This window comes from Geotrypetes seraphini, chromosome 1 (genome assembly GCF_902459505.1).
Source record: "Geotrypetes seraphini chromosome 1, aGeoSer1.1, whole genome shotgun sequence".
Taxonomy (NCBI): domain Eukaryota; kingdom Metazoa; phylum Chordata; class Amphibia; order Gymnophiona; family Dermophiidae; genus Geotrypetes; species Geotrypetes seraphini.
The window spans coordinates 112,036,215-112,097,162 of NC_047084.1; the positions used below are offsets into that span (position 1 = coordinate 112,036,215).

The 60,948-nt window shown below is 44.6% G+C and overlaps 1 protein-coding gene across 1 annotated transcript; it reads right to left on the reverse strand.

Moving 5' to 3' along the window:
- Nucleotides 1–32,025: 32,025 nt before the first annotated feature.
- Nucleotides 32,026–52,596, reverse strand: LOC117352662 (accessory gland protein Acp36DE-like). Its single transcript, XM_033929242.1, has 3 exons — nucleotides 52,118–52,596; nucleotides 40,258–40,398; nucleotides 32,026–33,664 (listed from the first exon to the last, which is right to left on the reverse strand). Exons 1-3 carry the CDS (start codon nucleotides 52,431–52,433, stop codon nucleotides 33,120–33,122), a joined length of 1,002 nt encoding a protein of 333 aa, XP_033785133.1. The 5' UTR covers nucleotides 52,434–52,596; the 3' UTR covers nucleotides 32,026–33,119.
- Nucleotides 52,597–60,948: the final 8,352 nt, after the last annotated feature.

Consider the following 60,948-nt stretch of genomic DNA (forward strand, 5'->3'; position numbering starts at 1 on the left):
GAAGTGACAAAGAAAAAATCGAAGAGAAAAATAAAAGGCTCAGACTACAAAGGTAGAAAAAAATATTTTCTTTTATTTATCAATTGGACCGTGTCAGCTTTGGGAAATTTGCATCTCTGATATCTTGCATTTCCATTTCTGTTTCTCTGGTATGCTGAGGGTGGGGGCTAATGGAGGGAGCTGGGGACATATGTGCAGGTGGAGAAGATAAAAAGCTGGAGAGAATTCCTTTTGAGGAGGGAGTCCTCACTGGGGGACAGCTACTGGTGGTGGGGTTGGGTAGGGTAGACTCGAAGCCCTGAATATGTATACCTTAGAGCAGGGGTGTCAAAGTCCCTCCTCGAAGGCTGCAATCCAGTTGGGTTTTCAGGATTTCCCCAAAGAATATGTATGAGATCTATTAGCATACAATGAAAGCAGTGCATGCAAATAGATCTCATGCATATTCATTGGGGAAATCCTGAAAACCCGACTGATTGCGGCCCTCAAGGAGGGACTTTGACACCCCTGCCTTAGAGGAAAGGAGGGACAGGGGAGATATGATTCAGACGTTCAAATACATGAAAGGTATTAACGTAGAACAAAATCTTTTCCAGAGAGAGGAAAATGGTAAAACCAGAGGGCATAATTTGAGGCTGAGGGGGTGGTAGATTCAAGAGCAATGTAAGGAGATTCTTCTTTAAGGAGAGGGTGGTGGATGCCTGGAATGCGCTCCCGAGAGAGGTGGTGGAGAGGAAAACAGTGATGGAGTTCAAAAAAGCGTGGGATGAACACAGAGGATCTAGAATCAGAAAATAATAGTAAATATTGAAGAACGGCCAGTACTGGGCAGACTTGCACGGTCTTTGTCTGTATATGGCCGTTTGGTAGAGGATGGGCTGGGGAGGGCTTCAATGGCTGGAGTGAGCTTTGATGGAGACTTCAGCAGTTGAAACCCAAGCACAGTACTGGGCAGAGCTTTAGATTCTTGCCCAGAAATAGCTAAGAAGAAAAAGAAAAATAAACCCCCAACAAATGTTTAGATTGAATCAGGTTGGGCAAACTAGATGGACCATTCGGGTCTTTATCTGCCGCCATCTACTATGTTACTATGTTTCGTGCTCAATATTCCTGGTTAGATGGTTCAAGTGCCATTTAACTGACAAGCAACTCTTCCTATCTGGTGGCACAGGTTTTAATATTGGGCAGTTAATGTTTTACTTATTTACTGGTGACAGAGTTTGAACTGGAAACAGCTTAAAATTGTACCTATCTAGGAGGTAGGACAGCAAAAATATTTATTTTAAACTAGGCTTTAAGTCTGTTACATTAACGGGTGCTAGAATAGATGTGCTTCTCCTGTCACTACTGTCAGGACTCTCCCTGACTCAGTCGATCACTGAGCGATTGAGTCAGAAGTTTGCAGGCAAAAAAGATAGTGAATCAATCGCTGTTTTAAAATTGGCCAGGAATCGGCCAATAGCGATTGAATCACTATCTTTTAGTGAATCTGGGCCTCAGTAACTTCAAAGGGGGGGGGGGGGGGGGCAGGGTTATGACCTGCAGAGTCTATAGCGACTTGGCAAGAGAAAAGACCCCTCACAGCTTCTGGCTTCATTATTGCCAGCCGGTTTAGCTAGACTAGGGCCGGGACTGAAGACAGGGCTAATTGCAGTTTCGATGTCCCGCCGACTCTTCATTCCTCTCCTCCTCCCGGTGGCTGGCAAACAGCATGGATGACCACCGCAGCCACTAGGGGAGGAATCAGCTGCCTGCCTCGCATGTCAGGTTTGCCTCTGACCTGCGACTCCATTCCCCACAGCCAGAGCCCCAGGTAGTGTTGTAAAAGGCAAAGGGTAAAAGGTGATGGGGAGAGTACTTGGATGGAGGTGGAGGGAGAGAGAGATGAGGTGCTGGAGGAAAAGGGGAGAGGATATGCTGGAAGGAGGGGGCAAGAGAGTAGATACTGGTTAGAAGAGTGAAAATAAAGGGGGGAAGAGAAGGTGCTGGAAGGGGGGAGAGAGAGGAAAGAGCCAAAAAATTGACAAATAGTAGGATGAGGGAGATGGAAAGCCGTAAATAGAAGCAGAAAAATACATGGAGGAAAACTGAAAGGAAAAAGTTAACATCAGATGGATATTGGAGAGGAATTGGAGAAGACAGGAAGGAGAGAAGAGGCAGATAGACATAGAAACATAGAAACATAGAAATAGACGGCAGATAAGGGCCACGGCCCATCTAGTCTGCCCACCCTAATGACCCTCCCCTACCTTTGCCTAGTGAATAGAGCCCACGTGTCGATCCCATTTGGACTTAAAATCAGGCACGCTGCTGGCCTCAATCACCTGCAGTGGAAGACTATTCCAGCGATCAACCACCCTTTCAGTGAAAAAGAATTTCCTGGTGTCACTTCGTAGTTTCCCGCCTCTGATTTTCCACGGATGCCCTCTTGTTGCCGTGGGTCCCTTGAAAAAGAAGATATCTTCTTCCGCTACGATGCGGCCCGTGAGATACTTGAACGTCTCGATCATGTCCCCCCTCTCTCTGCGCTCCTCAAGCGAGTATAGCCGCAGTTTGTCTAACCTCTCTTCGTACGGGAGATCTTTGAGTCCCGAGACCATCCGGGTGGCCAGTCTCTGAACCGACTCCAATCTCAGCACATCTTTGCGATAATGTGGTCTCCAGAATTGCACACAGTATTCCAGGTGGGGCCTCACCATGGATCTATACAATGGCATAATGACTTCCGGCTTACGGCTGACGAAACCCCTGCGAATGCAACCTAGGATCTGTCTTGCCTTGGATGAGGCCTGCTCTACCTGGCTGGCAGCCTTCATGTCCTCACTGACGATCACCCCCAAGTCCCGTTCTGCAACCGTTCTTGTTAGGATCTCACCATTAAGAGTATAAGTCTTGTATGGATTGTGGTTGCCTAGGTGCATGACTTTGCATTTTTTGGCATTGAAGCTGAGTTGCCAGGTCCTAGACCAGCGCTCCAGTAGGAGTAGGTCGTGCATCATGTTGTCGAGCATTGAATCTTCGTCCGTTGTGCATTTTCCCACTACATTACTTAGTTTGGCGTCATCGGCGAATAATGCTATTTTACCTCGAAGCCCTTCTGCCAAGTCTCTTATAAAGATGTTGAATAGGGTCGGTCCCAAGACCGAACCCTGTGGCACTCCACTGATCACCTCCGTCATTTCTGAGGGGGTGCCGTTCACCACTACCCTTTGAAGCCTACCACCAAACCAGTTCCTAACCCATTTCGTCAATGTGTCACCTAATCCTATAGAACTCATCTTGTTCAGCAACCTGCGGTGTGGTACGCTATCGAATGCTTTGCTAAAGTCCAGGTACACGATGTCCAGGGACTCCCCAACATCCAGCTTCCCCGTCACCCAGTCAAAGAAGCTGATCAGGTTGGATTGACATGATCTTCCCTTAGTAAATCCATGTTGACAGGGGTCCCGTAGATTTTCCTTATCCAGGATCTTATCCAATTGTCGTTTGATCAGAGTTTCCATAAGTTTGCTCACTATAGATGTTAGACTCACTGGTCTGTAGTTTGCTGTCTCCATCTTTGAGCCTTTCTTGTGGAGTGGAATGACGTTAGCCGTCCTCCAGTCCAACGGGACGCTTCCCGTACTAAGGGAGAGGTTGAAGAGTGCCGACAGTGGCTCTGCCAAGACATCACTCAACTCCCTAAGCACCCTGGGGTGTAGGTTGTCAGGCCCCATTGCCTTGTTAACCTTGAGTTTTGACAGCTCATCGTAGACACTGCTGGGCGTGAATTCGAAGTTACTAAATGGGTCAACTGAGTCTGCCCTTGTCTGTAGTTGAGGGCCAAGCCCCGGCGCTTCACGGGTGAAGACTGACTGAAGACCCTGGAAAGAAAATTAAGAAAAGACAGAAAAAAGCAGAAACTGGAACCTGGGATAAACATGAATGAAATGGCCAGACAACAAATGTAGAAAAAAAAAAAATTGTATTTTTAATTTCATAAACAGAAAATGCAGTTTTACTGCAAATTTACACTGCTTTCTTTTTAGTTTCCAAAGTGTTGTTTCTCTTTCTCTGGCGTTGAACTGCATTTGGCTTCTTGAGGTTTAAGTCTGATTTTTGTCTACATTTATTTAAGTTTCGGGTTGCTTGTAGGGGTCTTGTGAATATGTCAGCTTTGAGATATTTGTATTATGTTTAGTGACAGGAGATAGCTGATGGGGAGGGAGGGGGAGCAGTCTTTATAGATCGGCTCCCCATGATAACCTAATTTTCTGTTTATATTCGAGACAACCTTTCCCCCCCCCCTGTTTGGGGGGAAAAAGGATACCTCAGTTTATATTCAGATCGGTTTATAATCGTGTATATACGATACGTCTGCTGTCTTTATATTTTGCACAATACAGGAGAACGTGCATCAGTTTTTCTCTTTCTCCAGTGTTGCACTGTGACTTCTTGGAAGAACATCGGGGAGGGAGTTGTAGACCATGAGGGGGGGGGGGGGGCTGTCCCAAATGTGTTGATAGCCCATTATCAGTAGTAAAAACTGATTTTAGTAGCTTGACAATCTTCATTTTTCAGGTGCCACATGCGTCTTTTTGAGCTAATTAGATATGGAATGGTACGGCTAGATTAAACAGTGTTATACTAGTAGATGGAATTCCTATTAAAGCAGCTGTCATTAGGGGCTGAGAAAAGAGAGGCTTTTTTATGTGACGATCTGGGTGTTTGATTTTTATTACATGTTAAATAGAGATAGAATGGGGTTGATAAGCCTTGTTGTATTTGCTGATTTAAGAGAGAGAGAGGAAAAAGCTCATTTCAGAACACGGCATTAAGGAATGCAGATGTTTCCGTGTGGCTTTGTGTAGTTTAATTTTGAGCTTACCATTATATATTGTTAATAAGGTGATATTTATTTTATAAGAAGAATGAATGTAAGAAATGGCATTACAATTCGTGCTATTATTATGGGGGTGGGGTCTGTGGCGGAGCTTGGGCACCCCCAAACAAAGAGGAGTTCCACTGCCCCCGTGTGTGGGTTATGTTTCAGGTCCTGATGTTATAAAGTTTCAGGTCCTTGAGTTTGGCGTAGTTCATCGAATATGACGCTTCTCCTTTCTGGCTCCTATGCAGGCATTTTACGTCGAAACACAGCCCATGTCGGGTCCATCAATAAACACCCTGATTGTATCACCCTCTGAAGGCCCCTAGTGCTTTTTGTATCTGGTTGGGTTTTTTTTCTCCTTTCTGGCCAGCCATGTGCCATACGTCACGTGGTTTCTTCTGGCTCTGTGGTTCTTTCTGAGGCTTCCTTCTCTGTATTTCACGCTTGTAATCTCACTGCTTTTAGATTACTTACCTCTGCTTTTCTATTTTAACATTTCTAAGAATATTTGCCCTGAATTTCCTGCTTGATTATCGACATCATCTTTAGCTTATTCTGATGCTTTGTGTTCTTTCCTAGAATCACATAGAAAATGCAAATTATACCCTAAATGATGGAAGCCAAAACAGTAATAAAAAGGGCACAGGAGGGCCTTAGATGTGAGGATGTGAAGGAGTCGGATGGAGTAGACAAGATGGGCTTTGTGATCTGTAGCCGGACTAGGGTTAAATGTTTTGAATCTAAATAGATTGGTCATTTGCAATGCAAAGTTTTTGCATCAAGAAACAGTAGAAGGCTCAGAAAATAACTATAATACCCAAAGACATATTGTTCTGTAGCAAATGCATCTAAAGGCTAAATTAAGGACAAAGGCGAAACCCCACAGTGTTTTTTCATAATAGTGTAACAGTGCCTTACTGAGCCAGTCCAAAAGTCCATCTAGCCCAGGGGTCTCAAAGTCCCTCCTCGAGGGCCGCAATCCATCTGGGTTTTCAGGATTTCCCCAATGAATATGCATGAGATCTATGTGCATGCACTGCTTTCAATGTATATTCATTGGGGAAATCCTGAAAACCCGACTGGATTGCGGCCCTCAAGGAGGGACTTTGAGATCCCTGATCTAGCCCAATATCCTGTTTCTAACAGTGGCTATTCCAGGTCACAAGTACAGGTACAAGATCCTTTACCTGAAATTCCGTAAACCAAAACGCTCCAAAAACTGAAATTCGCCACATGAACCGAAAATAGTGAATTTCCCCAATGTGACACATGCTGAAACCAACGAAAGGGCATTTGTTTCTCCTGATCTCTGCGCAATTCCAGTCAGAGGGCTAAAAAGTGGCAAAGAAGAGATGCAGATTCTATTCAGGGTGCAGTGAGAAGCAGAAAAGGTTGGAGGACTGGAAAATGGCACAGAGAGATGCAGATTCCACTCAGAAAGATAAATTGTTGAAGTTTCACAATGAGAATGATGATCAGTAATTAATGAAAAAAAAAACAGTGCATAGGACAAATAATGAACATTTAGATGGTGTGCAGATTGAGTGGGTTCGGTAAAGAAGGTGTGAACGCATGCCATTGACTGGTGTGATGGTAATGAAGCAAGCCAAAAAAATGCCATCAAGAACTGATTGACAATGACTGTGAATATTCAGAAGGTTGGCTTCAGAAATTTAAGAAGCACCATGGTGTTAAATATCACAAAATCTGTGGAGAAAAAGCTGCTGATTATGAGGCAGCTGAAAGGTACATTGATAAAATTGCTGATGAACAAGCACCATCTGGTTTTAAAGACACATAGGAAAGGGTAACTGTTCTTGCATATACCAATGCTGCAGGCAAACACAAATGAAATTTGGCAGTGATTGGAAAAAGCCAACATCCCTGATATTTCAAGGGTGTACATCTGCTAACAAGAAAGCATGAGTAACCAGAGAAACATATAGAGATTGGTTCCATAACCACTTTGTGCCAGCAGCAAGAGCTTATTGTAGAGAACTGGACTGGAAGAGAATGTAAAGTTTACTGGTTATAGACATCTTCTTTGCACATCCACCTCAAGAACGTCTTGTGAAAGATAATGTTTCTGTCATGTACCTTCCACCCAATGTCACATCCTTGCATGACTTGTGACCTAGGAATTTTATGTTCCATGAAGACCAAGTATAAAGACAGTTTTCTAAATTGCATGCTTGATTCATTTAACAGAGACATAAGAATTTCAGACTTTTTCAAGGAGTTCAGTCTTAAGGATGCCATTTATGCACTTACCAATGTCAGGAAAGATATAACTAAATCAACATTAAAAAATGCTTGGCATAAACTTTGACCATCAACAATGTTCGTTGAAAATGAACCTGAGTGAAGAAGAAGACTTTGAAGGTTTCCAAGTCAGTGATGAAACGCTGATATCAAACCTCATTGCTTATGCCAGAAGTCTATCATCTGAAAATGTTAATGTTAGAGGCAGCTGATATTAATGAAGTGCTGAATATTGACAAACATGCACCTGTTGTGCCTCCCTTCAGTGATGGCAAGATTACTAAAATGGTGTTAAAGAAAAGCTTGAGGATAGTAGTGATGGTGAAGACCTTGTGAACTTCAGAGGAAAAAAATCCTTAGAGATGATATGGTGAAAATGTGTAACAGTTAATTGTTGGCATGGAATAACTTGTGTTTATCAGTGAGCATGAGTAGAGAATGACACAGGGACAATTATGTCTCCATCCCCACAGGAACTCAATTTCTCCATCCCATCCCCATGAGTTTTAGAAACATAGAAACATAGAAAGATGACGGCAGAAAAGGGCTACAGCCCATCAAGTCTGCCCACTCTTCTGACCCACCCCATCAAGTCTGAGTGCTAATGACCCAGATCCTTAGCTCGACCCCCATAGGGATCCCACGTGGATGTCCCATTTATTCTTAAAGTCTAGCACGCTGGTGGCCTTGACCACCTGCACCGGAAGTTTGTTCCAGTGATCTACAACCCTTTCTGTGAAGAAATACTTCCTGGTGTCACCATTAAATTTCCCTCCTCTGAGTTTGAGCGGGTGCCCCCTTGTGACCGAGGGTCCCCTGGGGAAGAATATATCGCTTTCCGCCTCGACACGACCTGTGATGTACTTAAATGTCTCAATCATGTCTCCCCTTTCTCTACGCTCCTCAAGAGTGTATAGCTGTAGTTTGCCCAGTCTTTCTTCGTATGTGAGACTCTTGAGTCCGGAGACCATTCTAGTGGCCATTCGCTGGACAGATTCAGCTCGAAGCACATCTTTTTGGTAGTGTGGTCTCCAAAATTGCACACAGTATTCCAGGTGAGGTCTCACCATGGCTCTGTAAAGCGGCATTATGACTTCAGGTTTGCGGCTGATGAAGCCTCTATTGATACATCCCAACATCTGCCTTGCCTTGGATGAGGCCTGCTCCATCTGTTTGGCAGCCTTCATATCAGCACTGACGATTACTCCCAAGTCCCGTTCTTCTGAAGTCCTAGCTAGTGTTTCCCCATTTAAGGTGTAAGTTTTGCATGGATTTCCGCAGCCGAGATGCATGACCTTACATTTCTTAGCGTTGAAGCCCAGCTGCCATGTCGAGGACCAGTTTTCCAACGTGATCAAATCCTGCGTCATATTATCCTTGAGATTGCTTTCACTTACTATATTACACAGTTTGGCGTCGTCGGCGAACAATGTTACTTTACCCTGAAGCCCTTGGGTCAAGTCCCTTATGAATATGTTGAAAAGGGATGGTCCCAGGACCGAGCCCTGCGGCACTCCGCTAGTCACTTCCGATGTCTCAGAGAGGGTGCCGTTGACCACCACCCTCTGAAGTCTTCCACTCAGCCAATCGTTGACCCATGCAGTTAGTTTCTCACCTAACCCCATCGACTTCATCTTGTGCAATAGTCTGCGGTGTGGGACACTGTCAAAAGCTTTACTGAAATCCAAGTACACTATGTCCAGAGACTCTCCCGAGTCTAACTTTCCCGTCACCCAATCAAAGAAGCTGATTAGATTGGATTGGCATGACCTACCCCTAGTGAATCCATGTTGACAGGGATCCCTTAGGTTCCCCTCGTCCAAAATCGTGTCTAGTTTACCTTTAAGTAAAGTTTCCATGAGTTTACATACTACTGATGTGAGACTTACTGGTCTGTAATTTGCAGCCTCTGCTCTGCAACCTTTTTTGTGCAGAGGAATGACGTTGGCTGTTTTCCAGTCCAGGGGGACTCTCCCCGTACTTAGGGAGAGATTGAAGAGTACTGCTAACGGTTTTGCCAAAACATCGCTTAGCTCTCTGAGCACTCTTGGGTGCAAATTGTCCGGTCCCATGGCTTTGTTCACCTTAAGTTTTGACAGTTCACTGTAGACATCAGCAGGTGTGAACTCAAAATTCTGAAATGGATCTTCCATGCTTTGCTTCATTTCCAGCCTTGGCCCGTGCCCTGGTGCCTCGCAGGTAAAGACCGAGCAGAAGTAATCATTCAGCAGTTTGGCTTTATCGGAATCTGTTTCCACATAATTCCCGTCTGTCGTTCTAAGGCGTACTATCCCATTTGTGTTCTTCTTCCTGTCACTAATGTACCTGAAGAAGGACTTGTCCCCTTTCTTAATGTTCTTCGCTAGAGTTTCTTCCATTCGAAGTTTGGCCTCCCTGACTGCTGTTTTGACCGCTGCAGACTTTGTCTTGTATTCAATGTTTGCTTCCTTCTCCCCGGTGCGTTTTGTCACTGTCGCTGTCCCTGCCCCATTCCTATAAGTTCTGCCTTAACTGCACAAGCCTCGAATACTTATGATTTTGAAGTGTTTGAGGTTTGTGAAGATGAGGACGGAGCTTGCAGGAATGGGGCAGGGATAGGAAAAGAACTTGCATGTTACATGAGAAAATGGAGTAGATTCTGCGCCGTTCACGGAGGAGGGTGTTTATGAGCAACTTGAAAAACTGAAGGTGGACAAAGCGATGGGACCAGACGGGATCCATCCCAGGATACTAAGGGAACTCAGAGAGGTTCTGGCGAGTCCTATTAAAGACTTGTTCAACAAATCTCTGGAGACGGGAGTGATTCCTGGGGATTGGAGGAGAGCGGATGTGGTCCCTATTCATAAAAGTGGTCACAGGGATGAAGCGGGAAACTACAGGCCAGTGAGCCTCACTTCAGTTGTTGGAAAAATAATGGAAGTGTTGCTGAAAGAAAGGATAGTGTATTTCCTTGAATCTAATGGGTTACAGGATCCGAGGCAACATGGCTTTACAAAAGGTAAATCGTGCCAAACGAACCTGATTGAATTTTTTGATTGGGTGACCAGAGAGCTGGATCGAGGACATATGCTAGATGTAATTTACTTGGATTTCAGCAAAGCCTTTGATACAGTTCCTCATAAGAGGCTGTTGAACAAACTTGAAGGGCTGAAGTTAGGACCCAAAGTGGTGAACTGTGTCAGAAACTGGCTGTCGGACAGACGCCAGAGGGTGGTAGTTAATGGAAGTCGCTCGAAGGAAGGAAAGGTGACTAGTGGAGTCCCTCAGGGTTCGGTGCTGGGGCCAATCCTGTTCAATATGTATGTAAGTGAAATTGCTGAAGGGTTAGAAGGAAAAGTGTGCCTTTTTGCAGATGATACCAAGATTTGTAACAGAGTAGACACCGAAGAGGGAGTGGAAAATATGAAAAAGGATCTGCAAAAGTTAGAGGAATGGTCTAATGCCTGGCAACTAAAATTCAATGCAAAGAAATGCAGAGTAATGCATTTGGGGATTAAGAATAGGAAGGAACCGTATATGCTGGGAGGAGAGAAGCTGATATGCACGGACGGGGAGAGGGACCTTGGGGTGATAGTGTCCGAAGATCTAAAGGCGAAAAAACAGTGTGACAAGGCAGTGGCTGGTGCCAGAAGGATTCTGGGCTGTATAAAGAGAGGCTTAGTCAGTAGAAGGAAGAAGGTGTTGATGCCCCTGTACAGGTCATTGGTGAGGCCCCACTTGGAGTATTGTGTTCAGTTTTGGAGACCGTATCTGGTGAAAGACGTAAGAAGACTTGAGGCGGTCCAGAGGAGGGCGACGAAAATGATAGGAGGCTTGCGCCAGAAGACATATGAGGAGAGACTGGAAGCCCTGAATATGTATACCCTAGAGGAAAGGAGAGACAGGGGAGATATGATTCAGACGTTCAAATACTTAAAGGGTATTAACGTAGAACAAAATCTTTTCCAGAGAAAGGAAAATGGTAAAACCAGAGGACATAATTTGAGGTTGAGGGGTGGTAGATTCAGGGGCAATGTTAGGAAATTCTACTTTACGGAGAGGGTGGTGGATGCCTGGAATGCGCTCCCGAGAGAGGTGGTGGAGAGTAAAACTGTGACTGAGTTCAAATAAGCGTGGGATGAACACAGAAGATTTAGAATCAGAAAATAATATTAAAGATTGAACTAGGCCAGTTACTGAGCAGATTTGTACGGTCTGTGTCTGTGTATGGCCGTTTGGTGGAGGATGGGCAGGGGAGGGCTTCAATGGCTGGGAGGGTGTAGATGGGCTGGAGTAAGTCTTAACAGAGATTTCGGCAGTTGGAACCCAAGCACAGTACCGGGTAAAGCTTTGGATTCTCGCCCAGAGATAGCTAAGACGAAAAAAAAAAAATTAAAATTGAATCAGGTTGGGCAGACTGGATGGACCATTCGGGTCTTTATCTGCCGTCATCTACTATGTTACTATGTTACTATGCATGGATGGGACGGGAAAATGAGTTTCCTGCGGGGGAAAAATTTGTCCTCGCATTGTTCTCTAAGCTTGAGATTATGGTAGACTGCTGAAACAGAGACCTTTGTTAATTAGACAGATGACCCTGGAAGTTGTCTTTAAAAAGACTGCCACTGTTTCTGCTCCATTGTCAGAGAACCGAATACAGACAGAAGATGACGTGATTGTGGGTGACTAAGGACTATGTCTGGAACAAGTTTGTGTTTGAAGTGCTTTTAAAGTGTTTAGTGTTTGCAACTCTTTCCCCAGTAAGGCACACTCTTTTGTCCCCTTTTACAAAGACTTTTGTGAATAGTGCAGAGACATTATTTTTCAGAAGTTCTTGAGGTGGATGTGTACACTCGTTCCATAAACAACATGTCTTTTTATGGATGATAACAAGCTCTATAATAGGGTAGACATTCCGGAGGATGGGGATAACAGGAGGCAGGATCTGGAGAAGCTTGAAGAGTGGTCTGGTAATTGACAGCTAAGATTTAATGCTAAATAATGCAGGGTCATGCTCTTGGGCTGCAAAAATCCAGGAGAATGGTATAGTATAGGAGGCAAAGTACTTCTGTGTGTGGAAGAAGAGCGGGACTCGGGGGATGATTTTGCCTGGTGATCACAGGGTGGCAAAAGCAGGTAGAAAAGGCGAGTGCCAAAGCCAGGAGGATGCTTGGGTGCATAAGGAGAGGAATGGCCAGTAGGAAAAGGGAGGTATTAATGCTGTTGTATAAGTTCCTGGTGAGGCCCCATTTGGAATACTGTGTGCAATTTTGGAGACCCCACCTTCAAAGTGATATAAATAGGATGGAGTCGGTCCAGAGGGCTGCTACAAAATTGGTTAATGGTCTGTGTCATAAATGGTATGGGGACATAAGAACATAAGAAAAGCCATCACCGGATCAGACCGAGGTCCATCCAGTCCGGTGATCCGCACGCGCGGCGGCCAATTTAGGTCCTCCTGATTGGAGACCCAGATATACCATAGCCCTCAATACGATTTGCAAGAAGGTGTGCATCCAACTTGCGTTTGAATCCCAGAACAGTAATCTCCGTCACAACATCCTCCGGGAGAGCATTCCAAATTCCCAGCACGCGCTGTGTAAAAAAGAACTTCCTGACATTCGTCCTGAACTGCTGCCACTCAGTTTCAGTCTGTGACCTCTTGTCCGTGTCACATCCGAAAAAGTTAGTAATGCTTCATCTTGGTCGATTTTATCAAATCCCTTTACTATTTTAAAAGACTCTATTAAATCCCCTCTCAGTCTTCTCTGCTCGAGGGTAAACAATCCCAATTTCCTAAGGCGCTCTTTGTAGTTCAAATTCTCTAATCCCTTGACAAGTTTCGTAGCTCTCCTCTGTACCCTTTCCAATAGAATTATATCCTTCTTGAGGTATGGAGACCAGTGTTGGACACAGTATTCCAACTGTGGTCTGATCATTGCTCTATAAAGTGGCATTATTACATCTTCCAATCTACTCGTGATCCCTTTCTTAATCATGCCCAACATCCTGTTTGCTTTCTTCTTGGCCTCTTTTACAAAGTCACGTGGCAACGGCCCCGAAGCCCTTTAAATCTCTATGGGTTTTGGGGCCATCAACACAGAGCAACTACTAGCATGGCTTTGTAAAAGAGGCTGTTAGAGAACTTAATATGTATACACTGGAGGAAAGACAGGAGAGAGGGGATATAATAGAGACGTTTAAATATCTCCGTGGCTTTAATATACAGGAGGTGAGTCTTTCACAAATGAAGGAAAACCCCAGAATGAGGGGGCATAAGATGAAGTTAAGAGGTGAACGGCTCAGAAACATGACGGCAGATAAAGGCCAAATAGCCCATCCACAGCATCCACTCTTTCCTCCTCTCTCTATTGGCTAAGACTCTTTACACCTGCATTGTGAGGTCACAGAGCTTTATGGTTATGGCTATAGAAACATGACGGCAGATAAAGGCCAAATGGCCCATCCAGTTTGCCCATCCGCAGCATCAACTATCTCATCCTCTCCCTATTGGCTAAGGCTCTTAACATTTGCATCCCCTCTTCCTATAGGCTAAGGCTCTTTACACCTGCATTGTGAGGTCATAGAGCTTTATGGTTATGGAAACATGATGGCAGATAAAGGCCAAATGGCCCATCCAGAGCATCCACTATCTCCTCCTCTCCCTATTGGCTATGGCTCTTAACATTTGCATCCCCTCTTCCTATAGGCTAAGGCTCTTTACACCTGCATTGTGAGGTCATAGAGCTTTATGGTTATGGAAACATGATGGCAGATAAAGGCCAAATGGCCCATCCAGAGCATCCACTATCTCCTCCTCTCCCTATTGGCTAAGGCTCTTAACATTTGCATCTCCTCTTCCTATAGGCTAAGGCTATTTACACCTGCATTGTGAGGTTATAGAGCTTTATGGTTATAGAAACATGATGGCAGATAAAGGCCAAATGGCCCATCCAGAGCATCCACTATGTCATCCTCTCCCTATTGGCTAAGGCTCTTAACATTTGCATCTCCCCTTCCTATAGGCTAAGGCTCTTTACACCATGCATTGTGAGGTCATAGAGCTTTATGGTTATGGAAACATGATGGCAGATAAAGGCTAAATGGCCCATCCAGAGCATCCACTATGTCCTCCTCTCCCTATTGGCTAAGGCTCTTAACATTTGCATCTCCTCTTCCTATAGGCTAAGGCTCTTTACACCTGCATTGTGAGGTCATAGAGCTTTATGGTTATAGAAACATGATAGCAGATAAAGACCAAATGGCCCATCCGCAGCATCCACTATCTCCTCCTCTCCCTATTGGCTAAGGCTCTTAACATTTGCATCTCCTCTTTCTATAGGCTAAGGCTCTTTACACCTGCATTTTGAGGTCACAGAGCTTAATGTTATGGTTATAGAAACATGATGGCAGATAAAGACAGGAGTAATATAAGAAAATAGTTCTTTACAGAAAGGGTAGTAGATGTGTGGAATAGTCTCCCAGTGGAGGTGGTGGAAATGAAGACTGTATCTGAATTCAAGATAGCATAGGACAGACACTTGGGATCTCTCAGGGAGAGGAGGAGATAGCGGATGTTGAGGATGGGCCATTCAGCCTTTATCTGCCGTCATGTTTCTATGGTGCTCGTTCATCAGAGTTGGATAATTGTTGGGATGTGTGCTCCTATATTTTATATCTGTCCTACATGAACATTTGAGGCAGAGCCATGTCAGCCAGTGCAGGACCGTATCAAGACGGTGCCCAGGAAGGACCGTCCCTCCCCTCCCCCCAACTGCATCCCTGACTATTTTAAACTTGTCATCTTTGCAGATGCTCCTTATAGTGTTTGGGTTTTTTTTTAACAATTCTCCTAGTTGCCCTTTCAAACATTAAATACTGATGCATGAAATTTCTTTAGTGTCTTCACTCTAGTTATTAACTCAGGTTTGATCATGTTGTGATCGCTATTGCCAAGTAATCTCTCACCAAGTCCTGAATGCCACTGAGGACTACGTCTAAACTCAATTCTCCTTCTGTCAGTTCCTAGACCAGAAGCTCCGTGACACAGTCATTTATTTCATCTAAGAACTTTCCTTCCCGAGCTTTTCCTGACATGGCATTTATCCAGTCAGTATTGGAGTGATTGAAATCACCCAATATATTCTCCAGATTTACCCAAACAATGGCTTATAGGCTTTTGCGTTTCCCTAATTTCTGTTAACATTTCACCAACCATTTGTTCATTCTGGCCCAGTGGACGATAGTAAAGCCCTACCAGGATTCTCTTTCTCATCACACATGGATTCCACCTTATTAGCTGTGTTCTGCTGACTTTTTGTTGTGTTAGTTGAATTCAATGCCACCCCCTCCAATCGTTGTGATATAATTTGTACCCTGGTGACAAAGTGACTCTTTGGTTGTCCTCCTTCCACCAGGTCTCTGAGATGCCTATTACATGACATCGACCTTAGGTGCAGGGAAATGAAATCTGTGAATAACGGCTGCACAATTTGAAAACTGTGTTAAGAAAACTAAACATAAGAACATAAGAGTTGCCACTGCTGGGGCAGACCAGTGGTCCATTGTGCCCAGAAGTCCGCTCACGTGACGGTCCTTAGCTCAAAGACCAGTGCCATATTTGAGTCTAGCCTTACTTGGGTATGTTCTGTTCCAGTAGGAACTTATCCAAGCTTGTCTTGGATCCCTGAAGGGTGTTTCCCCTATAACAGCCTCCGGAAGAGCGTTCCAGATTTCCACCGATCTCTGGGTGAAGAAGAATTTCTTTAGGTTGGTACGGAATCTTTTCCCTTCTAACTTTAGTGAGTGCCCCAAGGGTTCTCTGTGCTTTACCTATGCTCCAAGCCTAGGTCTGTCCTTGACTGTTTCAACCTTAAGTGCAGGACGGTCGTCTTGCCTGCTGTGGAAAGAACAGTGGAATCTGGAAAATGGTTTTGTTCATATGAGCTGATTGTCCAATGGCAGCCTGGTTTATTCTCCAAATATTAATTGAACCATTCGTGGTAAAAAGCTACTGCCCCAGTAACAGTGGAGTGCGATCAGAGCCTTCAGGGAATTCGCCGTATCCCCTGACGGCCTTGAGGGCACTGCTCTGAATTTGATTGGTTAAGCAGGCAACAGGCAGATGCTGCCAGCCAATCAAATTCAGATCAGTACTGTCGAGGCCTTCAGAGAATCCCAAGTCCAAGAGCTTTTTTTTCCTTTTGGTTTACTTTTTTGTTTGATGCAGTTTGACTGGTTGAGCAGGCTGCCTACGCAACAAATCAAACTGTGTCAAGCAAAAAAGTAAACAAAAAAAAATAAAAAAGCAGGGCTGTGAAGTTAGGGAATTCACTGAATCCCCTGAAAGCTCTCACCACACGCCACTGCCCTAAGTTGATTATATCAGCTATGGTCAGAAATTATTGCCTTCAAAGGTCATGTTTTCACCTGAAGGATAATCAATTTCACTGTAGCCTGCCAAAATCCAATATATAATTATCTGTTATATAATTTGATTTATTGAGCTACCTGTATTGCAGAGCTGATATTTCTGTGCAAACAGAAGCAGTCATAGCAAATAGACTCAGTGAATGCAATAGGACCAAGAAGAAAATCAGCGACCCTGAGCCCCAGTGATTGGAATCAGGAAGATTAGAACACTCCTAGGGACATCAGGAAACAAGAACCTAGTTTTGAAGCTTTAAATGGCAAAATTGCAAAAAAAAAAAAAAAAAAAAAAGTATTTTGTGGGGGGGAGGGGGGGAAGGGAAAGGGAGGTAGAAACAGGCTGGAACATTTCCAATTGCAGCCCGCAGATTACTATGGAAATCCTGGGATCCCATGTGACCCAGTTCAACTCCTAGTTCATTCTGAAAATGAGGATAAGAGAAGCTTGAAAATTTTGCTAGACCTTTACAATTGTGACTTGCTAACAGTTCAGAATAATCACTCTGACATGTCACACTTTGATTTTTCTTCCAGAAAAAGAATTCCTTTACTGATAAGGAATTGTCCTCTGTAAAATGATTTTGTGTTATGAAATTCTGAATACGTCTGATTACATAAGAACATAAGAACATAAGCAGTGCCTCCGCTGGGTCAGACCACAGGTCCATCTTGCCGAGCAGTCCGCTCCTGCGGCGGCCCGAACAGTTCACGGCCTGTCTGAGTCACCAGAAGGGGCCCCCTTGGTTTCCCATTGAGTCTTATCTTCCCATCGAAGTCTTAAACCTCTGGACTTGCACATGCACGACCTGGTTGGATTTCTATACTTATTACTTGGTTTGCTTTCTATACCTGTGTTACATCCCAGCACCTCTCTCAGTATCCCACGATCCCCCTATCCCTCAGGAATCCGTCCAATCCCTGTTTGAATCCCTGTACCGTACTCTGCCTGATCACTTCCTCCGGTAGCGCATTCCAAGTGTCCACGACCCTTTGGGTGAAGAAAAACTTCCTTGCATTTGTTCTGAACCTATCTCCCTTCAGTTTCTCCGAATGCCCCATTGTTTATGTATTATGCTGCCATCTTGTGACCTTTCTTGGGTATTGCATCAGCAGCTTTATGATCTTTGGATGAGTCAAGCGAATTAAGAGAATGATGGAAATTGTCTCCTGTGAATCAGATTCTCTATTTTTGTGGGCTAGACCTTTGAAAGCTTGACAACTCAGTCTTACCTATTTACCTCTCCAGAGCCTTCAGGGAGCACTGCTTTTCATCCAGCAGCTGAGCAGATGTAGTCCAGTAACATAGAAACATGATGGCAGATAAAAGCCAAATGACCATCTAGTCTGCCCATCCGCAGCAACCATTATCTCTTCCTCTCTCTGCGAGATCCCAAGTGCCTATCTCAGGCCCTCTTGAATTCAGACACAGTCTGTGTTTCCACCACCTCTACCGGGAGACTGTTCCACGCATCTACAACCCTTTCTGTAAAAAGGTATTCACCTTTCACCTCTTAACTTCGTCCTATGCCCTTTCATTCCAGAGCTTCCTTTCAAATGAAAGAGACTTGACTGATGTGCATTTATGCCGAGTAGGTATTTAAACGTCTCTATCATATCTCCTTTCTCCTGCCTTTCCTCCAACGTATACAGATTGAGATCTTTAAGTCTGTCCCCATACGCCTTATCACGAAGACCACACACCATTGTAGTAGCCTTCCTCTGGACCGACTGCATCCTTTTTATATCTTTTTGAAGGTGCGGCCTCCAGAATTGTACATAATATTCTAAATGAGGTCTCATCAAAGTCTTATACAGGGGCATCAATACCTCCTTTTTCTTACTGGCCATACCTCTTCCTATGCAACCTAGCATCCTTCTAGCTTTCGCCTTCACCTTTTCAACCTGTTTGGCCACCTTAAGATCATCACCTACAATCACACTCAAGTCCCACTCTTCTGTTGTGCACATAAGTTCTTCACCCCCTAAACTGTACCGTTTCCTCGGGTTTTTGCAGCCCAAATGCATGCCCTTGCATTTCTTAGCATTAAATTTTAGCTGCCAAATTTCAGACCATTCTTCAAGCTTCGCCAGGCCTTTCTTCAAGTTAGTCACACCATCCAGCGTGTCTACTTTATTGCAGATTTTAGTATCATCCGGGAAGATGAGGCCTTCATCGACGGAGTCATCCAGGAGCTGTCCCAAATCACCGAGCAGGCGCAAGACAAGACCATCCTCGAGACGCCCAAACCAATCAAACCTACAGCTTTGAAACCAACAATTGGGGTACAGGAAGAGGCTGGAGACACTGACTCCTGGCAGCTGGTAACCTCCTCCACAGGCAATCACAGAAGATCTTCCTTTTTTTCTGTTTCTTTTTCTTGCAAACAGGGCAGTTTAACATCAACCCCACAAATCACCTTGAGGAACAGATTCCAGCTTTTACAGGAAGGAACTGCCAATGAGGTACAGGAAGATGTCCTACAGATGGCTCCGGTTCCAGGGACAACAGATCAGCCCCCCCCCCCCCCGAAGAAGCGCAGAGTAGAAGTCATTGGGGACTCCCTGTTGAGGGGCACCGAGGGACCAATTTGCAGGCCAGATATGCAATCAAAAGAGATTTGCTGTCTACCAGGAGCCAGGATCCGAGATGTAACCGCCTGCCTAGATAGACTTATCAAGCCCCAAGACCACTTCCCCATGCTTCTCATCCACGTCGGAACGAACGACACTGCCAGGAACACACCGGAGAATATACCTGAAGACTTTGGAGCCCTAGGTGAGAAGTTGAGGTGGATGGAAGCGCAGGTGGTCTTCTCCTCGATCCTCCCAGTGAGAGGTAAGGGAAGAGCCAGGGAAGAACGTATCCAGAGGACAAACGAATGGCTACACGGATGGTGCAAGGAGATGAACTTCGGATTCCTAAACCATGCAGAGGCACTGCAGGGACTACAGGGACCAGATGGACTCCACCTGACTAGAAGGGGTAAGAACGTCTTTGGACACCGACTAGCCCGCCTACTTCGTAGGGCTTTAAACTAGGTAAGTTGGGGGAGGGTACCCACTCACATACCAGCGCGGTAAGGAACCATCCTGGCGAGGTAAGTTGCAACTCCATTTCTGAGTCCGAGGTAAGTACACACATTGAAAACAATACTATAGGAGTCACACTAACTTAGGCGGGAAAATCTCCACAGAGACTTAGCAAACATAAGGTATGGAGGGCTATGTACGTTAATGCCCACAGTTTAGACAATAAAATTCTGGAATTGGAGATGGAAATAAGGAACGCCAACCTAGACGTGGTGGCGATATCCGAGACTTGGTTCATGGATTCACATGGGTGGGATATGGCTATACTGGGATACAACTTACTTTGTCGAGACAGAGAGGGCAAAATAGGAGGAGGAGTAGCACTATACACTAAAGAGAACATCAAAGTTACCAGAATTGCAAATGTCAAGTACACCGGGAAATCCCTCTGGGTGAACCTGGCCAGGGGAAATGACAAATGCCTGTATCTTAGTGTAGTATACAGACCTCCAAGACAACAGGAAGACAAGAATATAGAATTAATCGAAGACATAGAGAACATCACTTTGCGTGGGGACACAGTATTGTTAGGGGACTTCAATATGCCTGATGCAGATTGGAACAAACTTTCCGCTATGACCAGCGGCAGCAGAAGGCTATTAACCTCCATAAAGGGAGCACGACTCAAACAAATGGTATTGGAGCCCACTAGGGATTAGGCGATACTGGATCTGGTACTCACCAACGGAGAAAGCGTCACAGAGGTTTCGGTAGGCGATACGTTGGCCTCCAGTGACCACAACATGGTATGGTTCAACCTCAGGAAAAGTTTCACTAGATCAAACACATCAACAAAGGTCCTCAACTTTTGGGGCACTAACTTCAAACGCATGGGAGATTTCGTCCATCGGGCGCTGCAAAACCAAGCTGAAACTAATAATGTAGAGAAAATGTGGTCAACTCTGAAATCTACCCTACACGAAGCAACCAACCGCTATATAAAAACAGTAAGCAAATGCGGAGAAACAATAACCTCAGTGGTTCACTGCGGAGATCTCGGACCTCGTAAAAAAGAAGAAAAAAGCATTTATCTCCTGCAAACAATCAGAAAAAAGGGAGCCAAAAGAAGACTATCTGGCTAAGTCTAAAGCTGTCAAAACAGCAGTCAGAAAGGCCAAACTCCGAATGGAAGAGAATCTAGCAAAAAACATTAAGAAGGGGGATAAATCCTTCTTCAGGTATATTAATGACAGAAAAAGAAACACAGATGGGATAGTACGCCTTAGGAAACCAGACGGGAATTATGTAGAATCGGATTCCGATAAAGCCAAACTACTAAATGAATACTTCTGCTCCGTCTTTACCTGCGAGGCGCCGGGATCCGGTCCACAATTGCAGACAAGGGAAAGCTCGGAAGACCCGTTTTGAAATTTCAAGTTTACACCCAGCAGCGTCTACTATGAACTATCAAGACTCAAAGTGAACAAAGCCATGGGACCAGACAAACTGCACCCCAGGGTGCTTAAAGAGTTGATTGACGTCCTGGCGGAACCGCTATCTGCGCTCTTCAATCTTTCCCTAAGTACAGGAAGAGTCCCCTTGGACTGGAAAACAGTTAACGTCATTCCACTCCACAAAAAGGGATGCAGGACGGAGGCTGCAAATAACAGACCGGTGAGTCTCACATCAATAGTGAGTAAACTTATGGAAACACTAATCAAACATAAATTAGATACGATCCTGAACAAGGAGAATCTACGTGATCCCCATCAACATGGATTTACAAAGGGAAGGTCCTGCCAATCCAATCTAATCAGTTTCTTTGACTGGGTAACAAGAAAGCTGGATATGGGGGAGTCCCTAGACGTCGTGTACTTGGAGTTCAGTAAAGCTTTTGATAGCGTCCCAAACCGCAGATTATTGAGCAAGATGAGTTTGATGGGATTAGGTGAAACATTAACAACATGGATTAAAGACTGGCTTAGAGGCAGACTTCAGAGGGTGGTGGTTAACGGTACCCTCTCCGAAATGTCAGAGGTGATCAGTGGAGTGCCGCAGGGCTCGGTCTTGGGCCCGATCCTATTTAACATTTTCGTAAGAGACCTGGCTCAGGGGCTTCAAGGTAAAATTACATTATTCGCCGATGATGCCAAACTATGCAACATAGTAGGCAAAAGCACATTGCCCGATAGAATGACGCAGGGCCTACTCTTACTGGAACATTGGTCCTCAACTTGGCAACTAAGCTTCAATGCCAAAAAGTGTAAGGTCATGTACCTTGGCAGCAGAAATCCATGCAGAACTTATACCCTAAATGGTGAGACCTTAGCTAGGACTGCAGCAGAACAAGACTTAGGAGTGATCATTAGTGAAGACATGAAAACTGCCAATCAAGTGGAGAAAGCTTCATCCAAGGCTAGACAAATGATGGGTTGTATCCGCAGAAGTTTCGTCAGCTGAAAGCCCGAAGTCATAATGCCGTTGTACAGATCCATGGTGAGACCTCATCTGGAGGCCACATTACCAAAAAGATGTGCTGAGAGCTGAGTCGGTTCAGCGAATGGCCACCAGGATGGTCTCAGGACTCAAGGATCTCCCGTATGAGGAACGGCTGAGTAAATTGCAGCTATATTCACTCGAGGAACGCAGAGAGAGGGGAGACATAATTGAGACGTTCAAATATATAACGGGCCGTATCGAGGTGGAAGATGATATCTTTTTTCTTAAAGGACCAACGGCCATAAGAGGGCATCCACTGAAAATCAGGGGCGGGAAATTTCATGGTGACACCAGGAAGTATTTCTTCACCGAAAGGGTGGTTGATCATTGGAATGATCTTCCACTGCAGGTAATTGAGGCCAGCAGCGTGCCAGATTTTAAGAAAAAATGGGCTAGGCATGTGGGATCTCCTAGTGGAAGAAGTTAGGGGGGTGGGTCATTAGAGTGAGCATTAGCTCCAGACAAGGATTAGATTCTTAAACTTTTCTTCAAAAATAAGGCTAAGGACTTCCTGGAGATTCATATTCAGATTTTTCCAGCTGTCTCGAGAGAGACACAGAAGAGAAGACATGAATTCCTAGTGTTAAAACCTGAGGTGACTCAACTAGGGGGTCTATTTTTTCTTAGATATCCCTGCAAGTGTGTTATCCGATATCGTTCCTTAAAATATGTCTTTGTATACCCGTCCCATTTAACTAGTTTTATCTCCTTGAAACGCCTTGCGAATGAAGGAGCATCTGTACCTTTGTAAATAGTTATCTCTTTGCCAGCATAAGTTACACTTTTCCTTATTATATGATTACGTTAATTTGTAACTACTCTTTTTAAAGTCTTGGATCCAAAGTTTGTGGACTTGAGTGGATCAAGTTTAAAAATTCAAAATAGCAATTTGCTTTTCCTTTTTTTAGTTAATATGTCTTTGATAGTTGAATGAATGTTTTCTTCTTGATCATACTTTCTGTACAGGATGTTATGCTTGAAAATTATTTGAAATTCTATAAATAAATTTTTTAAAAAAAGAAAAAAGGTTTGGATAATTTCCTAAAAGAGAAGATGGACTTGGGGAAATCCACTGCTTATTCCTTTTTTTGTGACCTTTATTGATTTTCAAATATTGACAGTGCAATACACACAATTGAACATATAATCATCAAGAACAGCACTTTAAACTTACAAATATTCAAAAGCAATCATTTCCCCCCTTAATTACTTAAAAATACCAATGCATATAATCTTCCGATAATCCAGTTTTAATTAAAATATTCGTACAATCCCACACCCCACACCCTTCCCACCCTGGATGTGTAAGGAAATCAAACAACATTTGAAAAGAAATGACAACTATATGGACACAATGTCAATGGGCCCCACACCAAATTAAATACATTACTATTCCCCAAAAATTCAGCATTCATTTTTTCATATTTGTAACTTGAGCAAAGGCTTGCCCACCAAAAAAGAAAAGTTAAATCGATCACAGTTCTTCCAATTGCGTGTTATCATCTGCATGGCTATTCCCATCATAATTAAGAAAAGCCGGCACTTATAGCGATCCATAGGGGGTTTAATATGTAATAATGTACCACATATTATGACTTCATAAGTCAATGGGATTAATGATTCAAGTACAACATTAATTTGACCCCCATATCGACTTCCCAAAATTAAGTATCAAAGGACAATAGCATAACAAATGATCCAATGTCCCTATATCCAGATGACAATGCCAGAATCTATTAGATTTAGAACTGTCTAACTTTTGCAAATGAACTGGGGTCCAAAAAATCCTATGCAACAAGAAAAACCAAGTTTGCCTCATAGATGCTGATGCTGTACATTTCAACCTCCAAGTCCAAATTTGTGGCCATTGAGATGCAGAAATATACTGCTTTATCTCAATGCTCCAAATATCTCTAAGATTATTTTTTGGGGTTTTATTCAAGAATTCAGAAATTAATTTATACCACCAGGCAGCCTGATGTCCTAATAAATCTGTCTGGAAGCATAGGACCTGCAAACTATAATGATTCTTTAGATTTTGCCAGTCAGGGAACCCACTCTGAATGGCCTGCTTCAACTGCAACCACCTATAATTTTGAGACTTTAAAATACCAAATGATTGTTGCAGTCATGTAAAATCAAGCAAGATCTGGATTTGCACACTTTCTGGCTGAAAACTCTGAACAGACCCCAAATGTTTCAGGTTAGAGGGGAAATTCCCTCTCCCCCCCCATCCCCCTCACAAGAGAGCTGGTTTCTGTTTGTGGAATATTGTGAAGTGTGTTAGGCACTCCTTTTACCATCTTGCATACTGCTACATACCAAAGTCAGTCAGTTTTGTATGTAAATACTGGGGTGCTCAAGTGTCCCTAATTGGTCCCTGACACTTTCTTAGTACTTGAATTAATTCATTTACTATTTCACACTCATTCATATTTTGGACACTAGGTGGCACTGTTGCACATAATGAGGCTAATCTGTGGAAGTTGTCAGTTTTGGTTCTGTATGAAGCCATGACTTGTTTTTAATCTGAACTGTAATTCAGAAGTAACTGGTACTGAGCCCAAAATTAGGTTGAACAAACTTACAGAAGTTCCAGTGTAGTTCTTCCTTTTGCCTTCCCTAGCCACTCTTACTTTTAGTTTTAACTTCAGAGTTAAAAGAATGACACGGGGACAAATTTTTCCCCATCCCTGCGGGAACTCATTTTCCTGTCCCGTTCCCACGACTTCTTTTCCTGTCCCTGCTCCATTCGTGCAAGTTCTGTCCTCATCTGCACAAGCCTCAAACACGCTCAATTCTATGGCGGATAAGTGTGTTTATTGTATATAATAGATATCCGCATCCTGTTGCTTTAGAAAATTAAGTATTTTCTTCCTCTTAATTGGATGGTTGAGCCCACTGACATTTAAAGAGAATAATTTAAAATTCATTTTTCCATTTAACAACATATTCAATCAATTGTTCTCTTAATTTCCCACTTAACAGATGACTAATTAAAATTTTCCCACACATCCAATGTCCCCCAATAGAAAATATCTTCATCCCCCCCAACCCCCCCTAATTTTAAACAATCATGCATATCCAGAATCCCTCCTCCTAAACCCCCTCCCTTCCCTCCCCTGACCCATCCCAGTACCTCCCAGTATGAAAGCTTGTATGTGAACATATGGACTAGTGAAAACTCCCCTCCCCAAACACTCAATTTCTAAGAAACAGTAATAAAACATTTGGACATAAATCCTTTCCAAATTAACATATTAAAATAAATTATAAATCACTAATAAAACATCTATGGATATCTATCGTTATATTTAAGTCATTTTGTAATCAATTAGATAAAAAGACTATTAAAAGTTCCCCTTCTCCATTCTCCTTATATCTAGCAATTAATTATATATCTTTAAAATATAATATAATTCCTAAATAATAATTGAAAATCAATTGAAAACCCTCTATAATACATCCCTGATATTCTTAACCTTAACACTAAATCTTATTTTATTAATAATAAAATATCAATTTGATCAAATAATCTCAAAAAACTACAATTAGCATATATCAAATAAGACCAATATTCTATCCCAACATCCCATCCGCAAAGAAGTGATCAATAAATTGTGAATTTCCCAATAAACAGACAATTAAGTCACTAAATTCATTAATCGATTGACCTAATAATCAATCATCAAATATATTTCAATGTATATATCACTTAAAAGAACACCAACTGAAATGCCCACCACCCAAGAATATAATATCAACAGTGCATGGCCAAGCCTAAAAGAATCCCTCAATCGAAAAAACTGCCAAAGAACTACCCTAAACTTCCATAACCACTAATTAGAAAAATAGCCAAGACAAATGTATAGTCCATGCAATGATCTTTACAAATGTGATAAATAGAATTCATATTTTCCCTGATTTTATTGCAATTAACTGGTTAATTAAATCTTTTCTTCCCCCCTCCCACCAAGTGTACCTAGACTTTTAAAAGGTTACCCTGTTATTTGAATATACATAAAGAGAGCAAATGGGATGCCCATGTGGGATCCCTTAGAGGGTTAAGCCAAGGGAACCTGTCACCAGGAGTGGGATCCCTAGGATAGTAGACTTGGGGGTAGGTCAGTAGAGAGGGCAGACCTGATGGGCTATGGCCCTTATCTGCCGTCATCTTCTATGTTTCTATCCTGGAAATGATATAGGTGTAGCTCCCCAAGGGTTTATGATCCTCCTAGCAGATATCTTCATGAGACACTAAGGGATGAAGCGGCCAAAATCGTCCCCGGAAGTTGAATTGGAAGCATTCTCTCCTGCTCATTTTTCTCCATCATTCTGGAGTTCCTAGGCTCTGCTTCAAGGACAAATAGTTCTTCCTGTAGGTAATCGCTTGCTGGAACCACAACAGCTCCATATCCAGATGATTTTGGTGGTGTCGCAGTTCAAACACACCCCATTGCAGACCTTCCACAGTGTTGTTGCCTTATGTTGCAGATATGGAGCTACAACTTCCTTTGCAGGCTCCTCAGTTTTCAGTGCAGAATTTGACTTCTAATTTGCCCAGGCTTTTAGAGATTGTCTCTTCATCCTGTGCCAGTTCCACTGCACTCTTTAATTCGGTGTGGCGTGTCAACTGAGCAAACTGCGCAGAATTTCTTCAAGTTGTCAAAATTAATAATGTACAAAATTTTTACCCCTGGTTTTGCTAAAAACACTCCCTTCCAGTAACTCATGTTACTTTGTTCTGTTACTTGGGTTTACTACTATTTGGCCGGCGGTTTTAGTGTGCTGCGGATTTATTTTTTATTTGGTGGAGTAACCTGGCAGCAGAAGTTGTTAAAAGGTGTTCCCGCTGTGAACACCATCGGGTTTGTGCTCTGCAGAGTTGTGCGGCCGCTTCGGGGGAAGATATCATTATGGCGCCGGTTAAGTAAGCATTTTCCCTCCCGAAAGACACAAGTTTGCTTACCCCGGCTGTTAGTGGCTACAGCCAAGTCGGCGATTCAAGGCAATCAGCTGATTACAAGCACACTTCTTTTACTCCCGACAGCAGTTTCTCTCCTCTGTGAGGTGTCAGCTGTAGTGGCAGGAGTCAGTGGTAACGGCAGGACTGAAGTCAGATGTAACTGTGGGGCAGAAGGCTGCTCTAGCGGCAGAACACCAAGCAGCTGACACGGAAGTCGATCAGATAATGCTCAGTCACTAAACCTTTCGGGAAAGGCAGTCCATCTCAGCTCATTATTCAAAAACCCTCATTATTCAAAAACAACCAAAAATTTTAATGAATCACTTTTTCAGTTCATCGGCTCAGCACACTGTAGAATATATTCTTTTAATTTGTCTGGATCATCATATTGTATGGTTTTGTTTAGGTGTGTCACCAACATCAAGGCAGGATATCGGAGCCCATAACACCCTCCCAGTTGTTTCAGTTCCAGATGTAAGGCTAAAAATCTCTTCCTCATGTTGGCAGTATTTTGAGCAAAATCTGGAAGAAGAGTTAATTTTGAATCATGCCAGGTAATGTTTTTAATTTCTTTAGCAGAGTTTAAGATCAGCATGGCCTGCTGAAATCTCAAGACTTTAAAGATTAACGGCCTTGGCTGACGGTTGCTTGCACGAGCAGAGATTATATGGGCCCTTTCAATCTCAAATGGTAGTTTAAACTTAATGTATAACAACTTAGGGATTAAATCTTCTAAAAAGGCAATAGGATCATTTCTCTCCACATGTTCAGGGAGTCCCAATATCCTCACATTGTTTCTTCGGGATCTATTATTCATGTCTTCAAGATCCCTCTCCAACTTTTTAACAGTCAGGTGATCCATTTTACTTTGAATCATAATCCCCTCCGTTGCTTCTACTCTTTTTTTTCTAATTGATCCATTCTGGCATTGGAAATTTGTAATTGATTTGACAGACCAGCCACTTCTTTAACTTCAGTAATCCTATCCGTAATTTTCTCCAGCCATTCTCTAATGGATCTCAGCTGATTCATTACCTCTCCTTCCTCCGATGTGTCCTTAGGAAGGGGGGATCTTAGAAGGAGTGGGAGGATCGTGTTTTTGCCTCTTGGGCTGGAAATCCAAATGAGATTATTTTCCAGAAGACATCTTTAAGCCAAATATAATCAATTGTAGTCAAAATAGTTTCTGTTTATCTGAAAAAAAAACCCCGTTAAGAGTGCATGGGAAAGAGGAGCAGCACATTCACACGTCCATCTTTGTTGACATCCACACCACGCCCCTAGGCTTGTAACTTTATTTTTTCTCCAAGGTTAAATGGAGCTTAGTTGTTATACAGTTTCTATCACTGGATTGTACAATTAGGAAGGACTGGTGGGAGTTATTGAAAACAGCTAAGTTCTTGCTTTTTAATCAGCCCAGCGGAGTTTTGCTGCTTCCCAAAGGAATGCACCAATGTTTGTGCAGAGTGGTGCTGATTTTGAAGAAGAGTATCGTAGCCCTGTGGTTGTCATCTGAGCATCCCACTTTGCAGCAATGGCGATCCTTGATTATATGCTTGCTCCATAACAAAAGAACAGCTATCTCAGACTTGGACTCTAAAGAAAGGGAAAGAACTTAAGCTATTCTGGGAACAATTCCAACACCATTAGCACCCAATTTTGAAAATGTAATCTAATCCAGCTGCAGATGTAGCCGTATTATGCTGCAGATTATGTCGTATTTGGGTTGGGAATTGGGAGGGGAGTTTTATGGGGGTTGTGTATGGTTTGGGGATTTAGAGCTTGACTTAAAATCAGACACATACCACTCTTTGTATTGTTTTGTTACATTCTAAATAAACAAGAGATAAAAAAAACAACTAAGTTTCTTGTGTTAAATATAAAATGGTACAATTCACTGACAAACTCCGCCCACAAATTACCTCCGGTAGCCTCCCCTTCAAATTCACCACCTTTGCGGCGCACGCCTAGTATTATTTTCTCCCTGTTAAGCTGCTCCTAATTCACCAGGAACTACTTGCACTCAGCCGTTTGGCTTTTTTACTCAAACTCTGTCTTTTACTTGTTTCCCTGTATTTAATTCGCTCCCTCTGCTTGTCTATAGCAACTCATAGTGTACGTCAGTTTTAACCCATCTTTACTGAAAACAGGCATGATCCCAGAGGATTGGAGGATAGCTAATGTTACGCCCATCTTTAAAAAAGGATCGAGAGGTGACCCGGGGAACTACAGACCGGTAAGTCTGATCTCGGTTCCAGGGAAGATGGTTGAAGTGCTGATAAAAGACAGCATCAATGAACATCTAATTAGAAACATGGCTTCTACAAGGGAAGATCGTGCCTAACGAACTTATTGCACTTCTTCAAAGAAATTAACAAACAAATGGACAAAGGGGACCCCATAGACATCGTATACTTGGATTTCCAAAAGGCCTTTGACAAGGTACCCCATGAATGCCTACTACGGAAACTGAAGAACCATGGGGTGGAAGGAGACGTTCACAGATGGATCAAAAATTGGTTGGCGGGTAGGAAGCAAAAGGTAGGAGTAAAGGGCCACTACTTTGACTGGAGGAGGGTCACGAGTGGTGTTCCGCAGGGGTCGGTACTCGGACCACTGCTGTTCAATATATTTATAAACGATCTAGAAACAGGGACGAAGTGCGAAGTAATAAAATTTGCAAACGACACCAAACTATTTAGTGGAGTTGGGACTAAAGAGGACTGCGAGGAATTACAAAGGGACATGAACAAACTAGAAGAGTGGGCGATGAGATGGCAGATGAAGTTTAATGTAGAGAAATGTAAAGTCTTGCATGTAGGGAACAGAAACCCGAAGTACAGCTATATGATGGTAGGGCTGGTAATGGGTGAAAGTACCCAAGAAAAGGACTTGGGGTAATAGTGGACAACACAATGAAGCCATCGGCACAGTGCACAGCGGCCTCTACGAAGGCGAATAGAATGTTGGGTATTATAAAAAAAGGCATTACAACAAGATCGAAAGAGGTCATCCTGCCGTTGTATTGGACAATGGTGCGTCCACATCTGGAGTACTGTGTCCAATATTGGTCGCTGTACCTTAAGAAGGATATGGTGACATTCAAGAGGGTTCAGAAAAGAGCGAAGCGATTGATAAGAGGTATGGAAAACCTTTCATATGTTGAAAGATTAGAGAAACTGGGGCTCTTTTCCCTGGAAAAGCGGAGACTTAGAGGGGACATGATAGAGACTTACAAGATCATGAAGGGCATAGAGAAAGTGGAGAGGGACAGATTCTTCAAACTTTCAGAAACTACAAGAATGAGAGGGCATACGGAAAAATTAAGAGGGGATAGATTCAGAACCAATGCTAGGAAGTTCTTCTTCACACAAAGGGTGGTAGACGCCTGGAATGCGCTTCCAGAGGGTGTGATAGGATAGGATACGGTATCAGGGTTCAAGAAAGGATTGGATGAATTCCTGAAGAAAAAAGGGATAGAAAGGTATAGATAGAGATCACTATACAGGTCCTGGACCTGATGGGCCGCCGCGTGAGCGGACTGCTGGGCAAGATGGATCCCTGGTCTGACCCAGCAGAGGCACTGCTTATCTTATGTTATGGTCTGTATTTTTTAAATTTAATCTTTTACTCTTAACTATAATTGTATTTTTACCTTTTTTAATGCCTTGTCATTTTGCTTTTAACAGGCTATCTTGCTCCCAAAGAAGACTGCCGCCCCTCCGCCCACAAATTACCTCCGGTAGCCTCCCCTTCAAATTCACCTCCTTTGCTCCTTTATACGCTCCTTCATGCAGCTCCTTCTTGCACTCTTACTTCTAAGTCCAGCAAAAACCACTTTCTACAACTTTGCCTGTAAGACTATAATCTTCCCTCTAAATATACTTTTTCTCCATTTCTTTCCAACTGGCCCTTTCTCTACCCTCCCCCCTCCTCATTCCTATCGTCACCTAACGATTTAATCAATTCTATGGCCTCAATTCCTGTTTCCTGGGGCCATCGACCCCCCCCCCCCTCGAGTTCCCTCTTGTAATCGCCCTAGATGTCTTACAACCCTTCCTTTAGTCCCATACCATTCAACTCACACTACATCTTTACACTAATACACTAAACCAAAAATAGGTCTTTTAAATGTACGTTCCATCAAAAACAAACACCACCTAATACATGATTTAATTCTCCAACACAACCTACACATTCTTTGCCTGAGATATGGCTAACTCAAGGCGAGGAGGCCTACATTAACCAAGCTTGCCCAAACAACTATAAAGCAAAACTTCAATGCCGCCCAAATAAAAAAGGAGGAGGCCTAGCAGTGATTTATCATTCTTCCATCTCCATTAAAACTGACCTCTCCTCACCATATAACATCTACCCAGTTGAAACCCTCCAATTTTCTATTCTCAACTCCCAACCTTTTCATTTCCTTCTTATTTACCTCCCCCCTCCTGTTACCAAATCTTCCTTAACTGCCCTCATATCTGCAATTATGGACCTCATCTGGGGCAGCCTCCTTGGAGCGGCTGGGGCACGGGCAGTGTGTCTGGGAGGGAATGCATGGATGGGAGAACATCGCAGGGGAGGAGACATAGGCATCCTGGGACTGTCGGCCAAGTCTCTTCCCTGAAGAAGCCCTTTCTGGAAACGTCAACCGCTCCTCCTAAACTTACTTGCTCCACTTCATCACTGACGCTGAAACCGTGGATTGAAGACAAAGTTTTATTTTATTTTTCTTTCCAGCTTATGATTTATCTTTAATCTTATCTATTGTTTTGCCTTTTGTCTTTGTTTTGTTCTATTTCTATCATTTAAATTTCTCCAGAATTCTACTGTTCAACGGCTCCCCCTTCTGCTTCTATTCCTTTCTCTCCTCTCTTCTACCTTCCAAAGTATTTAGATCAATGCTGTCTTGTTAAAATGTTTATTTTATTTTTATTTTTCCTCTAACTCTACTTTTCACTTCTCTATTACCCTCCAGGTACTTTAGTTAGATTGTGAGCCTTCGGGACAGTAAGGGAATTTTTCAAGTACCTTTCTTATTTCTAATCTTAATGTATATTTTCTGTAAACCGCTTAGAACCTAACGGATGTAGCGGTATATAAGAAATAAATTACAATTACTTTAGTATTTCCCATCCAATTCCTATTATTCTTGGAGACTTCGATATACATTTTAATCAGCCCAATCATCCAAACACATTAGAACTCTTAACCCTAACTCCAGATATTTCTTTGATCCCACTACTCTCTTCTCCCACTCATTCAGCGGACACACTATTGACATGATATTCGGCCCAACAGCTATCAGTCATTTCTTTCAAAAACCTCAGACATACTCTCTCACTTGGTCAGACCACGTCCTAATCAATCCGGACGACTTTTCAAAACCCGGTACTTTGTCTGGGTTTTGAAAAGCTGGCGAGATCGAGGCCGAGCCTACCGTGCATCTGCGCATGTGCAGATGTGATGACGCATGCATGCGCACACGAGTGCAATGTATCGTGTCGCATCTGTGCATGCACTGATACACTCCAGACGTGGCCTGAAGAGACGAGGTTTGCGTGGGGCTTGGGTTGGGAGGCAGAAGGGGCAGGACCGATGGTGGAATAGGATGGAGCCACGCCTTTTTTTTACCAGATGCAAAATCTTGTAACCCTACACCTGGCTCCACTCTGCCCATGGCCCCACCCCCCGCTCCTGTCTGGCTATGCCACTGAACAATACAAAGCTAACATATTCCAGTTAATAAATTCCAAACTAAAATACTTTTTTTCTACCTTTGTTGTCTGGACATTTTACTTTTCCCTGACCTTTCCCTCTGCCACGGTCCAACCAGGCAGAGACAGGATGTTGTGTCAGAGGTGGGGCAGGACCGTGGCAGAGGGAAAGTGCAGTGGAGGCCAAAGGCAGCCTGTTAGAATCACTGCAACACTGGTGATCCTCTGCAGAGCATAATTACTTTTTAAAGTTAGACCAGGAAGTCCAGGGGGATGCCAGATGAGAGTGGAGACAAGGGAGAAACATGATGGCCTTCAGGGGTCCCCCTAAAGCCATGGAGCCCAGGGCAACTGCTTTGTTTGCCCCCTATCACCAGCCCTGCTCCCTGAAATAGTGGATTGGACCCTTCTGACCTCCTCGGGTCCGAGGCATGGACCTACTGGGCCTGTCCTTTAATCTGACTCCAAGTGCAGCCTGCAGTTGGACCTGCAAAGTCTCAAATTGTTTCTGATTTTGGTCCTGCAGAGCCTGATATTGGATCTGACTTTGGTTCTGCAGAACCTGAAATTGGGTCTTCATGACCTCACTTTGGATCTCAAACTTGTCCTCAATTCTGGCCTGACGTTTCTTCATATACTCCAAATCAACTTTCAGCTGGGAGATAGAGATCAATGCCTCCTTTCCCCTCATCCCCAAGTTCTCAAGCCGCTCATCATTCCCTTCTTCTTCCTCCTCCTCTGTGGTCTCATTGATGGAAAAGGATGGTGATGAGTTTACAGAGTCATCATCCAGCATCTCAATATATGATTCCACTGACTGGGGCTCAGTTTGTGCCTCTCTCTGCTGCCTCTCGGGTAGGATCTCCGCATGCTTCCTCTTAGGTGGTGCTGAATCCTGCTGCCTGGATGGTTCCCCTGGAGGAAGTGCAAATGAGAATATTAAGCACACAGATATCTGACAAATCATACGCAACAGTCACATTGATAAAAGAATAAGAACATAAGAATAGTCTTACTGGGTCAGACCAATAGTCCATCAATCCCAGTAGCCGTTCTCACGGTGGCCAATCTAGGTCACTAGTACCTGGCCAAAACCCAAGGTGTAGCAATATTCCATGCTACCGATACAAGGCAAGCAGTGGCTTCCCCCATGTCTTTCTCAAAACTAGCTATGCTATCCGCTCTTACCATAACCTATAGCAATGCGTTCCAGAGCTTAACTATTCTCTGAGTGAAAAAAAAATTCCTCCTATTGGTTTTAAAAGTATTTCTCTGTAACTTTTAAAACCAATAGGAGGAATGATCCACTGCTGTAAAAACTTCACAATTCAACTTTAAAGGATATTCTGCTAATTCAAGAGGAACAAAGCACACTTTCAAGCATTGACTTCCAGGTGCTGTTCTGCAAGAATCTGATCTGGAAAACTAATAAGTGCCTTTCATTTTATTCTTAAATATCTCAACTGACTGGAAATAGGTTTTTGCTACCTAAATATTTTTTTCTCTTGATTTGAACACTGACTTTAATATTTAAATTAGTAGAATTTAAAACTGCTGGGTTCTCTGGGCTTGATCACAAACTTGATTATTTGTTTAATTTTGAGATTTAAAAACTGTTTCTCTAGACCTGAGTACAGACTTTATTATTTATTTAATTATTGGGACTTAAATTTTAAGAATTGTTTGTCTGTAGTGTAGTGTAACCTAGTCCCCCCCCAGTAACCTAGTCCCCCCCCCACTCCCCACCCCCACTTAAAAAAAAGCTTTGCCTCCTTTTCTTTTTCTGCTTAGCTCTGTCATTAGACAGATAAACCTTTCTGACTAACTCTTGTCTTTCATACTCCAGGCAAGGTTTATTTTATTTTACAGTCAGTCATACTAGAAAGCAGCGTTAAGGTTTAATCTGTAGCTAGAGATTATAGCACACAAGATGCTAGCTAAATTTATTGGGCATATGTAAACTTTTTAAAAAGGTGGATTGTCTCAATTGCTAGGCCATTTTATAGAACTGCTGATAGGGATCTTGATGACTCACTGGGACTTTAGTCCCTCCCCCTCTCCCAACACCCCACCCATCCAAGGGTCTGAAACTCATATAGACAGCCCAATAATCAAGAAGTCTCCGTCAACCCCAATTTCAACCAACCAAGATGAATTTCATTCAGTGCAATCATTGTGGTGCTTTAGTTCCCAGGCACACCATCTGGAGACTCAAGGCTTGCCCCAACTGTCTTCACCTTGCTAGTATCAAAGAAGAGCTCTGTAAACTTAAGCAGGAATTGGAGGCAATTAAAGCAGGAATTGGAGGCAATTAAAGCAGCTACAATCACCCCACACAAATATACCAATTTACCACCACTCCCCCAAAGAATAAAACAACCCAGGAATAAATGGATCACAGAAGGCTCAGGGAGACTGTGGCATATGTCACAGAAGCATCACAATTGTTGCCTCTAAAGAATCCCTTTGCACCATTAGAGCATTGTGATGCTCAAGATAAAAGAACTGAGGAGGAACTAGAACCAGTGAAGATAGCTTCTGAAGTAAAGCACCAATAAAGCACATATAAAAAGGCTCAAACCAGGAAAGTATTGCTGCTAGGAGATTCCATCATCAGAGGGATTAACCTTGGAACACAGGGGGGTGGAGCCTGCATTGCACAAAGATGGCAGCTTAAACTCATCGCTCTCTTCACTTTGAGAGTTTAAAACTCTGTGTACCACTTTATCTTGTCTGGAGGATTTGACAATAGTCATAATCATAAAGTGGAATGGCGGCTTTAACACAAAATAAATTTGAAAACGCTTTTTGGTCTCAAAGTAGTGGGAAAAGAGCAAAGCAAGATTTGCCGATGCCGATGAAAGTACCACCTAGAGAGTTACAAGATGTAATGGAGCTGATAATGAAAGAGCTAGCTACTATAATGGATATGATGTCTAATTAGATCTCTAATTAGAAAATGAAGGATGAAAAGTAAAGCACTAAGGCCGGTATTGGACTGACCTGCACAGTCTGTTTCCCATATATGGTGATTCGGTGTAGGATGGGCTGGGGTAGGTATCAATGTGAACTCCACTAATATGGAACAGGAGGATGTTACTGGCCAGACTTTATGGTAGATGTCCTGCAAACAACGGGATGGTTGGATAGGCTCTAATGAGCTTGGATGGCAACTTCAACATTTGGAACCTAGGACAATACCAGACTTTACAGTCTATGGCCCACAAATATCAAAGAAGAGACAAGTTAATGTAATCATGTATTTTTTAATGAGTACAACTTATGGGCAGACTGGATAGACTGTTCAGGTCTTTATTTGCCATCATTTACTATGTTACTATGATAAAAGACAGCACGACAACTATCTTGACGATGCAGCAAGAAATATCAAGTATTTCTGTGCAACTAAGCAATTGTGCCATTAGAACAGCTGAAGTTGAGCGGCATATCTCTGTATTAGAAGATTCTGCTGTTGATTGGAACCGTCAAAAGAAACGAATTGGACAACCGCTGTTGTCAAAACAATCTTCATATTTTGGGAGTGCCTGAAGGTGTGGATATTCTACAGTTTATTGAAAGTCTTGTCCCAAAAGTTTTACAAATCAAATTCAAACTTCCGTTTGAAGTGGAGAAGGCGCACAGAATTCCAGCAAAAATAGAAGGCCATAACTGTGGTCCTAGTCCTATTATTTTCAAAGTATTATGCCACTCACAAGTAGTGGAGACGATAAGAAAAGCACGTCAAAGCTCCAGTATCCGCTGGAATGGTGTTAAGTTACATATAGTACCTGATTTTGATAAGCGTACAGCTCAGTGCCGCAAACAATTTCTGGAGTTGAGACCCCAGCTGAAGGCCTTTGGAGCTTAATATGGGCTTTTTTTCCCAGCAATTATGAAAGTAACTTATAAGATTTGCCGCTGCTAGGTCAGATCAGTGGTCCATCGTGCCCAGCAGTCCGCTCATGCAGCGATCCTTAGGTGAAAGACCAGTGCCCTATTTGAGTCTAGCCTTACCTGCGTATGTTCTGGTCCAGCAGGAACTTATCTAACCTTTTCTTGAATCCCTGAAGGGTGATTTCCCCTATAACAGCCTTTGGAAGAGTGTTCCAGATTTCTACCACTCTTTGGGTGAAGAAGAACTTTCTTACATTTGTATGGAATCTATCCCCTTTTAACTTTAGCAAGTGCCCTCTCGTTCTCTCCACCTTGGAGAGGGTGAACAATCTCTCTTTCTCTACTAAGTCAATTCCCTTCAATATTACATTACATTACATTACATTGGTGTCTTCTATCCCGCCAATACCTTTCAGTTCTAGGCAGTTTAAAACAAGAGTTGGCCTGGGCATTTCCAGGGAGAATACATGGTTAATAGATGTAGTATGTGTTGGGATCTGTGGAGGGTTGATCAGGTTTAGTTAGATCATTTGATAAGAACATAAGAATTGCCACTGCTGGGTCAGACCAGTGGTCCATCATGCCCAGCAGTCCGCTCCCGCGGTGGCCCCTAGGTCAAGGACCTGAGCCCTAACTGAGTCTAGCCTTACCTGCATACATTCTAGTCTAGCAGCAGTGGCGTACCTAGGGTATGTGGCACCCGGGGACCATCATTTTTTGACACCCCCCATGTAAAAAAATATTTTTTGTAATAACCATGAAACGGAATAAATGGTCATAATAGAAACAGGCAGTGAAAATGTTCTTTTATTGAACTTCATATATGTAACCATTATTCCAAACATACCATAACATAACATAAATTATGTCTGAATTGTCATGACATCAGAAGTACATATGGAATAGTTGCAGGTGATGCTTGGGACAGTTCTGATTGTGTTAGTCCGGTTTTATGTGTTTTTTGAATAGAAGGGTTTTTATTTCTTTTTTGAAGGTTTTGTAGTCTGTGGTCGAGGTCAATAGGTTGTAGAGTTGGGGGTCGAGTATTGCAGCTCGAATGGTTAGGAGGTTGTCGAACTGTTTTTTTCTTTTGACGTTTTTGGTTGGAGGGTGTGTGAATGGTGCGTGAGTTCTCCTATGTCTGGTTGAGGTGGATTTAATTATTTAGCTGAAGAATTTAGTTACCCCCCCATTCCACACACATTAATTCTCTTCCATTTTTGTTCCCATTATAAAAAACACTAATAAGTTCCCAGAAAAAAAATTAAAATAAGAAGTGAAAACAAAGGCTCCTACAGATGAGAACATAACATAAGAATAACTGGTCAAAACCCAAAGAGTAGCAACATTCCATGCTACCGATCCAGGACAAGAAGATGCTTCCCCCATGTCTTAATAACAGACTATGGACTTTTCCTCCAGGAATTTGTCCAAACCTTTCTTAAAACCAGCTACGCTATCTGCTTTTACCATAACTTCTGGCCACTTCATTTTTAAGCTGAGATCTTTCCTTCCAAACAGAGACCTTGCTAGATGTCAAATACAGAAAGAACAAGGTAACTTCACAAGGACTTAGCTGTGCAGGAAATGTGAATCTCTTCATACACCCACCATATAGTGCAAAAATGTGCAAAGGTCTGTTTTTTTCTTTCGATCACTACATAGCCTAATGCCACACAAGCAGCGCTGTTACAAACATATTCTGAAGGTCAATGCTAAGGTTAACAAAGATTCCTTCCTTGGACCACAAGAAGATACTGACAAACCACTGGAAAAGATCCCAAAACAACTACCCAGGCACAACACCCAAAGACCCACTCAGTGTGTGAACCAGTTGAGTGGAGTGGACTAACTAGGGGGTGGAAATGGGCCCAGAGTTTGCTCAGCAGAATTTCCGAGACCACCTCTTCCTCTCAACACATTGACATGCTGCCGCCACCACCACCACTAGGAACACCTCACCGGGTAGGCCAGCAGTGCTTATAAACTTTATAAAACACATTATTATATTTTCTTATAAAGCACATATTTTAACTGAACTCTCTGACATCCTCAGCCTTTCCATTCACAAAAATAGAAGGAAGAAAAGTTCCCGTTTCCTGCTGTCTCATGTCCCCGGCCTATACAATATTTTTCTTCTGCAAACCCTCCAAAAGTCTGACCAAATCCTCGTTTCACTTGCATTATAAAGTACTGAGGATGCCATCTCTCCCCAATCCCAGGTCCTAAAGTCTAAGACAGTAGCGCAAACTAGTGCTGCCCGATTCAGGAAAAAAATTTTTGATTCGATTCAGCCTATTGAATTGGTTTTTCAATTTGATTTGATTTTCCTGCCCAATTGGGTGTTTTTTTCAAATATCCTAGTGGGTTTATTTTATAGCTTTTTCACCCCCTTTGGCTTCTCCTAACCACACTGATGCTGTGGTGTAAACCAGTGGTTCCCAACCCTGTCCTGGAGGACCACCAGGCCAATCAGGTTTTCAGGATAGCCCTAATGAATATACATGGAGCAGATTTGCATGCCTCTCACTTCCATTATATGCAAATCTCTCTCATGCATATTCATTAGGGCTAGCCTGAAAACCCGATTGGCCTAGTGGTCCTCCAGGACAAGGTTGGGAACCAGTGGTGTAAACAAAATAAAGAAACAAAAATGACTTTTCCTCTCTGTTAAATCCTAGCTCACATTTGCGGTCTAACACCAGCTCTGGCAGGATACACCAGGGATCTCAAAGTCCCTCCTTGAGGGCCGCAATCCAGTCGGGTTTTCAAGATTTCCCCAATGAATATGCATTGAAAGCAGTGCATCAAACAAAAGCACTGTTTTGAAATCAAGGTGCTTACTTCATATAACTCTTAATTATAGCCAGAAATCGATTTCTTTCCAGCTATTTAAGCAACCTTATTTACATTTTATCAGACCCTCAGTGGCACCACTCAGGACTCATCTCATTGTCCTGAGCTTTACGTGTCAGCTCGTCACTGGGTCTTATAATATTCTTCATAGAGCTTAATTTTTATATTTATATGTTTTTTTAAACTTTTCTTCTATTTATAAATTAATACTTAGCTTAAAACTGTGGCTAAGTCTTCTTGGCTCGAGATGTCAGCATTAGTTAGGGATGTCAAAGCCGACATGTTTCGCCTAGATTGCTTTTTCAAGGCTCCATCCCTATTTCCCACCGACAACCACTGTAAAGAATTGACGGTTACAGTGGTTGTCGGTCACAGAAGCCGACGGGCGTCCTATATAGAATTGGGCTTAAGGCCGCCTAAAATAAACCTGATTCTGCAACCGACGTCCATGTTACAGACGCTGGTTAGACAATCGGGTTATTGTAGACGCGGCCACTACACTTATCGCGGCAAGGGATCTCCACTCCCTTAGAAGACAATTCCAGGTTGTGGCAAAGAAAGACAGGAGTGTGGATTATTCATTTCCCACCAAAGAGAGAAGGGAGGAAGGAGCTCTTATCTCATTCGCTGGTTTCTCTTTCTATTAATGGTAAAGCTGACTATGCGTGACCATTCTTACCCAGTAGATGTACATCACTTACCATATGCATGATCCTCAGTTCACTACCTGTGCTCGCATTCTAGCTATATCTGCTCACCTTGCTCATTACTGGTAGAAGGCCGCTCCTCATCGGACCATGATCTCTCACTGTCTGTCCTTTTTGGAATTAAGATTGCTTCTGACCTCCTATTGGAATTGGTTTCTTGTGGCTCTGTTCGGACCACTCGGTTCCTGATATCTGGAAGCAGAAATGTAGAGCAATGATAAATCATTAAGAGCCTCAACTGTAGGTTTCAGTGAAAAGCACTTAGAGAGAGCATTTTAGCAGCAACTCAGCAGTTTCAATAGATCTAAGCCACAGTCAGCACCAATGGGTCCACAAGTAAGGGATGGTCAAGTGACTCAGAGGCTAGGGCTCTGTACTGCCATGCTAAGTAGAGAATGGCATGGGAACAGAATTCATCACCATTCCCATCCCAGTGGATAGCTATCCCGTGTCATTCTTTAGTGTCAGCCTCAACCTCAGTCCTTCTACACCAGCATTCTTCAATACAAGGGTTGAGGGACAGAAGCTGGGTCCATTCATACTTGATTCTTTCTTCTCTCCTTAAAAAATCACATGTGGATGGTTTCCCATGGCTAACCGCGGGGATGGGAATGGGGACAAATTGAGTTCAATATAAAGGCGCAACCTCTGCTGGGATAGGAGAGTCTCTTGACCAATGCTCAACAGCACCACCAAGTGGCCAGATGTAGGATTCACATCAGTTGGATTCAAGAGAAAGCAATAGCATGTGGCCATTGTGATGGCCGGGGAGAGATTATAAAATAGAGACCATTGTAACAGGAAAAACAGAATATTGGGATTATTTGGGAAGGAACTAAGGAATCCATAGGAGACTCCAGCCAGTCAAGTTTGTAGAACACCTGCTATTTCTTTATACAAATAAGAAAAGTATTGAAACAGACTAGACAATAAAATACCCAACTAAAAGCTTGCTGAAAAAGTCAAGCTTTACATAATTTGTGAAAGGAAAGAAGAATGCTCAATGCCATTAAATCCAGGGGAGGAGTTTGCCACACATAAAAGGCCAAACAGTGGTACATCAAATGGATAAATTAAGTGGAATGGAAAAACAAGCTCTTTTCTAAGTAGCCATCATCTTAGCATAGCCTGGGAAGTGTAACAAGCAGGACTCAAGGTGGGAGCTTTTGATGTACAATCCTATGCACTATACAATTAATTTTAAATTCTGTTCTTTGCTAACTGAAACCATTTGATGCTAGGAATTATTAAAAAAGGGATGGTTAACAAGACTAAGAATATTATAATGCCCCTGTATCACTCCAAGGTGCGACCTCATCTGGAGTAATGCATTCAATTCTGATCTCCTTATCTCAAGAAAGATATAGTGGCACTAGAAAAGGTTCAAAGAAGAGGAACCAAGATGGTAAAGGAAATGGAACTCCTCTCGTTTGAGGAAAGACTAAAACGGTTAGGGCTCTTCAGCTTGGAAAAGAGACGGCTGAGGGGAGATAGGATTGAAGTCTACAAAATCCTGAGTGGAGTAGAACGGGTACAAGTGGATCGAGTTTTCACTCCATCCAAAATTACAAAGACTAGGGGACACTCGATGAATTACAGAGAAATACTCTTAAAACCAATAGGAGGAAATTTTTTTCACTCAGAGAATAGTTAAGTTCTGGAACGCGTTGGCAGAGGATGTGGTAAGAGTTGATAGCGTAGCTGGTTTTAAGAAAGGTTTGGACAAGTTCCTGGAGGAAAAGTCCATAGTCTGTTATTGAGAAAGACATGGGGGAAGCAAGTGCTTGCCCTGGATTGGTAGCATGGAATGTTGCTACTCTGGGGATTCTGGAATCTTGCTACTTTCTGGGATTCCAGAATCTTGCTATTCTTTTAGATTCTGTATGGAATGTTGCTACTCCTTGGGTTTTGGTCAGGTACTAGTGACCTGGATTAGCCACTGTGATAATGGGCTACTGGGCTTCATGGACCATTGGTCTGACCCAGTAAGGCTATTCTTATGTTCTTATGGCTGATTGAAAACATGTTAGAGTTAAACACCACTAAAACCAAAACAATGATTTTCCCTTGGAAAGAAGGGATTTCATTATGCGTCCCAATATCTCTTAACAATTGCCCATTGGAATGTGTTACAACTATAAAAATCTTAGGGTCATTATTGACAAAACCTTTCTTTCCATGAACATATCAGTAGTGTGGTTAAATCCTGTTTCTTTAAACTTCTTATGATTCGTTCAATTTCAGCATTTCTAGAACCCAAGTCACTAAGCATTCTGATCCATTCTTTAGTCATTTCCAAATTAGATTACTGCAACAGTTTACTTATTGGAATTACAGAGAAGGAAATTAGGCGCCTACAAATATTTCAAAACGCTTCCATCAAGCTCATTATGAATTCTAATAAATTTGACCATGTAACTCCCCCGTTACGAAAGGTACATTGGCTTCCGATAAAATATAGGATTTCCTATAAAATTTCTTTATTAATATTCAAAATACTACAAACTAAAATCCCACAATTTATAGACAAATATCTCATTCTTTACGAGCCATGGATCTTGGACTAAGAATAATTAGTACCAAACGCCAGGACATCTTCTCTGTAGTTGCCCATCGTATTGAGAGGCCAACTCAAGAGTCCTGTATTCCAAGAAGCTTTGAAAACATGATATCTGCCCATTTACACTGTCTCTAACTTTCAAAGGAAACACTTTTTGTAACCCTAAACCTCTTTCCTTGAATCCTCTCCTTTCCTACCTCAATTGTATTTCCTGCCCATATACCTTTTTTCTCATGTTAGCCATATTCCTTTAGTACTGTTTTAAAACTATGTTAATTTTAGTCTGTATTTTACAACTGATGTTTATTTTAGTCCCCGTTTTTTATTTGTACACTTCTCCCTCCTTATTCGCTGTGATAGGGGATTAACAGAACCACAAATACAGAAAACCCACAAATAACTTTTTCATATGTTATTCGCTGTTTTCTTTTAAAAACCATTGTGAATATGGTGAAACCGTAAACAGCATGGTGGGAGATCTGGTATGTTCCTGAAGGAGAGGCAAAACACGGTGGGAATCAGGGATTTTCTCTGTAAACGCTTGGAATCAGCGATTTCTCTATGCAAGCTGATGTAATTTGGGGGGAGGAGCCAGCAAACTAAAAACCGTGAATAATCGAAACCGCAATTGCTAAAACCATTAATACGGAGGGAGAAGTGTAACTCGCTTAGAACGCCAGATAAGCGATTGTATCAAATTTTTAATAAAACTTGAACGTAGTATCACAAAATGCTAGGAATGATTAAGAAGGGGATCACGAACAGATCGGAGAAGGTTATCATGCCGCTGTACCGGGCTATGGTGCGCTCTTACCTGGAATACTGCGTCCAACACTGGTCACTGTACATGAAGAAGGACACAGTACTGCTCGTAAGGGTCCAGAGAAGAGCGACTAAAATGGTTAAGGGGCTGGAGGAGTTGCCGTACAGTGAGAGATTAGAGAAACTGGGCCACTTCTCCCTTGAAAAGAGGAGCCTGAGAGGGGACATGATCGAAACATTCAAGGTACCGAAGGGAATAGACTTAGCAGATAAGGACAGGTTGTTCACCTCTCCAAGATAGGGAGAATGAGAGTGCACTCTGTAAAGTTGAAAGGGGATAGATTCTATACAAAATAAGGAAGTTCTTCTTCACCCAGAGAGTGGTAGACAACTGGAACGCTCTACCAGAGTCTGTTATAGAGGAAAACACCCTCCAGGGATTCAAGACAAAGTTGGACAGATTCCTGCTAAACTGGAACATATGCAAGTGAGGCTGGACTCATTTAGAGCACTGGTCTTTGACCTAAGGGCCGCCGTGTGAGCAGACTGTTGGGCACGATGGACCACTGGTGGCAATTCTTATGTTCACCCCTGACACCCCCCTCAAAAAGAGCATCCGCCAACACCCCCCTCCCCCAAGGTAGGAGGGCCCCCCACAGCCCACATACCTCTTGAAAAGTTCACTGGAATGAACAGCATCTTCCGCCCCCTGCTCACGTCAACCTTGTCTCCCCTCTGATGTCACATTCTGGTCCCACAACTAGGAAGTGATGTTAGAAGAGAACCACTGCTGGCTGAGCAGGGGATGGAAGCTGCACTGGAAAACTTTTCAAGCGTTATGAGGGGGGGTGGAGACGAGACATTGGCAGGAGGGGAGGAGGAGAGGTACTGGCGGGGAGGGGAGGGGGCTGGAGAGGAACCAGGGCACGATTTGTCACAGTTCATCGCAGAGAGGATGATTCGTCGCGGCTGTTTCATCATGGCCATATTGAAATGTCCCGTGATAAAATGGTCATAATCAAGTTCCAAGTTTATTCACTGTTTGATATACTGACCATCGACTAGTATTGTCGATTTACAATGCTAAAATTGGGATAAAAATAAAAACCAAAAGGGGAATGTTTATAAATTTACTTTAAATTTTATTCCATTGTTTTTAGCCCTATTCTTTTTATTTTATTAACTGAATTCTTTTGTTTAACGGTTCCTCCCTTCTATTCCTTTAACTCATTTACATATCATTTACATAGATGGTGCTCCATGCTTCTCTCCTCTCCACTCCTTCCTGCCCTCCATAGTCCCCCCTACCCTCTTCTAACCCCTTCCTCTGTAATGTCGCCTAGAGCTTGTATAGGTATGTGTGACGCACAGATGGAAGAAATATAAATAAATAACATAGGTATTAGCCGAGACAGACAAATTTGATACGAGAGGGACTAGGTAAGGGTAAAAGAAAAAATGACATCGAAGTTGAAATCAAATTTAAAAGGAAGGTAAAAAGGGGTTAAGGGAGGGGAAATCCCTTCCACATCTCCATGCGTCTTGCAGGTAGAAGTGCAGAGAATATTCTCCTAGGACGGGGGTCGGCAACCTGCGGCTCCAGAGCCGCATGCGGCTCTTTTCCACCTTTGCTGCGGCTCCGGTAGTGTGTCACGCAGGCATGCACCTTACAAGTCCAGCGTCGCGGCGGGAAATAGCCATGCTGTGCAGTGAGCTCAGCACATACACAGATGAAAGCCTTGCTTGCTGATTGGTCCGGCGGCCCCGTCCCGCCGTGCCGCCGGACCAATCAGCAAGCAAGGCTTTCATCTGTGTAGTGCTGAGCTCACTGCTCAGCATGGCTATTTCCCGCCGCGACGCTGGACTTGTAAGGTGCACGCCTGAAAAAGAAATCATCCTGGCCGGGGTCGGTGTCATGCTCCGGAGATCTACAGCCTTCCTATCTCCCTCTCCCTTCTACCTGCTTCCCCTGCTCCGCGGCTCTCTTCGGCAACTCAGCAGCAGCGATCGACACAAGCTTCTGACGTCGGGGCCTACCCTCTGCGAGTCCCGCTTGTTTCAACTTCCTTTTTCCACAAAGGCGGGACTCGTAGAGGGAAGGCCTCGATGTCGGCAGCTTGTCTTGATCACTGCTGCTGACGAGTTGCTGAAGAGAGCCGCGGAGCAGGGGAGTGTTGCCAGGTGCAGGTAGAAGGGAGAGGGCCAGATGCAGGACTCGTGGGTGAGGGAGGAGAAGAGAGAGAGAAAGAGAGAGGGGAGGGAAACAAAAGGAAATATTTCATACTATACTATATTTCATAAATATTTCATACTATACTATACATATTTCAGACTATAGGACGTTCAGAAAAGAAATAAAAACCACACTTTTCAAGAAATTCCTGAAGCAGCAATAACATCACGACCGCTTATTAACTCTAAAACTGACACTGGATCTACCCACTACTGCACTAATAATAACAAAAGAACTCCCACTATGTCCACCTATTAACTCTTTTACAAACCACCTCACCCTCAACAACCTGCTAAATGTTTATAAGATCTACAACTTACCTCTCTAGCTAATCATTGTAACTCTGTTTTTTTTTTTTTTTAAACTAACCTTTTGTAATCCGCCTTGAACCGCAAGGTAATGGCGGAATAGAAATCCCTAATGTAATGTAATGTAATGTAATACTGGGCTGGGCCGGAGTGGAGGGAGGGTAGAAAGATTCTGGCTACAGGGTGCATTAACAAAGGAAAAGGGGGGAAAGCTGAAAATGGAGATAGTGACACAAAGAAGAGAAAGGGTAAGCAGGACCTACTGAATAAGGATAGAGATACAGAGGGGACATGAAGAGGAGGTGAAATAGAGACATAGAAGTAATGCTGAAAAAGTGTGTGGGGGGAGATAAAGACATTGAAAGGGCAAATGGTGAACATGGCGTAAAGATAAGGACAGAGACAAATGAAGATTCTGAAAAAGTGGTGAGATAGGGATATAGGTGAGATGGACACAAAGAAGGGTGATGCTGGAAAATAGGTGGAATGGTAATTCTGACAGACACAGAAGGGAAATGCTGGATCAAGGAGAGATGGGGCTCAGGCTGGATGGAATGAGGAGAAATGCCTTGTTGGCCCGGAACTTCCTCTCCTACGTCAGAATTGACGTCAGGGAGCGGAATGCTGGTCAGCGCAACACTTCTGCAGGGAAAGCTTGGGACGGCGGTGGCTTGGGGGCTGTTCCCCGATTGCGGTGGCAGCAAACCGAGTGGCTTGGGGGAGGGCACGGAGACAGAAAGAAGGGGGAACGGGGAGACAGAAAGAAAAAGTTGGGGGAGAGAATGAGGTCTGGAGGAGAGGAAACATACAGGAGGCTGAAAGAAAGGAAGAAAGATTGGATGCACAGTCAGAAGAAGAAAGTGCAACCAGAGACTCATGAAATCACCAAATAGCAAAGGTAGGAAAAATGATTTTATTTTCAATTTAGTGATCCTGTATATAGCATTAAGATAAGAAACAATATATGCAGTGTTAGATTTGTTTTATAATGGTTTTGCGGCTCCAAGTTTTTTTTTCTTTTCGAAAACAGGTCCAAGTGGCTCTTTATGTCTTAAAGGTTGCAGACCCCTGTCCTAGGACAAGCAGGATGAGTCAGCCACATATGGGTGTTGTCCCAACAGCTCCCAATTTACGGATAAGCTCTCCAATAGCTCAGAGAGTTGTTTGTTTTTTTCTCTCTGAGCACGTGCAGTGCCCGGGCACCACTGGGCATGCCCGAGCCCTACCCATTTCCCCCCTGCTTCCCCCTAATCCCCAGTCTTTAGTTTCCGCCCGTTCCCATCGGTCGGATTTTTCCACAGCTCTCCATCACCTTTTTGTCTACAATCAAGACTTTTTCTACTTACCATCTTGAAGATGCCAGAAACATCAAAGAAATGTCTGGGATGCAGGAAAAGGATGAGCACACTGGACCCTCACGACCTGTGCGTTCGCTGCTTGGGCACAGCGCACGAGGAACAGTGCTGCATGCACTGCATCCGTCTGTCTCCACGGGCACGCAAGCTAAGGAAGAGGGCACTAGCGGACTTCTTGAAGAGAAGTGAGACCCGAGAATCTTCCTCCAGCAGCCATCCTCATCGGAGTGTAGCAGCGGGGGGATTCACAGACGAATCCGGTGAGGAGCCTCCAGGACTTCCTGGCTCAGTCAACCCCCCTGACTGCAACTTGCCCGGTCGAGAAATCTCTCCCGGAGGTCCTGCATGCTGCCGCTAGCCACCAGCCCCTGCAGGAAGCCGATCGGGGTTCGCCCTCCGGCCCCCCCTCCCAAAGTCATCGGGAGCACCATCGGCCTCTGCCCAAGCGGGTACATCGCTGGGGGCGCCTCCCAGTCTCGCACTTACCCCCACATGTGGACCGGAAGCGAAGCCATCTCCCTGCTCCTTCACAGCCCGATCCAGCATGAAGCCAGGCCCCCTAGCAACGAGGGAACAGCAAATGGAAAGGGAGCCCGGGGAGAAACCAGCCTGCATGCAGCCATGCCTCCCACCAATGGAGGAGCAGCCAGCTACCGGCCTAACACGCCCCCTAGCAATGGAGGAGCCAATCCCCGATTGGCCACGCCTCCCAGCAGCAGAGGATCGCCGCCCAGGTCCGCCCCTCCGGCACAACCAGCCAACCAGCAGCCAGACTAGCCTCCCCGAAGAGAGAACTCGTCGGGGAACCCCTCCTGACGTCAGCAGGCAGGGAGATTGCAGGGGCACGCCTCCCCGATCAACTCAGGATGCCGGCTCAGCTACAAGCAGCCTGAGAACGGGGCACAACGAGGCGCGCTGCAGGGAGAAGAATCGGCACTCCCCCACCAGCACACTCGGCATCGGGATGCTTCCCGATCTCCCCGGGGGGAGTCCTATCGCCGCCACCACCACCAGAACAGCCGCAGCAGGGGTGACAGAAGGCACAATCACCACTCCCATGCAGGACACAGATCCAGAGGGAGAGGCAGCAGGCGAACATACAGCACACCATCTCCCTCCAGCCCTTCTGCATCCTCACCACCGACCAAGTGACGCAAGGACTGCACGGAGGGAATGCCCCACCTGGAGCGTCAGACAACCAGCCAGGGGGTTGAGCGTCAGACGACTGGCCAGGGGGTTGACCATCAACAACTGGTCCAGCTTCTGACCCAGCTTCTCGTTCAGCAGGGGAACCCCCAGACACCGCAACAGCCCAGCACCCAGATGAGCAGCGGCCAAGCTCTACAAGTTAACAGAGCCACTGACATCGACACGGGGGACGAATCCGACGACAGCTTCTTGAGCGCCTACAACTCGGACCGATCCCCTGCGCCATCGCAAACACAGACGACAGCGAAGCCCCCTGCACAAGCACCGGAGGACCTAGCCTATCCCAAGTTTATCCAGAAACTCGCAGCCCTCCTTGGGATCCATGTGGGGGGACCACCAGAACCCACGCCAGAGGATGACGGCCTCCTGCAATCCCTGGACTATCCCAAACAGCCAGTAGCGATCCCAGTTCATATGAACCTCCTTGACTGCAGAGACAAGATTTGGCGGACCCCCTCCTCAGGGCCTCTCACATCTAAGAAACTGAGCGCGAAGTACCAGGTCCTCCCGGTCCCAGGATTTGACAAACCGCAGCTGCCACACAACTCCATCGTGGTAGCCTCAGTGCTCAAGAGACACAAGACGGCGCGATCAGCCTCTAACGGTCTGCCTGTGAAGGACCTGAAAACCCTAGATTCCATGGGGAGAAAGACCTTCGAGGGCGCGATGCTTAATGCACGAATCGCCGCACACCAGTTCCAGATGATGCTGTACCAGGAGGCCATACAAAAAAAGATAAAACAGGCTCTACAGCTTGCTTCCCAGGACTCTCTCTCATCTCTCCTCCATGACCAAGGGGAATGCAACAAGCACCTCTTCAAGGCGGTTTTTGACGTCTTCGAGACATCCAGCCGCATCGGGGGAACGGCTATCCTAGCACGGCGCTTGGCCTGGATCCGTGCATCGGCGCTCCGCGAGGACCTCCACGAGCCCCTGGCGGATGCCCCATGCACAGGAGAACACCTGTTTGGCGACAAGGTCAAAGAGACAGTCGACAGCATTAAAAACGACTGCACCAGCCTTCAAACCCTCGCTTCTGATGGCCTAGAACGTTGGGCCCCTCCACGAAGACAGCAGAGGAATCGCAAGCCCTTCACTGCCAACAGATGCCACTCCGCAACACCACGCTGGCAGCAGTCCAGGAACCTACACTCCCAGCCATATAGAAACTCCTACGTGGACAAGCATCGCCCAAGGGACAGGGGCAATCAAAGGCAGACTGCCCCCCCAAAGCAAAAGCAGAACCTTTGACTACCCCCCCGAACCAGCAGGGGCCAGTGGGGGGCAGGATCAGATTGTTTGTGAGTGCCTGGTCCAGAATCACCACCGACCAGTGGGTCTTCAACATCATCAAACGGGGATGCCGCATACGGTTCGACTCCCGCCCTCCAGAAAAACCACCGCAGCGGGCGGGGCACCCAACTTCAGACGAGCCTGTTCTCCTGCGACTAGCAGAGGACCTGCTTCGGGCAGATGCAATAGAGGCGGTGCCACCAGAGGAGATCAACATGGGGTTTTACTCCAGGTATTTTCTCGTGCCAAAGAAGGACAAGGGCAAACGCCCAATCCTGGACCTCCGTCATCTCAACAAGTGCATACACAAAGAACGCTTCCGGATGCACTCCCTGGGCACATAGAGGACATCTGCAATGCAGCCACTTGGTCCTCCTTGCACACCTTTACCAAGCACTACTGCCTCGACATAGCATTCCACGCCCCGAATGCATTCGGCCAAACAGTCTTGCAAGCGGCCCTCCCCTCCCGGGAGGGACACCAATCACTACCACTGCCTTGACAAGCACTGATCAAGTAGGGGGGCACAGATACTGATTAAGTGCCAGCCAGTACTACATGTCTAGACTAGAGGTTTAATATGCAAGTACTAATTGTTACATGCAATTACGAATTGTTACTGTTGACCAGTTAGTTTTTCTCACTGTTCCTTGACGGTTATTGACCAGTTGCACTGTTCGGCGAGTATTATTGCCCAGTTAACACAGCACTTTATTAAAGAAACCTGTGTGCACAACTGAGCCTGCTTTGCCTGATTACCCTGCCCGGCTCGGCCTCCACAGCCAGGTGAGGGATGCACAGAGCGCTAAATCGCAGGTCCATTCAGTACATCCCTCGGCTAGGGAGTCACCCATATGTGGCTGACTCATCCTGCTTGTCCTAGGAGAAAGTGTAGTTACTTACCTGTAACGTAGGTTCTCCGTGGACAGCAGGATAGTCAGCCACACAACCCACCCGCCTCCCCATATGGCCGACCCAGCCATAGCTAGGAACATCCTGGGGATTAGGGGGAAGCAGGGGGGAAATGGGTAGGGCTCGGGCATGCCCAGTGGTGCCCGGGCACTGCACGTGCTCAGAGAAAAAAAAAAATCTCTCTGAGCTATTGGAGAGCTTATCCGTAAATTGGGAGCTGTTGGGACAACACCCATATGTGGCTGACTATCCTGCTGTCCACGGAGAACCTACGTTACAGGTAAGTAACTACACTTTAACACTTACCCACGCAAGTGCCCTCAGCACCATACTCTAAGGATCCATGTAAGTGCTGTGCAATTGCAAGGAGTGTGTACACGTGGACGGAACATGGGTGTGTGTTTTGAAAATACACACAAATTATAGAGTACTGTAAGTTGTGTTTGTGGCTTTCTGCCCTTGGGTGTGCCCATTTACACCTGGCATAAGAAGAGGCACTGCATTGGGGGTGCATACATCTGAGTGCCCCTATATAGAATTGCTACTCTGATATTATAGTTGATGGATGGTATAGGAAGTATTGAAGTAACTGAGAAACTCCCCAACCCCTACTTGTCGTGTTTGTCTGTTGATTCGATTGTAAGCTCTACTGATCAGGGACTTCCTCTTGCATGGATTAATGCACAGTGCTGAAGTAAAGTCAGAGGACAAATAAGGCATTAGGGAGTTTGATTTATTATGGGAGTGAATAAAATGACAGAGCAGGTGAATAAGAATTTGGGCTTTTAGCTTGGATCCGAATAGGGTGGGAGTCAGAGTAGTCGATTCCAGGCTTATGGTGGAGCAAGAGAGCAGGAAGTGAATCTGGAGCTGGTAGTGTAGGAGAAGGGTACAGATAGGAGAGACTTAGCCAAAGAACAGAGCTTCCAGGCAGGGAAGAGAGATTCTAAGAAACTACAGAAGAAATGAAGTGTATATGGAAATGGTAGAGAGGAAAATATTAAGGTAGCTTTGGCGAAAGCACTGCTCATCTTTGGGGGAAGTAGGAAGGTATTTTGTTACTTTGGGGAATCCTTAGGATCTGGATTAGCCACTGTTGGACTCTCTGGACCTTTGGGCTGAACCAGAATGTCAGTTCGTTTGGAGCCCCAGAACCATAGAGCCAAAGCATTGTAAGCTCTTTGGGGCGGGGACCATTGATTCTGCCTCTGATTTGGAATCAAAAAGCCTAGCCAGGAAGGGAATCTGAACCCCGATCCTAGATTTAGGGGCTTCTCACCTGAGAACTGTCGGTCGCCGTAGGGGGGTCGCCCTGCCTTGATCCATATCTGCCTCATGGTGGCATAATAGGGGAAGGGTCTGTTGCCTGGGGACCGCCTCTCCCTGACCGCGAAGAACTCCCGCTTCAGCGCCTTCCACTTGCTCCGCAGCTGATCCGGGGTGCGCGGGGAGCTCATGGCCCTCCGGATCCTCTGCATCAGCATCTGGTTCGCTTCCCTGCTGGAGGACATCAGTTGCCCGCAGCCGGAGGAGCGGCCGACGGCGTCCAGCAGCTGCGTGACCTCCTGCGGTTGCCAGCGTTTCTTGTAGGTCATGTCGGCAGCTCTTCGGGGTAGGGACTGGGTTCGGAATTTACAATCCTGATAGTGCGGCTGTGTCTCAAATGCCGGTGACGCCTGACCGAAGTGCAGAGGCTCCTCCCTCAGCCCTTGCTTAAATCACCTCCTTACACCTGCCCAAAAAAGAGAGCCACTCCCAGGCCACTCTCTCCCACTCCAGCGTCTGTCTGCGATGTTTCTAAACTAAAAGCAAGTGGCATACCAACACTGGCCCTATAAAAAGGGATCGGAGGAAAACCCCCTAGGAGCTGCACCCACCTTCCTGTCCCCTCCCCCTTGGCACACCACTGCCTGAGGAAGGGGCCTTTGCTCTACAAAAGTTAGTAAAAAATGTTTTAAAATTAGTCCAATAAAAAGATTACCCTATTTCCATTTTCTATTTATAAATGTTTATCAATACAGCAAAAAAAAATAAAAATTTCTACCTTTTGCCATCTCTGGTTTCTGCTTTCTTCATCTTCTCTTCACTCTCCTTTCCATCCAGCATCTGCCCTCCTTCTCTGTCCTTTCCATTTTTCTCTTTCTGTCTCTACTCCCTCCCCCATATTCTGGCACCTCTTCTTCCCTTCCTTCCTTCCTCCCACCCCAACTCAGCCCATGGTCTGGCATCTGCTTCCCTTCCCACATGCCATGGGATCTCTCTCCTCTCTTCTGCTTTCATCTCTCCCTCTCCCTCCATGCTCTGGCATCTCTTTTCCCTCCTCCCTTCCTCCCCAATGGTCTAGCATCGCTCTCTCCTTCCCTTCCCCCATGCTCTGGCATCGCTGTCCTTCCCTTCCGTCTCTCCCTCCACCTTCATGCAATGGCATTTCCTCTCCTTCCTTTTGTCCCTCACCCCCTTCCCGATGGTCTGGCATCTCTCTCTCCTTCCCTTCCTTTCCCCAATCCCCTGGCATCTCTCTCTCTCTCCCCTCCATGCTCTTCCCTCCACCATATGCAGGATATCTCCTTGTCACCCCTTTCTACCTCCTACCTAAGCCATCGGGTGGGCTGTGTCAGGTGTGTGATGAAACAGGCCATTGTAGAGTTTGAGAACGTGTACTTAGAGACATACACCTGCGGCCACTTTGGATGACCTGGAACAAGGGACCTCACTATATCTGCTATGGTGTGAGTCTTATTAGCCAAACGACACTTCTCTTCTGGGAGTTTGCATCGCTGTATGCAAAGGGATGTATATCTTCCTCCTTGGTAAAGGAGCAATCAGGTAATCCAGGAGAGCAAATCCCCATTATTGAGGTGGCATGTTGTCACATAATACAGCACACCTGCGTCACCTTCATATACACAGGCGTGGCAGGCAGAAAATGTGGTGATCCACAACAGCATACAAATACATCAGCCCAGTATTTATTTATTTATAAACCACTTATAGTCGCTTGATCTTCGGGCTGAGAAAAAAAGATCACATTAGCCCCAATACAAAAAATTGCACTGGCTACCTGTAAAGGCGCGAATACTTGTATCTGCTTCAAACAAGTCTGGGGCCTAGCACCTTCCTACCTGCAAACACACTTCACCCTACACAACCCCACACGTACAACCAGAAACAAAAACATCTTTGCATACCCAAAGATCACAGGCTGCAAATACAAATCCTTCCTGGACAGAACCTTCATGTTCCAAGCAAGCAGACAGCAAATCCTGGCTGGGAAACCACATAAACAAAGCCAGACAGACCTACAACACATTCCAACCGCTCTATTTGACAAATTCCTTGCTTAATCAGATCACCTCTCTCGGGTTTTTGTTTTTTTTAATTATTATTATTATTTTTTCTTCCCCAATTTATTATGTAACTTCCTTCTTCTTGCATTGTGTAACTCGCTGATTGTCCAGCCTTCTTTCTATGCGAACCGCCTAGAAGTCACTTTGACTATGGCGGTATAGAAAAATCAAGTTCTTCTTATTATTATTATGTGGCTTACATTCAGGTACTGAAGCATTTTTCCCCATCTGTCCCAGCAGGCTCACAATCCATCTAATGTATCTGGGGCAATGGGGGGGGGGGAATTAAGTGACTTGCCCAGGGTCACAAGGAGCAGTGTTGGATTTGAACCCATAACCCCAGGGGGCTGAGGCTGGAGCTTTAACCCCTCTGTGAGAAATTCCCTAACCCCTATTTGTAAGCTATATCGAGCAGGGATTGTCCCTTACATGTTTATTGTACAGCGGTGCGTATGTTTAGCTGCGTTATAGAAATGATAAGTAGGAGCAAACTGCCGACCTTGTTGTTGCCTATAACAATCAACCACTCCATCAACAGAATTGAAACGACAGAGCCAAAATCAATTCCATAAGCCACATTACCAACACTGTGAGCTGTCAACAAGCCGAAATCTGATCCAACTGCTACACCCCCCCAAAGGTGCAGTCCGGCAAAGGGAAGAGTTGTTTACCCCTTTCGGATGGGGGTTAGGGGGCACAGTCTTAGTTACCGATTGTGGGACAGGCAAGGTGGAAAGTTTTAACCAATAATGACCCCCACCATTCCCCAAAGTTGGCTATGTTGGACGTAGGGCTTGAGTGTGCTGACTGTACAGGTACTCATTCTCCGGGACTTCACCTATACAGGGGAGACAGCAGGTGATCTCAGAGCACAGCTCTCGGCAGACGGCTTTTATTCCCCTAATAGGAAGCCATATGGGAGCCTGTTCTGTGTGTTGAAACATATTTAGGGACTTTTTTTAAAATTTCAGGCATGCCCCAGCACTCAATGACTGGAGACCCTGTAGTGAGAGGAATGCAAGGGAATAAGGGACCAGCTTTGGCAAAGGATGGTGGAACGCAAACTCTGAGCAATAGGAACTTAGAGATGATATATAAAGAGTGGCAGTGTACCATATTAGATGTGAAGGGCAACCATACAGCATTGTCTCTTTTAACTATGCATGATGTGATCCCTTTGATGTCACTTCCTGTTGTGTATTCTTACAAAGTCAGGAAGTGACATTAGAGCAAGAGCCGAGGCTGGTGCGGGCAGCAAGTTAGAGATGGTGCTCGCGCTGGGGAAGTTAAAGAGGAACGGGGGAAGGGAAGAGGCGCATGCACGGCAGGGGAGGTGGGAAGGAGAATCCGCACCCTCACTACGCCACTGCAGGCAAGGATTCCATCATGCTTCCATATCAGCTGAGGTGTTGCAGACTGAGGTCCCTGCACCCGTGAGCTCCGGCTGCTACACAAAAGCCCATGCCCGCTGTGCAGGAGGTCTGGCTTGTGCCACGCTCACTTGTGTGAGGAATAAAGAGGGTGTGATCAGCCTAGGTGGCCAAGGCAACCAATCTGTAACTGGCACACAGGGTTTGTGCCTTAGCTCACTGTGTATGAAATGGCCTATATTCCCAATAACAGCCAGCTGCGTGCAAGGCATGAGCCCTCGCTTTCTGACCTGTGCTCGCACACACAAATGCACAGCTTGGTGGGAACCCTTACACAGCTAATCTTCTTGCCTATATTAGAATTAGCAGGTATAAGTGGCTTGTTATCTCCTGCAATATAGCCCACAAGCCTAGACCTGCCCCCAGGTCCGCCAAGTTCCACCCGTCCTCCGCTGCTTGCTCCCTGCCCAAGTTTATTTAAAATTTGATATCCTGAAACGAATGGAAAAAGGGAGAACTACAAAATAAATAAAGGAAAGAGAGAAATCTAGGCAAATACGAAAGGGGAGGAGAACGCGTGGTAGCCCAACTTAAGTGGGCTAAAATCATGAAAAGGACAATCAGACTTGGAATGCGTCTTTAAAAAGGAACGTTTTAAGAAAAGATCTGAATTTCTCCATGGATGTCGTCTCTCTCAAATGGTTAGGCATTGAATTCCAAAGGGAGGCTTTTCAAAACCCGGACAAAGTGGCAGGTTTTGAAAAGCCATCCGGACCCCCCTCAAAAGGAATCAAAACCCACCTCTTCACCTGACTGCATTCACACTTACTCCCAAACCACGGTATTCGTAATGGATGTCCAACCGATAGATAGATTGTGAGCCCTTGAGTACCTGATTGTAAAACCGCTTAGATAACCTTGATAGGCGGTATATAAAAACCTAATAAACTTGGAACTCTCTCCCTGTGCATGCTTCAGGTTCCAGGTGTCTGCTAATCCAGAACAATTGAACGCGATGCAGAATCAAAACGTACGTGTAAGTCCGATTTGGATGCACGGCACTAGACGTCCAAAGTCGGCAGTGGAAAAATACCCATTTTCAAATGGCAAATCATCACACGTCTAGGCCATTGGGTCATTCTATCTTTACACCACACTTTCGACCAAAACTTCAGCCAAGTCCCAAAGGCCCAGAACAAGACCATTTGGACATGGCAGGGCCCAATCTTGTAATGGACTGGCCACCCAGACATGGCAACAGAGCAGTGGGGCACCTTACAAGGCACTACTGTGAAGTTCACCAAAAGGGTGCCAGATAAAACATCTTACCAGAACTCCCTTATAGGTTATGGTGAGCCCCTCAAAACCCACCTGTCTACAACCCCAATAGCCCTTGTGGCTGCAGGTGGCACCTATATGGCAGTAGAGTAGCATTTGGGGGGGGGGGGGTTGGTGGGCACACGTTCCACCATAAATGTACTGGTTAGAGTGGCTTAAGGGGCTGGGTCTTCCTCTCTGTGGTTCACTAGCCCATCCCCCAGGCTAATTAAGACACCTGTGCAGCCATACCAGGTGCTGATGTTCTGGAGACAGCTATGAACTTTTTTATTCTGATCTTTGGGGGGGTGTGAGGGGTTCAGTGAACACGGGGAGAGTGTGCGTGGGTCTTTACTTTGTCTCTACAGTGGTTATTTGGTCCCTTTGGATACCTTTTGGGCACTTGTACCCGTTTCACATCGTCTAACTCACAACGTCCGAGTTTCAGTCCAAGATGAAGAGTACAACATTCGATTATCTCGGCCCACATCCCGCACAAATACTGCCCTGACCGTTCCTCCAGATACGCCCCTTTCAGCACAGCGGCATTCAGAGGCATAAGAAGTCCCACTACAGGTCCAGAAAGTCGGTTTGGTTATCGGCGCTTGGACGTCCAAGTGCTGAATTAGGCGGGATTTTAGTCGTTTTCATCATGAGCCCCTTAGTCTTCTGTTCCTTGTTGTTAATTGTTGTGTCTTGTTTGGTAACTGTTATGGGTGTTATCGTTCTGGGCTCCTTGGAGAGGACGGGATATAAACAGAATTAGTGAAATAAACAAAAACTGGAAATACAGGTTTCACACATTGTTTGAGATGAGGCAGCCTTCTGACACCATTACAATTTCACAACTTACATAATAACACAATGTTTTTTCTCATCTCCATTCGTTCTGTACGATGGTAATATGCCACCTTTATATTACACAATGTCCAATTTGAGACTGTGCCAAAAATCTCCATCGGGAGAGAGCCCCACTCACATTCCTAAGCGCACTACAACGTCGTGACTTCAAAGCAGCAGAACACTGCAGACTGTAATCTTCCTCTCTGACGATGGTCATTATCCATGTTCTCTTACTTGGTATGGCACGTACATAGAAACATGATGGCAGATAAAGGCCAAACGGCCCATCCAGTCTGCCCATCCGCAGTAACCATTATCTCTTTCTCTCTCCGAGAGATCCCAGGCCCTCTTGAATTCAGACACAGTCTCTGTCTCCACCACCTCTTCCGGGAGACTGTTCTACGCATCTACCACCCTTTCCCTAAAAAAGTATTTCCTCAGATTACGCCGGAGCCTGTCACCTCTTAACTTCATCTTATGCCTTATAGAAACATGCCGGCACACACATTGGATAAAGAAGAAGAAATCCCCAGAGGAGTAGATCAAACGCAAAAAGAAAATCAAAACCCCTGTTACAAACTGAGATGAAGAGACCCTGAAAATTGTCACTATTATTTGTGTTGTGAGAGAGAACTTCCGCTCACAGAGAAAAAATCAGAATAGCAAATGCCCTAGTTACATCACATACTCTCTCTTACTCCATATGTTGGACATGAAACATGCTCTCTTTACAAAATTATATCACTGTCATTCCATATAACTAATTCTGAGCCCAGTCAAACTAGAACAACTGGTACTAATAGTGCCAAAAATTTCAAGCACGCAAGTTAAGCGCACTATATAAATGCTTAAACTTATCTGGCTGCTGGCTTCTTAGAGAGTCCGACAAGAGTCTCGTTTCAATATCTGCCTCAGGGACATTGCAGAGTTCAAGCAAAATTCCCAAATTTAAAAACAAAAAAAGGCTGCATGATGTAAATTCTGAGAAATTTTGATGATGGTCTGCTTGAGCCCAATATGCATCTCTTCACTCCTCCTCTTGTAGTGTGATTTCAGCAGGGGAGAATGAGAAAGTGTGAACAGTGCAGCTTCCATGTGTGACAATATGTCTGCCTGGATTTGGACTCAAGTCTGGGGCCGTTCCAGCACTGTCATCAGCCACAGGGGTGAGCAGGCACATCTCCAAGTACTGGCTCTGAGTCTCTTCTAGCCCAGCATCTGCTCCCTCTTTCTCTCCTCCCCATCCTCATAGCCTTTCATCTGCTTGTCCCTTCTCTCCTCCTTCCTGCACTCTCCCCTTGGTCGGCATTCTTCCTCTCTTCCCTCACTCCCATTATCTGTTATCACTCCCTTCTGCTTATGGATCCAACATCTTCCTTTTGCTCCCCCCTCCATCTCCTATGTACAGTATCTCTTCCTTCCTCTCATCCACTCCCATGTCTAAAATCTCTCTCTCCCCCTCGTGCTCTAGGTCCATCTCTTTCCACTCCCCCCATGCACCATCTCTCCCTTCCTCCCCTCTACCATCTTATCCAATATCTCTCCCTCCTCTCCCGCCCATGTCCAACATTTTCTTCCTCTCCAAGCAGAATCTCTCCCTTCCCTCCACCCCATTGCTTTCTTTCCCTTTCTCCCCAGCCCCCTTCTTCACCCCATGTCCAGCATCATTCCTTCCCTCTCTCACTGTCCAATTCCTACCACTCTCCTCTTGCTCTTCAATGGATCAACAATAGCCGGAAGCGATTCTCACACGCTGCCTGACACTAAACCGGAAACCTTCCCTCCCCTGTGGAGAAACAGGAAATTGCCAGGGGTGGGCGGGATTTGGTAGAGAGGAGGCTCCGGGTTAGCAGCAGTGTGTGAAAATTGCTGCTGACTCACTGAAGAGAGTGCCGTGGGAGCCCAGCCTGTTTGCTCCACAACTGGTGGAAACCCAGACAAATGGTGGAAATCACCAAAACTGCCCGGATGCCTGACATTTGCTGAAAAAGAGGACATGTCTGGGGAAACCCGGATATTGCAATTGAACAACTTTGTGTCATCAGCAAATTTAATTATCTCAGTCATTATTCCCATCTCTAGTCTAGATCATTGATAAATATATGTTAAAAAGCAGCAGTCTCTGCACAGACCCCTGGGGAACTCCACTGTTTACCCTTCTCTATTGAGAATATTAACTGTTTAATCCTACTCTCTGCTTTCTATCTTTTAACCAGCTATGTAGCCACAACAGGATTCTGCCTTCTATTTCATGACTGGAGAATGACACAGGGACACATTTTTCCATATCCCTGCCCCATTCCTGCAAGCTCCGCCTTCATCTGCACAAGCCTCAAACACTATCAAATCCTAAGTAGCAACATTCTAGAGCTCAGATTGTGATGTCATAATGCCTCATTCCACCAATGCCTAAGCTCCGTCCTCATCTGCACAAGCCTCAAACGCTTTAAAATCCTAAGTGTTTGAGATGTGTCTTATGAAACGAAAAATATGGTAATTACATTGGTGAAGCTATGTTGTCTTATGGTGCATTTCGTAAAGAAATTAAGTCAGCGCTGTTTGACAAATTTATTTTTTCAACATGGGTACTATTGTTAGCAAAACTCTACTTTCAGTATATTTAAGTAACTGTTGTATTTTTAACTATTTGTATTTCGCTGATTGTCCAGAGTATGAGGAGAGACTAGCCAGGGAAGCACGAAATTTCAAGCCGTTCTTTAGATATGTTAAAGGGAAACAGCCGGCTAGAGAGGAGGTGGGACCACTGGACGACGGAGACCGGAAGGGAGCGGTGAAGGAAGAAAAAGAGGTCGCAGAAAGAATTAACATGTTCTTTTCGTCTGTATTTACAAGCGAAGACACAATTATATGTAAAGTTATACATATAATTGTATTGTCATCGCTTGGAAATGACCAGCCATCTTCAAATGTAATCCGCTTAGAACCGCAAGGCACAAGCGGAATAGAAATCACTAATGTAATGTAATGTAATGTAACAACCAACATACCGGAACCTGAACAAATCTTCAATGGAAATCAAGCTCAAAAGTTAACATCCATGGAAGTGAGCCTTGATGATGTGCGCAGGCAGATAGAAAAACTAAAAACTGACAAATCCCCCGGTCCGGATGGAATCCATCCAAGGGTTCTGAAGGAACTAAAGGAGGAAATAGCGGAACTACTGCAGCAAATTTGCAACCTATCTCTGAAACAGGTGTGATCCCAGAGGACTG

Excerpts from the sequence above, each read along its gene's own strand:
- LOC117352662 (XM_033929242.1), bottom strand. The coding sequence starts at position 52,433 with ATGACCTACAAGAAACGCTGGCAACCGCAGGAGGTCACGCAGCTGCTG. Across the intron at positions 40,399-52,117 it reads CGGCGACCGACAGTTCTCAG|ATATCAGGAACCGAGTGGTC; the intron begins GTGAGAAGCCCC and ends TTCTGCTTCCAG. Across the intron at positions 33,665-40,257 it reads TTCTACCAGTAATGAGCAAG|GGGAACCATCCAGGCAGCAG; the intron begins GTGAGCAGATAT and ends CACTTCCTCCAG.